This window comes from Populus euphratica, unplaced genomic scaffold (genome assembly GCF_000495115.2).
Source record: "Populus euphratica unplaced genomic scaffold, PopEup_1.0 scaffold289.1, whole genome shotgun sequence".
NCBI classification, from domain to species: Eukaryota; Viridiplantae; Streptophyta; class Magnoliopsida; order Malpighiales; family Salicaceae; genus Populus; species Populus euphratica.
In genome coordinates, this window is record NW_011500167.1 from 5,570 (window position 1) to 75,626 (window position 70,057).

Consider the following 70,057-nt stretch of genomic DNA (forward strand, 5'->3'; position numbering starts at 1 on the left):
CTAATCAGTTTTTATTGTATTATTCTTATCTATAATTTATACAATTAACTTCCATGTGGTTTGACCCCGGTCTTGCCAGATTATTTATTACTTCGACACTCCTACACTTGGAAGAAGACATCAATATTTTAGTCGTGTTAAAAAGTCCTTGAATTAAATTGAATCCAATTCAATTTGATTAATTAAACCACCCAAGTATAAACTATAATAAACTCTTTTTTATTACTATTTTAGTAAAAATGTTATTAATAATAATATTAAAAATGATTATTACTATTTTTATTAACAATGATATTAATTTTTTAAAGTTAGATTTATTACTAATATGAATAGTTTATATTCATGTTGTTTTTTTCATGTTTATATTTTGTAGGAATTTGAGCAAAACAAGAGATGATTTAGGTCTTATTAGCCTAGATAACATTGACATATTGAATGAATGGATTTGTGAAGAATCTAGTCTTCTTGATGGAGAGGATGTAAGTTAGGAGACTATTGAAGCACCTTTGTCTACTTTAACTTTAGAGGATGAAGAGATATGTTTTGATGATGAGAATAACCTTGGTAGAAATGATTAACTATTGAAATGTTTAGTTGGTGACTTTCCCTATATAACACCACAAGATTAAGATCCTTATTTCTATTTTAATAAGGAAGATGATGTTTAATTTATGTTAAAATATTTTACCTTTATAATATTTTGGTATTTTATTTAAGTTAAATTACTTTAAGTTAAAGTTTTATTTAGGAATATTTTAAATTTTAAAATTATATTTATTTGACATTGTGTTTATATTGCATAATTTATAATTAATTTAGCTTGAATTTGAATTATGTTTGTTGAATTTTATATGTATATGTGTGTGAACAATACAACCTTGAAATGGCATGTTAAAATGCTTTGAACCAAAATATTTCATTCCAATTCAAAAAAACAAAACACTTATTAAAATGAAATTGACAATCTTGATTTACATCTTGCTTCTTTTTTTATTTTTTATTTTGCTTTTTTTTCTAGCACCACTACCTTACCATCAGACCACAACAAATGGTGCACTATCATCTTTAGTAAATGATCAAGATCAAATCCCATAAAAAAAAGCCTTAACAACTTTTTTTTTACCTTAAAAAGGTAAAACCTTGTTGCCCACTCATCTTTAAGGTTTTTCCTTTTCCCTTTCAATTCATCTTTTTAAATTATCTTAAAAAATCATTAAAATATAGCTCAATATTTATTATTTGGTTCATGTAGCTCTTCATTCTAGTGTATAATTTTTCAATGCAGTAACTTTTATAGATGTGATTTAAAAAAGATAGATTTAAGAAAAATACTTTTATTTATGGCATTAAAAGTGCACATGATAAATTTAGTAAACTTTCTATATTAAGAGTGTTGGTTAAAATTACAAGCGGCTATAAGATAGGTTTTTGCATGCAGAATAAACAAAAAAATATTTTTATAAATGAAAAGCATGTTATTTAAACTTTTGCAAAACTATGGTTTAAAATACTATTATATATGGAACTCATTGCAAAATAAAAAAAAGTTATTTGGTTAACCAAATAAATATGTTTTTTATGATTTCATATAAAACATAAGCTATCATAATATTAAATAGTCTGTCATCTAATTAGATGATTTATAAATAACATATGTAATTATTGAAATGACCAAATTGTTTTTCAGTTTCTTTAAGCTAGATAAAAAATGTTCACATCTTGTATTTGTTAGACTTGCAAATGTTTTTTATGTTGGTATAATTTATTTTTAAATATTCAGCTAAGCTTGTTAAGTAACTCAAATCTAGTGTTATAGTGAAACACACACAATAAATTTAATAAACTTTCTATATTAAGAGTGTTGGTTAAAATTACAAGCAGTAAATAAAATTATATTTTATATTATTGTTTGAATTTGAATCTTAAGATGCAGCTTGAAAAGGAAACATCTAGTCAAGTTATAAATATTTTACCTAATGTCTAATTAAAGACAAACTCAATTTATACATAAGCAAACTAATCCAATCTAAAAATGGTGGCCACCAAAACAATTAAGTAGAAAATTATTGGGAATGTGTTTTTCATTATAACTATAAATATTTTATTATGGATTACTATAGTGAAATAATTTATTTACCCTTGAATGAAAAAAAAAGGCCTTGGGGTAGTGATGCTTTGGTCTTTTCCACTAGCTCATTTGCCATCGAAAGACTATTTAGGGTGTCTGTCTTTTTTCTATTTTTTTTTACATAGCAAAAATACTATTTTATCTCTAGAGTCAACAAAACTTAGAGTTGTTAACCAATGGCTTTTTTACTTTTCATAAATTCTTAAACAATAAAAATACTTCTTTACCCTTAAAATCAAAAAATTATTAGGATGTTGGACAAGGGTATTTTTGGTTTTTTATTATTCATGTAATTTAAGTACATTTTTTTCCTCGAAAAATAAAAAAAATGGGGTTCGTATTTAGGGATATTTTTGTACTTTCATACCGGTTTTTAGGTTAATTACTAGGGTCACGTGAGATTTTGGTATTTTTATGTTGTCTTTTTAATTTTTAAATAAAAAAAATGATAGCAAGTTGGTGGTGTCTACGTTAATAAGACAATACATGTAACGCCACCTCATGGCCAAACTTGACTTTTTGCAATCTCTTTGGATATGTAATCATGTCCTTTTCCACATGTTATGGTGTGTGATGATGTACGATGATCAGATTATTGCTGAAAGTGGTTTTTTTTCCATCTTTTTTTCTATGTTATGCCAAGTAAAGTGCATTATTGTCCTTTCTTTTTTTTTTTTCAATCTCAGTTCTTATTTTTTAATTTATCATTTTTTTCTTATTCCTTTTGTAAATTTTTTTTAATTTATTCCTTCAATTACAATTTCTCATATATTAGCTTTCATTTCAGTCATTATTCTTTTAATTATTATTTTTCATGTGGCCCTTTTATTAAAGTTTTTTTTACTTTCAATTTCATCTTTCAATCCCAATTTTTGTTGTTTTATTTTTTTCTATTTAACCCTTATTTCTTTGATTTGTTTTTGTTTTTGTTAAAGTTATTTTTCAATTCAATTTAACTCTCCAATTAAAACAATTATTTGCCTTCTAATTAATTTTCTTTACTTTCACCCTCATTTTTAGATTCTTTTCTGTGATTGATTTTTTTTTCTAATTTCATTTTCTGACATTTGATTTGTTAAGAATTTGGTTTCATGTAATCTTATTATTTTGCATTAGCTTTTTTTAATATTAGTTTTTTTTATTTTCTTCAATTTCTTTTCAATTAGTTTATTATGGTGACCTATATCACAAGTTTTGCATGTTTTTTTACAATATAAGTTTTTTGTTTGATTTAAAAAAATAGTATTCTAATTCATCTATGATTTTTTGATATAAAAATAAAATTTAGTTTTTAGAATAAAAATATTATTTTTTAAATAATATTTCTTATATATTTGATCTATTTTTTAGGGTATGTGTATATTCAGTTCACTTTTTTTTGAGTTTGTCTTTTAAATCACAAATTTATTACAATATCAATCTGTCTTTTATAGATTTAAATAAATAAGTTTAACAAAATTATTGGGAGAATATTTTATTTTGTATAATTCAATATCTTGATTTACATTTATTTTTTAATTATTTTTATTTCTCTTTTGGTTATTATTAATAATTTGTTTGTTTATTTACATAGATGATTATCGAATTATTTAACTAGATACTTAGATGAATTTTTTTATATTAAAACAATCTATTAAAGTAGCTTATCTACTGATTACTTTTTTTTAAATAAAAAAACTATGATATAAAACAGGTTAAATAGCTAGTTTATAAAGATGACATGGGCTGAATGCAAGCCGACAAATATCACAAGCCCTAGAGCTCAATGGCCTAAAACCCATCAAACCCTATTTGGTCTAAAATGGGTGCAAACAGAAGCTAACCTCCACATTGAAGCCCAACACAAAAGTGACTAAAATCGAGCTCTCGTTGTTAGTTGTTAAATACAACAACTATCCTGTAAACGGATGCATTCTATTAAAGCTATTTTATCCATTAACCATAAAAAAAACAGACGCGAAGTTGGTCCCACTGAATCATTATTATGCAAAGCATTACTCATCCAATTCTTCTATCCTCAACGCCACAGAATGCCAAAAGTAAATTCTATCTCTCTCTGTCTCTCTCACATTCGCTTCTTGCAATCTCAGTAACTCCTCTTTTCTTTCTCCGCTTTAATAAAAAAACTCACTTTTTGAAACTCATTGTCTCTTTTTCACGAGCTCTCTCTGCACTTGCTAAAAAAGAAAAAAAAAGTTAGGGTTTCTCTTGTCTTTCTTCACCACCAAAGCCAATAGATCATTATCTTCTCTTCCGAATCTCTCTCTTTTAAAGAAACCCTTTTTAGTAGTTCTTGCAATAATCCCAGTTTTGTGGTCATTTGTTCAGTTTAGCCCTCTATTATGTGAACCCCACCAAACCCAACTGTGCCCAGTTGTTGTATCTTCTTGTTCTGGTTAAAGTTTGAATCTTTCTTGTTATTTTCTGAGTTTTTGGGATCTAAATGGTGTTTTTATGATACCCTAATACAGTTACTGTTAGTTCCTGACTTCTTTCTCTTTTGGGTCTTTTTTCTTTTTTTGCCTTGTGTTCCGTCTTGAGAGAGAGGTCACTGATAAAGACATTAGTGTCAAAAATAAAAAAAGGAGAATGATTTGGGTTGATCTTGCTTTTTTGAAAACGTACATGTGAAGCAAAATTTAGTGTTGAACTTGATGGATTTTACTGTTTTTTTCATGAGTGTCTTTCTCCTTTTTCATCTCCCACTACTAGAATAGGAACCTTCACTTCACTTGTTTCTCTTTGCAACCTCGAGAAACCTGTGAAATCTCTCCGATCAAGGTTGCTTTATGGTAGTTTTGGTAGATCAAGCCTCTCTCACTATGGATAGCATTCATGTCTTAGCTTCACATTGTGTGAGAGACAGAGGATTTTGGGGTTACATCTATGGAGATATGAATAGATTGTAGTGTATGAAGATCTAGATGCTTATTTAAGTTGTGGGTTGTGTTTATTTATGTGTTTGTGGAGTTAGTTAGATAGTTAGAAATTTGATAATGGAGGATATTGGCCTGGTTAAGCAAGGGTGGAAATGGTTGCAAACGCAGAAACATGTCTATTCACGGGTCAAAACTGCAGTGGGGTGTTTGAGGGACAAGATCGGAGTGTTTATAGAGAGGCATTGGCCTATGGTGTGCAGTGGATGTGCAAGATTTGGGAGGTTGATGCGTTTTATGTTGATTTATTGGAAAGATTGCGCTACGAGGGGTTTTAATTCTGTTATCAAACTGGGCTCGGCAGCTTTGCTTCTTATAATGTGGAGTTGCTTCCTTAGTCTCACTTCAATGTCTTGCTTGCTTTATGTACTACTTTGTATGGTATGTTCTCTTATTTTAGCCTTTTAACTTTCTCTTGTTGTTCGCACCTGATTGTTATTCTGATCATGTCGTTATCATTTTTTTTTATTTTGTAATCCAATCATTTGAATATGCATTTCCGATTTATTAATGTTTGAGTTGTATGATGGTGTTCAAATTTATATTGTGGCATATTCAAGATGTCTGTAATCTTAGATATTCTAATAATTAGCATCTGAATATCAGGTGGAGAGTGAATAAAATTAGTAATAACAATGTGGAGTTTAATTTATGTTTTTGTACAATGCAAGGTTATTGGCTATCTGCCCTGATGATACCAATCTCGAAACTAGTTTGTCAAAAAATGTGGTATAAGCTCTTGTGGGTTTTTCATGAAACCAAATTAAAAAATTAATGAATTGGATCCTGAAATGCTAGGAACCTGACCATGAATCCTACATAACCCAATCACCAATTTGGCATGCAACTCTTGTTATGCAGTATCCCACAACTCTCTTACTGACTGAAATTCACCGGATTAAGAGAGAGATTATAAAAGAAAAGGTTCAAGTGCAAGCTCAGATCTCAATACCTGGTTAAATAAAATAAGAACTTAATAGAACTGAAGTCTCAGAGTGGTGTTTGTGCATGCATCTGGGATTGACTAGCAATAAATCTAAAATTTTAGTTACAGGTAAACATAGGCTAGAAGAACTCTTACCTCCTTTCAGGAAGTGCAAAAACCTTAAGACTTTAGATTCAACGAATATAGAGTACTTATTATCCAAACTGAAGAGGTATTTGAAGCTTATGTTTATAGGTTTGGTGCCTGAAGCTTCTGATCTCATTTAGTTCTAAATTAGCCTCCAATTCATTTGTTCCCTTGGGGGAGAAAATGATAGAGCTTAATGCTGTGGTGATGTCTTTATGCTCACAACCTTCTCATTTGTCCGCTTTCAGCTGCTCCCACATTTAGTTATAAATTAGCCCACTATTTGTTTTATTTTATTTTATTTTATTTTTCTGGCAAGGGGAGGAGGGGAGGATGATAGATTTTAAAGCTGTGATCATGTATTTTATGTCTGCAACTTTATTACTGGACTGCTTTCAGCTTTTGATTGCCTCCATGCATTTGCAATTTTTGACATTAAGCATTTGAGTTCATTAATAATCGTGGATCTGAAACTCAGTGTAGTTTATAACAAAAATATCACTAAAAAGGTGATCAGAGGTGGTGGGTTTTCTATAAACCAACAAGGCCTTTAGATACATTGGCTTTGTCAGGGATTGTGATTCAAGTGAATTTTCTGAAAAGGGAAATTTCATTAAAATGCCACTGACAGTGGGTTCAATATTTCAGGGAGCTGCAGGAGCTGCTGTTCAGTATTTGGGCTACACTCCTGGACTTTTTATTGTAGGGCTATTTGCTATTTTAATTTTATGGATGTATGCTAACTTTTGGATAACTGGAACATTATTTATAGTTGGAGGTAAGTTGAGCTCCTAGTGCAAGTAGATGATCCCCCCCCCCCCCCAACTTTGGGAAATTTAATTCGCTTCATTATGTAAATGCAGGCTATTTGTTCTCTCTAAATCATGCACGGCTAGTGGTCTTAATGGCGACTATATATGCTATTTATTGTGTGAAAGTTCGAGTTGGATGGCATGGTGTTTTCCTATCAATAAACCTCACCTTTTTCTCAAATGATGTATTAAACTTTCTACTTCAGTGGTGTGATAATGTTAGTGAAAGCACCCAATTTGAAGAGCATAAGGAATCTGAAACAGTTCTGGAAGATGAGTTCTCTGTGGAATGTGAATTCTCGATTCCTGTTGATGAATCTGAAAAGGTGCAACCATGCAAATCACCTAGCCCTGCTGCTAGCTCATCTGTTGTGAATAACCAGAGAGAGTCTTCCACTAGAAAAGTAGTTGTAGAAGAAACAAGCTCAACCAATGAGATGAAAAGAATATTAGATAGTGTGGATCATTATGAAGCATTGGGATTTTCTCGCCACAAGCGAATTGATGTTGCTATTTTGAAAAAGGAATACCATAAAAAGGTAAGTGTTTCTTTTCTTCTAAAATTAACACCAGTAACCATTTTAGTTTTCTCACTTCTGAGAGGCCATTACTCAATAGTTTAGTATCTTCTTATAGATTGTTTTGTGCAACTAAATGAGATATCACAATGGTTCCCCAAGTATCCAGAATGGTCACATTAAAAAAAAGAAGCCCTAGTATCAGAAAATTTGCTACAATAGGACCCTAGGAATGTAGCACAGAAATCCTTACATTCAGCCTGGCAGTTAAAAGGCCTGATTAGGGTAAATGAAAGAGAACAATGTTTGGGGCTAGGGGTGAATCCACCATAGGCATCTGTCCTTTGATTTTTCAAGAAACCTGCTTGTTGATTTTGCATAGATGTGTCCATGGCTGGGTAAAATGTCATTTATGATCTGTAAGCAAGATGAGTTGCTAGTACCACATCTGCCCCCCCCCCCCCCCCCAACCTAGAAATTAAATAGTTCATTCCTTTTCAAGTTCCTCTTGTAGCATTCTCATGCTGGCCCTCCTATTTCTGAAATTCTAGTTCTTCTTGATGTATAAATAGATTAACCCTTGCTATGGAAAAGAAAAAAAAACACAAATAAATGCTGGGGTCAGTGGGGAATGGGAAGTAGGCTTACTGATTTCCTTTTTATGCTGTTAAATATGCAGGCCATGCGTGTACATCCTGATAAAAATATGGGAAGCCCTTTAGCAAGTGAATCATTTAAGAAACTTCAATGTGCTTATGAGGTAAGCATCCACACTGAAAGTCTCTCTCTCAATTGGAGTAAGTAATGAGAGATGAAACATAAAAAGCTAAGAATGTGTTGGTTAATGTCCTTTTTGCTGAACAAAATGATACAATGTACAGGTTCTGTCAGATTCTGTGAAAAAGAGAGACTATGATGAGCAACTGAGAAGGGAAGAATCTAAGACTAGGAGTGTATGTCAGAAGTCCCATGGTACTTCATGTCAGGTAATTAATGCGGTGTTGCTTGTCATTATGTTTTTCTGCCTCATAGTCAATAGTTGGAATTCGTTTTTTTTTTAGTTGTCATTTGTGTGAAACTCATTAAAAAAATAAAACAACCAGATGTGGAGGAGGCTAAGGTTCTGTTTGGCTTGATTTTTAATTATGATTTGTGACATTGAGTCATAATTCAAAAGTTATATTCTTATAAATAACTTACACGATAGTTCAAATGACTTTAAGATAGAAGTATGGTAAAAATGTCTCAAGGCATCTTTTTGAAAGGAGAATAGTGCAAGTTAGAATGCACAAATTAAAATTTTGAACTTTTGTCTAAAGAAAAATTTTGAGTCCATTTTGTAACAAACTTTTGATGAAGTTAAAAGTTGTTTCCAACGAAACATATGAATTTTCTTTGAGTCAAAAGTTAAAAAGGAAACAACTTAAATCAATTTGCTAAAATCATACCAAACATAACCTGAGACTGCTCCCCATGTGGAATCTTGTTATCAAACTAACATTTAATTGATGGAGCTTTGTCTTGTGCAATGAGTTGTGAATGCTATCTTTGGTGCAATGGCTTTTCTTTAACTTGCTGCTATTGCTTCCTGAGAGCAATCACTTCTTTTAAAATGTTGAATGTCAGTTTATCCAGTTCTCCACCATTTGAACCACACTTTGATGGAACCAGAACAGGATAATGATAAGCTATTTTTGTTTGAGAAAGCATAAGCTGGGGCAACAATTTGCAAACATGAAAATATATTTACTGGGTGATTCTATGTTTCACTTGGTATTTTTAACTTTAGGCTCATGATTATTCATTAGTTGTTAAAATGGCGAGGCATTGTAAGGTTGGTCAAAGCAGCAAGAGGTTTCTTTAATCTTGGGAACCTGCCTCCCAAGTCCAAGTTCATATGATATGTATGGCAGATATGTGAAGTTGCATGCTGAATTTTGAACTAATTCACATGGTTCTGAGTTAAATCACTGATAATAGGGAATATTATTGATTACTGCAATTTCTAAGCCTATTACTGTTATAAGCAGGATAATCCAGATTACTGCTCTGAGGAATCCAGGCGGATACAGTGCACCAAATGTGGCATTTCACATATATGGGTGTGCACTAATAGGACCAAGGCCAAGGCAAGATGGTGTCAGGTCAGTCTTCCAATTCTCACTCTCCAATTCTATTTTTCATCTAAAATTATATATAAAAAGTAATTTTTGCTTCAGGATTGCTGCCAATATCATCAAGCCAAAGATGGAGATGGATGGGTTGAATATAAAGGCACATTGGTCTTCGATAGGCCTCAGAAGGTACATTCCTTTGTGTTGTTTTGTCTAGGGTGCAGTAAATATGTCTGATAATTCCACAGATTCATTTGAGGTTATATTGTGAATGTTGTCAACTGTTCATTATGCTAAGCATTTCAATTTCATTTCTTTTAGATGGAGATTCCGCGTGCATTTGTTTGTGCTGAGAGCAAAATCTTTGATGTGTCAGAATGGGCCATTTGTCAGGTCTGTAGCTCTTTTTCATGTGTTTGCTGATTTTGTTTTCTTTTTTTAGATATGCCATTGTAACTCTGTTGTGAATGAAAAAAGAAGTTACAATTTCATGATCTGTGAAATTTACAACTCCAAGCTCATTTGCCTTGCTGAACTTAATTGGGATGCAAGACAGTTCAGTGGAAGTTGTAGATGGTTGTTTTACGGTTATGGTTGTAGAATTAGTTATCTAAAAGAAAGCACTATAGAAAAAACTTAACTATTGTTCGTAGGATTTAAAGGATCACTCCTTAATGAAAGCACCCCTTACTCAACAAGTTAATCAAAGGTCTGCCCTATATTCATAATATTTATTATGCTGAAATTGAAAGAATATAAGCATATTAATCATAGACATGGACTCCTAAATAAGAAATACTATGTTCTTATTTTGACTAGGAAAGAAAAATCTAAATCTTACTTAGAAATTTTCATATTTCTTAAATAGCTATAAAGTATTTATTTTCATATAAAATTTACTGAAATCACAAATTTCCCTTTTGTAAATCCAAGGCTGAATCAAATACCCTTGATAAAAACAAGCTGTTGAATCTAAATCCCATGTTAATGGATTTTGAGATACCTAATTTTATCTTTGATTTGCTTTCTGAAAAATAAAAGGAAAGCTATCAAGGTAGCAAAAAAAACTGGCCACTTGCTGCTCTTTCCACTTTGTTAGATTCACACTTGGCAGATTGTCAGACGAGAAGATCCTATGTTCCAGCAAAAAATGCCTTTCCATGTTGGCATATTTCAAACCATTTTTCTCACTGTCGACTTGAGGTTCACTTCATTATTTTCCAACCATCATTAATGGAAATGACTGATGACTGGATCTTTCAATTCCTCAAGACGGTCTTGCATCATTGGTGCCTATGACTTGAAAATTGACTGATTCAATTATAAGCAAATAGAAGTCACTTTCCAGTATTTTAAATCATGAAAACTCTTTGCAGGGAATGCAATGTCGGCCCAACACCCATAGGCCAAGCTTCCATGTAAACATGGTTGGCTTGGAGAAGACTCAACGGTCCAACTCGAGCAGATATCCATGGGACTTGGATGCTGAAATCATGGATGAGGATGAAGAAGAATTCGAGCTGTGGCTTCAGCAGGCCCTGGCATCTGGCCTTTTTTGTGAGACCTCCAAACGTAGAAAGAGTTGGAGTCCTTTTAAGCTGCCTCAAAAGAAAGGGAAGAAGCAATGGCGAAGGACATCAACTTGAATAAATTCCCATCACAAGCAAAAAATGGAACCTCATTTTCTTGCCTTTGTTGTGGGGTGATTGGTTTGGATCAAGATCACCTGTTTCAAGTTAAGGAATGTTGTGATTTGAGAATCCAGGAAAAAAAAATACATGGGTTTTGCCTGAGTTTTGGAGCAGTTTTCAACCTTGTAACTGGCAGTTACCCTCCCTTCATCATTGGACTTTTCATTCAATGTCTGAATACCCCACCCTCAAGGAGGAAAAAAAATTAATATACATTTTACACAAGCAGCACATAATGTTAGCCTTGGTGAAATGACTTTCAATCTTTTGTACATATTTTCTTCTTCTTTTCAATAAATATCTCATTTACTGAAGGTTCTCTTTACTTGCCGCTTGGTAAGAATCACAACTTATGCAATGTATTTTTTTCTTATATAATTACTGTATATGCAATGTTGGGTGGGCTTGGAAAGTCAACTCATAGGAGCGTGCATTTCAAGACCTTGGCCAGGCAAGATGGTTTTAGGGTATGGTTGAAAAATTGGACGGACGGAAAAGACAATTGGAAGATTGAAGGGGATCGTCGCCTGTTTCTTTAAGGAGGGAGAATCGTCTCCGAAGTCTTTGCCCTCACCATTTCTAGATGTCTCCACGTTAAACTAATGTGTACACATTTAGCTTCAGAAACAGAAAACTCGTTTGGAACTTGAAATTTATTAGCTGTTCATGATTTCCTCCTTGGTTTTGTCATTCCCTTGTCAACTTTTCTGGTAATTAATCTCCTTGGAAAAGACATCGAAACCGGTTGTGTAATGTGTGCACAAGGGGAGGGGGTGAATGAGGGAGACGGGAAGGTGTGAAGGTGAGAACAAACCATTGCATGCTATCTTCGCATCACTGGAACTCGTCCATTTACAGGGGAGTAAGAAATTGTTTGTTTGTGTATAAGGGATGGTTGTAGAATTTACAAGCCTCAAGGAACTCACAAAATAGAATAAAATAAATGTAATGGGAATTTCTCTCGCCTTGATGTTTAAATGCTCCGATCATATAATTCCGTGAAAGCCGTCATTGTTACACTCGATGAGTTTTCTGATGTCAATATTGAAGTGTCCTGGTTGTCCGACCCAGAAGATACATTAAAGTATGTTGAAGCAGATGCTTTGGTCTTGGAGGGAGCTCGTACTTTGAGGTCCATGAAATCAGAAATCAAGCCTGGCTTTGTTATCTTTCTCTCATCAACATTCTTCCGGCCAGTCAGCATTTTGACTACAGTAGACATGGAAGGCCGGAGATTTGGATCATCTTGGGTGCAGAGGAGACCAATTTTTAGAAACCTACAAGCCTCCTCAGCATTAAAGTCACCATTTAATGATGCATCTACCAGGGAAATCAGCTCCCTTCGCTCATAAAGTTCCCAGGTCTGCAAAGGTCGAACCAAATAATAGTCAGCTAGTACCCCCGAGTGTGAGTTAATCGTGATTGTTGATTATTCATGTAAATGTTTTCTCTACGTAAAATGTTAGATATCAAGAAAAAGAATGGATAAAAAACAAGCATTGCAATCAGAAAACCATAGCTCAATCCATTTAATAAAGCCAGTAAGTTGACATTTCAAACATAGTAGCAAGGACTCAAGAAATTCATACCCGTTCCAAGAGGTATTGTTCTTCAACAGGTAATCGTGTATTTGTGTTATTTCTCCCACTAACAATTTCCAAAAGGAGGACACCGAAACTATAGAGATCTGCTTTCCGAGTCAATTTCCCCCTTATTGCATACTCTGGTGCCAGATAACCTCTGAAGCAACATACAGAGAGGAAAGTTAAGTAGCTAAGCTTATAAATATAATCCATGCTTAAAATAAGATTCTTCAAAGAAGCTGAGTAGCATTAAATACAGATCCTGTGCTCATAAAGGGCAGCATCTTGGAAATCTAATCAAGAAACACAACAACCGGATTTTGGTTCTGCGACTCAAATAATTTATAAAGCTTTCCAGAAAAAAAAAAAAGAACAACATTGTGAAAAGGCAACTGCAATGGTTCCAGATGTGTTAATCACTCCATATACTGTGTTTGCACAGCATAGCTACATTATAGATCCAATAACAAGTCGAATATGAATTATTCAATTTGAAACGAGTAATAACACAAGGAAACTTACAGTGTTCCAGCTACTCGTGTACTGACATGAGTCTGGTTGTCCGGTATAAGCTTAGCCAGACCAAAATCTGAAATTTTCGCTGTTAGGTCTTTGTCGAGAAGAATGTTGCTTGCTTTGATATCTCTATGAACGATGTATGGTTTGACTTCCTCGTGAAGGAAAGTAAGCCCTCTTGCTACCCCAATGCATATCTTAGTCCGCGTTCTCCAACTAAATTGGATATTCCTGTGACTATGACCTCCATCTGAAAGTGAAAAAATACTTGAGCACTCAAATGCCAATCGATTCATGGAATAAAAGCAAGCTTTGCATAAATCATATGGGTTCATATGCATGTGCATATATGTTTACTGGTACCAAGATTCTCAGTGTAATAAAAGCAGATAAGTATATTTTGAGAGGAATATATACATGAAGTTTCAAGCTCAAAAAGGCTATTTTTCAATGGTGCAAACCAAAACATCAGTATTTCAAAAGAAGAAGACATTCAAGAATTACCAAGAAGAGTTTGCGCAAGGCTATTGTTCTCAAGGTAATTGTAAACTAAAATTCTGTGATTATCTTCTACGCAACATCCATACAGCTTAACCAAGTTTTCATGCTCTATCTCTGACATTGCTTTAATCTCTGCTAAGAACTCTTTCACCCCCTGTCTCGACTCGGTTGAAAGAACTTTTATAGCAGCTATCTTCCCATTTTTCAGCCGTCCCTGAACATCCATAATCATTTCTTAATTACCATTCACAATTAAAAGAAACACAAAAATACCATATAAAACTACTTTGATATCATTAGTCATGTATTGTAATAACAATCATACATTTACCTTGTATACAGAACCAAAACCACCCTCCCCAATTTTGTTGGCCGTGCTAAAACCTTCGGTGGCTTTTCTTAATTCCTTGTAAGTGTAACATCTAACATTCTGAATGCTTCCAAGTTCTGTTACGAAATAAAACAATAAGAACCTTCATATTGACAGAAAAACAAAGATGTGACTTGAAAAGAAAACTTCATTTCATGCATATGACAGGTTATGACCCCGTTGAAACAAGTCTCTCTACAAGCTTTTACTGACAAGATACATATAAATCTGTCTATTTATGAGCACAAAAGCACACTCAAACACACAAAATTTATCAGTAGTCTACCTTCATCATCTCTACCCATATGTTGAGATTCTTGAGAAGAATCTATCCGTCTACCACATAAGAAAGAAAAACAAGTCATATCTGTTTGTTCTGCCAGTGAACAGCCCTTCTACAGCAACCTTCAAAAGCTTGAAATAAACAGCTTCAAAGACCAACAAACCTGAATCATCATTAACACAATTAACCTCAGGTACTTAATCCAGAATAATGAAATGAAATGCCACAGCTATTAGACATGATCTGGAGACTGAGAAAGCTTTGGGAAAGATTGATGTGTTTATAAATCTTTGGACATATCAAACCCTAAATGCAAGGAACTGAAAGATAACAGCCAATATCACGCTTAGACACAGACTACTAAAGATTAAAGAGGAAAAAAGGGCACTACATAAATCAACTGCAGATGGATCCAAAGAGTTTAATTATGATCATTTCAACCCTGCCCCCCACTCATAAGTAGCTAGACAGAACATCGAATGAATATTTTGGTGCTAATCTTGACTCCCTTTTTCATTCTGAAACGAAGAAGAGAAATTAAAATCACATCAAAATCGTGAAGAAACATAAAAAAGTTGATTGGAAATGTTGAGTAAGATCATGAAAAATAGACTAAAAAAGAAAGAAATATCAGCAAACAGAAGCATATCAGAGAAAAAGAAACCCCACAAGAAACAGATAGCCAGAAGGAAAAACAGAACGAAAACAACAAGAAGCTGAAAAAAGCACACAAGTAAGAGCAAAAAGAAAAACTCACCCTGCACAAAAGAAGAGATCAGGAGACGAAACAGACACAGAAGATTGATTATCCTGAAGAGAAAGATGTCTACAGCTCTGACCAGGAGAGAGAAGCGCCTTGCTGATTAATAATTTGAGTCCATTAAGGAAAGCGCACGTTCTTTGAACTTGGTTTTTTCTATGAAAGCACGGAGCTGGCGACTGACTTTCACAAACAAAAAACAAAAGTGACAGCGGTTGTCTCCTTTCTTGATCGCTTGCGCGCTCCAAGATAAAGAAAGTGTCAACGACCTTTTAAAACTTTACTTTATACTTGGTAATCGTATTTGGCTATGGTAAAACCGGTTTTTCATTATTATTATTATTTTTAAATAAATTAAATTTTTAATTTTTTTAATATTTTAATATTAAAAAATATTTTTTCAAAAAAAAATATTATTTTAATATATCAAAAATCATTTCAAAAAATAATTTTAACCACACTTTCAAATAAATCATTTAAAATTTATAGATGAAGTCAAAATGTAATTTAAAAAAATAAATTGTTTAATAATTTAGAAAAACAATTGGTTTAAAATGAAACTAACTCAAGTTATATTTCAAATTAACAGTGAGATTGACTCGATAAGCCGAATTGAATTTTATATTTATATATGTATTTTTTTTTTGTTGGCAAGTAGATTTGTTCTTTACACTAAACTTTAATTTTTTTAAAAAACTAAATTTGTGTTTAAGAGTGTAATGAGGTGAGGTGAATCCGAGATTTTTTAATGAATAAAAAAATTAAAAAAATATGTATTTATAATTTTTAGAAAGGTAAGAGTTGTGTGTAAAAGAGTATACCTTAGAATAAATAAATAAATAAAACTCAAAATCACCTCATTTCACTCCGAAACTAACCTTTAATCTCTTACGAGTGGAAGTTGATGGTTTGCTTTATATTTAATAAGGAAAAAGACTCAATGTTTTTTACTTAGTTTATGTTTGAAATTATAATATATGATATTGTTTTAAATAAATATTAAAATAACTTTTTTTAAGTTTTTAGTTTTTAATATTAAAACATCAAAACCATTGAAAAAAACAAAAAATTAAATTTATGATATAAATTTATTGATTAGCATCGTTAGCTAGTATTTACGATATCAACTAAATTACGTAAACAGTCAACCTTAAAATGACACCGTACCTGCAAATCATTCATGTATTTTATTTTTTATTTTTTTTAGCATATCAATTAGACACTTTAAAGAGGATATTTGGAATGTAATATTAATTATTTTTTAAAGTATTTTTTATTTAAAAATATATTAAAATAACATTGTTTTATTTTTTAAAAAATATTTTCAATTTATTAGCAGCCATAAATAAGGTAGAGTAAGAATATTTTTGAAGTGTTACTTGTTGATAATTTTACCAATCACCCATAAATCATTAACATCTCATAAAATAATCTTTTTTTTTAGATTAACGTGGGTGTCCGGACCAGCTTGCGCGCACCACGACTAATCCCACGGGTCCTGAAGTTAACGACCATGTAAGCCTCCAGTGGCCATCATATGAGCAACTAAGGACTCGAACCTGAGACCACAGAGGGAGTAAACCCCTTGATCCCAAGTACTTACCACTTGGCCACCACCTAGATGGTTCATAATCTTTTTGTTCAAATATTCTGTTGCTAGCTACCTGTCTTTTCCCAATACATTTAATAATATGAAAAGCTGTGGTGGAAAATATTTTTTAAATAGCTTTAAAAAAATCAAGAAAATAAAATAAAAAAGTAAGATTTTTGCTGTTTTAGTTCTTTGGGGTTGACCCACATAAAATACGATATTGATCATAATTAGTCAACGTTCTTGTTGTTTAATCTGCGTCCCATGCAGTGCCAGCGGAGGTGAAGGTGGACCCTCCGTACAAAAAGTAAGCATTGTGTTCACATTACAGCTGGTCAAGAACGGAGGAGCATTGTCGTTTTGAAAAACCATATTCAATGAGACTAACTTGAAGTTTCCATGGAGATTTGGCTGCTTGGAGCTTATTGTAATCATTTCTATAATTATTATTATCCACAATATCAAGGTTTCTTGCCTGAGGTTTCAAGGATCTGGAGAAACAAGACACGAGTTAATCTCTCAGACTATTACCTTGTTTATAGTTAATCAAATAATTAAATCTAAATAAAAAATAAAAAGTATTTTAAAAATAAAAAATAAAAAGACTCACATTAACTGAGTCATTTTTAAAATTAATAAAACATCTTATATATAAAAATAAATAAATAATCAAGCTTAATTTTCTAATTGAATAAATATTGATAAATAAAATTAAAAAAAAATATTAGTCTAAAAATAAAAAAAAAATCTTACAAACTTTGATGAATTTTATAAACTTGAGTTTTTTTTTAATTTTTAATTTCTTAAATTAGTAACTTATGAAATCAAAACAAGTGATCAAGTAAAAAGCTTAATTCCTATTAAATCTAATATTGAAGTATAAAATTAGAAAAAATATTAATTTAAAAAATTTGTCTAAGAAAAAAACAATAAAAAAGGATAAAATTGAAAAAAATAAACTTTAAAAACCATCATAAATAAAAAAAATAACAATAAAAAAATTGAGGATCAAATTTGACTAATAAAAAAAATTAAAGGGGTAAAATTAAAAAAATATAACAATTTCAAAAATTATTTTAAATAAAAATAAATAAAAAAAAAATATAAATCAATATATAAAAAAATAAATAAATTGAAGAGCTAAAGTGAAAATATGGAGGGCCAAATGTGGGAATTGATGATTAGAAAGATAGAGAGAGAGAGAGGGTGATCCTTGATAAACTAGTGCTCAGAGTGAAGGAGATGTAAAAATATAATTTTAATATGCTAAAAAAAAATGGAGAGATAAATATAACCCCAGTAAATTTTAAAAATGACAAAGATCTTGTAAAAATTCTCTTTTGCCCACGAAAGCAGGTCATTTGATTTTTGTTTATGTGTCACACTCTTAGCTTCTTTTTTTTTTTTTAATATAATGTTTGAATTTTTGAGTTAGGTGAGTTGTCATAAATTCACTTGAATAATAAAATAAAATAAATTTATTAAAATAAATTTTTTTAAAATTAACTTGTTTTTTATTAAAGTTTAACTAAATGATAAGTTAACCTAAACTTTTACAAATAATTTTTTTAAATGCATGGTTGATGTTATAGTATATTGTGTTTTTTAATGAGTATTTTTATTTAAAAATAATTTTTTTATTTTTAAGTTGAATGCAACAAAACTATAAAAAAACCAAATAAAAATATTAATTTAATTTTTTTTAAAAAAATATTTAAAACATAAAAGCAAGTAGCCTTGTGAAACTTAGGCCAGGCCCGAGTCAACCCTATCCCAGATCGTCGACCTATGAGGCGGGTTTAGTTAGTAACGAGGCACTTGCCTATGCTCCTAATTCTAAAAATATCTTGAAAACTTGTCTAACCCACATTAAACCGAACCAAAGCCAGTGGTCCAGGGAGGGCAGCAAATGACCATAACTATCATAAACTACAAACTCCTGCCTTTTTGTCTCTGCAAATCCGATCCATCCATCGACACCACCACCATGAGCAACGTTGCAACTAAAGTCGCAGTTGTTGGAGGTGGAAGTAAGTATATGTCTCTCTCCTCCGTCTTTATTTCTCCTGTTTGTGACATGCACTATATGTTTAGATTTTGAGAATATTGCTGACTGAAATGGAATGAATGCGGCAGTATCAGGAGCAGTATGTGCATCAACACTAGCAAAGAATGGAATCTCTGTGACGCTCTTCGAGTCTGCTCGAGGCCCTGGTGGCCGCATGTCTCAAAGAAGGTGATCTCTTCTTTATATCTTCTTCTTTCTCTTTCATTTGGTTTATTTTTGGTATTTTTTACATTTTCTTGAATTGAACAAGGAAAAAAAAGTAATTAGCTTACCTATAATGAACTTTCTTTAATTATGATTACTTAAGTCATTTGCAACAATGTATGAAATGGGTTTTTGTTTTTGGGTCTTATGGGTGGCTTAAACATTGTAAGGAGACATTAGAACTTGATCATAGCATACCAAGATCATTACATTTTGCGTAATGTGAGAAGAAAGAAGTGCCCTTTTGGAGTACTTACATTATATTACTAGAATTTATAGTGCTAATCAAGAAGTAGTGTATGGTTTGGCGTGTGTTGAAAAAATGTAACTTGATACTCGTTATAATAGAGAAATATCTGAAGATGGCAAGGAGCTATTGTTCGATCATGGTGCTCCATTTTTTAGTGTGAGCAACAGTGATGTCTTGAGGCTTGTTCATGAATGGGAATCTAAAGGTCTTGTTGAAGAATGGAAAGAGAATTTTGGTTCTTTTGATTGCATCTCCAAGAAATTTCTTGACATTGAACAGGTTTATGACCATCCCTTTCCCAGTATATGTAACATGCTATTCTTGTTCAAGCACATGCCTGGTACCATCAATTGCATGTTCGCTGATTACTGATCATAGATTTTGGGCCTCGGCATTATACATCCTTGATGCTGGTGTCCCATATGATCAGTAAATGCTGGTGCCTGTATTCAAGTTAAGGCTTTTGACGTCATCCCTTTAGAAAATTTCTTTTCATATAAACTTAGCTTTCATTCATCTTGAATTCTTCATCTTTTCTGCCAGATTTTGTAAAGTGAATGACATTTTTCATTTGTATTCACTTGTTCTCAACCATAATACAATCCACCGGGCTCTATCTATCCTGCAACTGAATATATAATTTGGAGACAAATGAAAATGTCATTAACTTTGGGGAGGTTTGTTTTGTTTAACATTTTACAAATACATGCAGAAATTGGATGCATGATTGTAAAAAAAAGAGATTGATACTTTCACTTGTCATATCTTCTTATTCATATGAAGTATCTTTAATGCCAATTTCATGTAGGTAGCACCAAACAAGAAATATGTTGGCACACCAGGCATGAATTCTGTCTGTAAAGCATTATGCAATGAGACTGGTATGTAGTATCTTGCCACATTTTGCTGGGAATATTTCGTGGCTGAGGTTAAAAATAAATCTTGAAAAATTGCTGCCTCCCCTTTCACATATTTTCAGGAGTGGAAAGTAAGTTTGGTGTTAGTATTGGGAGGTTGGAGTGTTTAGATGATGAAAAATGGTCTCTGACGGGTTTGGATGGTCAAAATCTTGGTCGTTTTAGTGGAGTGGTTGTGTCTGACAAAAGCATAGCTTCTCCAAGATTTACAGATGTGACAGGACGTCCACCACCTCTTGGTATGATGAACCTATCACTCTCCTCCCCGGGTCTCTCAATAAACTTACTCTTATGTCTTTTAGAGTACATAAAACAAACACATTTTTATCACTGCTTTCTTTCCTTTCCCCTCATTTTATTGGTTCTATTCCGTGGCATAGAACAAAAAAAATATGTTCCTTTGGTTCTATTCCGTGGCATAAAGCATTTGATGTTACATAAATCATACAGTGGTTATCTTTCCTTCCTTTCTCTATCTTATTGGAGCCATTGTCTGTGCGGAAAAGCCTGAGTTAATATCTCAACCATTAGTTGAAGAGCCTGAGTTTTTCATTGATTCAGATTTGAGTTTGACTCCAGAGTTGGCATTGAAGTTACAGGATATTCCTGTTAGTCCATGCTTTGCTCTTATGCTAGCATTTTCGGAGCCCTTGTCTTCAGTAAGTCACCGATCATGTATCTCTTAACCAAGCTTGTTAATGCTTTGAAAACCTTTTCATATGCACTTTCCTCTTTTGTTGTCCTTCCTTATTTTGCTCTCACACCTCTGCTTTCTAGTTGCACCACAATTTCTATTGCATGTTTTCTTCCATCACAGCTATTCACGCAGCTTACATGTGTTCCTGATGGAATTTTGGTATCATGATTCAGATATCTGTAAAGGGCTTCTCATTTAAAAATTCTGAAATTTTAAGCTGGAGTCATTGTGACAGCAGCAAGCCTGGTCGTTCAACTGCGAGGCATGCATCTGTGTTTCCTTATTAGTGAATAACTGGAAGAGTAATCAAGTTTCTGTTTCAGGTTGCTCAGTTATATTTACTATTTTGCTTTGCTGTGCAGTGAACGATGGGTATTACATTCAACAGCAAATTATGCAAGAGGCATAATTGCTCAAACTGGCCTTCAGAAGCCTTCAAGCGCAACATTAACAAAAGTAGCTGAAGAATTATTTCAAGAATTCCAAAGCATTGGGCTCAATATCCCTCGACCATTTTTTATGAAAGCTCATAGATGGTTGGTACTTAGATTAATGCCCTATATTTTCATAGATGGTTGGTACTTAGATTAAAGCTCTGGGATCTCTGCTTTGTTCTAGTACTATGAGGCTTTGAAAATCAATGCAGTTTCCATTTTTAACTTCCCATTTCTCCAAGAGGCCTCGGAAGAAAACTTTCTGACTAGTTAAGTTAGCCTTCAAAGCCCTTTAAAAGAGACTTTAATGGTCCATGACACACACTCTCTCAGCTTGATTGAAGCAATTCTGGAAGTGAGGGTATGACTTTGTTGGAATTAGAAAGTAAACTGGGGATTTGAAAGGAAGATGCACTATCTGGCCAGATCAGTTAGCTTGTTTGAAGGCCTTTAAAGTAGTCCATGCCACTACATCTCTCAGGTTTATTTAAGAAACTGGGGAAGAGGGTATGACTTTGCTGGAATTACAAAGTAAACTAGGAATTTTGATTTGTTGGTCGGCATACTTGCAACTTTCTTAATGGCCAAAATTCATGTAGGACAGTAGAGAGGAGTGCAAAGAAGAGCATTGCTAAGGATTTTTGAAGCAAGTAGCAAGGAGAAGCAAAATTATTTATACTTAATAATCAATTGTTAATCAACAACATATAACAGGAATAAGAAACATCAAAAACCTCAAACCCAATATCAAAATAGGGATAGGAATTCCTGAACTGGAAAACTAACAGAATAGGAAATGGAATAACTTTATACCTGAAAACTACTTTAACTGCTGAATTGGGAATTTTTTTTTTTGCTAAACCTCATTAGAAGAAATAAAAATTCCAAATAATCAAGTCAGATAATAATTTCACAAGTCTTGTTCTGTTCTCCATTCTCCTCGTTTGTTTCTATGATGAATCTCGCTTCTTCCATTTATCTAATTAATTGACCAGCATGAATATAGGATTTCTCTCTTGAGATGTTATCTACTCATTTTAAGATGTTGTACAATCATTTCTCTATAGGATTTCTCTCCTCTTTCCTGAGTATTGAAAACGTTTATCCTTGTATGCAGAATGCTGATATTATCTAGAATGATAAAATTAATGATTAGCACCAACTTATCAATTTAACTCTTAAACTCAACTCTTTGTAATCAACATTCTGTTCATCCAAATCCTTTAATTTGCACTCTTCTATCTTAAACATTCTGCAGTTTCTACTGGTTGTTACTTGTTATGCATTGCTGCTAGTTGCCTGTTATCTTCACAATGTTAATGACAAGATTGACCATCAGGATTACATACTTGCATTAAAACTTGCTGGAAATTATAGATTGATTGTTAGAACTAGGGGTTAGGATTCAGTTTGTTTGGAATTGAAAATCCAGTTCTGCTGTCCCCTAATGTAAAAATTTATGATTCATGACAGCATTCAACTTCTTATGTACATAAGAAGTTGAATGCTGTCATGAATCATGAATTTTTACATTAGCACAAGTGTAAGACTTGCATGTCTGTGTTCTCTCTTTTTTAACTACTCCTTCTGGCAACTATTTTCATTCATTCTTACCGCTCTATACTGTTCACTTCATTGTTTCCATCGCTTGGTGTGTTTCCAGGGGAAGTGCTTTCCCAACCGCGAGCATAGCGAGGGAGCAGAGATGTCTTTGGGATAGGAAGAAGAGATTGGCCATCTGTGGAGATTTTTGTGTGAGTCCAAATGTCGAAGGTGCGATTCTTAGTGGCCTGGCTGCTGCTTCAAAGCTTACGGAAATGCTTAGTTGCTTATAAGTTCTGTCCTGTTCCTTTTTAGCTTTTGCTTCTTTCTTTTCTTTTCTTTTTTTCCCTCTTTCAGGTAGTTTTCTGATCATTTCATGGTCATGTAAAATACTCAACTACAATTCAATCCCACTATAATGCATGCTCTTGAAACCCATTAAAACAAACAGTGCTGAGTTCACAGCTTTACGAGTCCATAACACGTATAGATGACTCCAAGCTCTCTCTTTCCCCTCTTTTCTCCTCAGCCATGCATATCATTTTACAACAATAAGCAATAGACACAGCGAGAAAAATGAAAGCAAAAGGAAATATATGAAACGAAACACAAAATCACAATTCAACAGTGGGATATTAACATCCAAAAGGCTGTTAATTAGGGGCAGTTAGTTATTTATATATTTTCGTTTGAATGGTGTATGATCTTTATTACCCTTACAAGCAAAATTGTTAAAAGGTTGTAGCGGTAATAAAGATTTATATAACCATTAATTAACTTTAAGGTTTATAAGTTTAGTTGGGATATGCATAAATTAATTTAAATATCTACATTAATAAAAAAAATTATTAAAAAACTTATAAAGGTTATTCAGTAATTTTATATTTTTAAATTATAAATGTAAATGCTTTAAAAGTAAAAATTGTCAAGCTTTATTGGGGAAGATTTGGTGGTTTAACAATTATTAATATTATTGATTTTTTTTTTTTAAAAAAAAGAAGCTGAATGAGGTGTTGTACCGTTAGGGGCAGTTAGTTATTTATATATTTTCATTTGAATGCTGTATGATCTTTATTACCCTTACAAACAAAATTGTTAAAAGGTTGCGGCAGTAATAAAGATTTATATAATCATTAATTTTAAAGTTTTTAGTTGGATGTACATAAATTAATTTAAATATCTATATTAATAAAAAAAAATTATTAAAAAACTTATAAAAGTTATTCAGTAATTTTATATTTTTAAAGTATAAATATAAATGCTTTAAAAGTAAAAATTGTCAAGCTTTATTGGGGAAGATTTGGTGGTTTAACAATTATTAATATTATTTATTTTTTTTTTAAAAAAAAAAGCTGAATGAGGTGTTGTACCATGGTCACACGCTACCTTTCAGAGAGGAATTTAAAGTGCCTCGTCATTTTTCTGGTAATGCCGTGTGTGTACATAGAAGAATGATGGTTGAATTCCAGTGAATTTTTGCTTCTCCTCCTCTCACTTTTCTATCTATTGTTATTGCCAAAAATATAAAAGGTTTCATTTTATCATTTTTTTTTAATCAAAACTAACTCTTATTTTTCTTGGTATCTATTTGTTTTTTTAATTGAATTTTTCTTGAATTTTTCCATTTATTATTTAGTTTCTTTTAATCTTTATAACAAATTTAATTCTCATTTTTTTTATTTATATTTTTTATTCTAATTGAATTTTATTTTTAATTTTATCCCTCAATATTTAATTTCATATTATTTTTATATTAAATTTATTCCCCACTTTTTTATCATGAATTCTTTTGTTTTGGATCTTTTTATTGCATTTTTTTATATCAAATTCTTTTTTTTATACTATTTTCGATCTTTTTTCTAATTGAATTTTTTTTATTTTTACTTTTATCCCTCTATATTTAATTTATATTATTTTTATATCAAATTTAGTCCATATTCTTTTTTATTATGAATTCTTTTATTTTTGATTTTTTATTATATTTTTTTAAAATTTCATCCTTTAATCTTTTATTAATTTAGAATTTTGATGAGTTATTTTTTAAGGTTTGTCTTCAATGGTTAATCCTAGACTTATGACAAGAGTTACATATTTCAAAAGTTACATAAGTTGACTTAATTTAGTTTTTTTAGGTCTTTAATTTTTTAATTTTTTTCTTAAAGATTTGATTTATTATAAATTAACTTTATATTTTTATTTTTATTTTTTTAATAGGGTTATCTTAATCTCTTGTTTAGGGTTATGAGATTGTGAGTTAACTTGAGTTGGTTCGGATTTTTTTTTTGTTTTTTAATTAATTTTTTTTATTTTCTCCTATTAACATGTATTAAGTTTTTTTTTTTTTTAACAATTGAAATTCAAGATATTATTCACTTTGTTTTCAACGGCATTATATTTTTTTACATTTTTAATTTTTTTATTATTGTTATATTTTTATTTATATTATTTAAATTAATTAATTTTATTAAATCCAATTAAATTAATAATTAAAATATCATTTTTGTTTTTTTTTTAGAAACATCTTCGTCGCTTTAGCATTCTGAATTGTTTTCATAAAAAATTTGTGCATTCTATCTATGTATAATTGAATGTTAATAGTTGAGAATATTTATATTACTTAGTGGCAGAGTTAAAAAAATTTAAATGAAGGGATAAATTATTAACAAATACTTAATATTAATATTATATAAACATATGTTATATACAGAAAAATTAATTTGAAATACATGTACTAACTTATGTCAAGTAAAATTAATTTAAGAATATTTTTAAAATAAAAAATTTACATTCTAATTATTCTATGGAGTTTTTATATTTTAAAACTATTTCATAATAACTTTATTCTTAATTTTACTAAAGAAATTCTTTCTAAATATATATAATTAAACTTTCATTTATTTATTTCAAAATCTTCCACGGATTAGTGAAATTATTGACAACAATTCTTTTTTGACTTGTTGTTTTAGACAAGTGGGTTAAATATAAATATTAATATATTTTTTAATTTTTTTATTGTGCCTCTTATTTTTTGAGTTGTTCATTACTTCATTTTTAATCACTAGTAAGTTGATCACCATCATTTTTCATGTGAAATTCATTACAAAATATATATTAATTCATCAAAATTTATTTCAATTTATATTCATATGCATATAATATTTATTCATGTACATATTAATTTAATAAATCTATAAATTATCATAAAGTCTAAAATTTTTAATAACTAATTATTAATAAATAAAACTAAAATTTGATAATGGAATAAATAGAAAAAATAAAGGAAACTCACCTAAAATATTAAGCATAAAGCATAAAAAATTATTTACTAAACTAATAATCACCACCCATTATTATTATCTAGGGTTAGTAGCCCGACCACACAGTTAAGAAGAAAAAACGAGAGATTGTGAAGAAAAAGAAGAAGAGAGAGAAGCAGAAGCTAAGTCAGCAATGGCAGCCTCAGTAATGGCTTCATTGGGCCTGAAACCATCTCCTTTCACAGTTGAGAAATCTTCAGTAAGAGGCCTCCCAACACTTTCAAGGAGGTCTTTCAAGATTGAAGCCAGTGGTGGCAAGAAGATCAAGACTGATACGCCTTATGGTCTGTTTCTCCATCTTCATAAATACATTTTACTCTTACAGTCATACTGTTTTCATGTGATGGGCTTGCATGCACAAACATAAATGTAGATGTTGAACACGCAAGATTTTAATGCAGTTTCTCTGATTTGGGTCCCCTATAGTCGAAGCTGACCAGGGAGAGATAGTTAGCTAGTGTAAATGGAAAGTTTCTCAGAAGGGCCCGAACTGATCTTCCTCTCCAATTCTGGAAAAAAAAAGTTTGTGACAAGTGCATGAACAGAAAGTGAAATGAAAAGTAACAAAACAACAAATTAATTAATCATTGATTAATAGTAGAGTAATTTAAAATAATGGTATGATAGCAATTTGATCTCAATAATTTTGTTTCCTTGTTCCTTATCCTGTTTACAGACAAGTACGAGTCCCTTTCCTTCTCCTCTCCCTCTCTCATCCCACACTAATATAATTTACAAAAATGTAGTAATTAATTAATATTTTCTCTTCGTGGATCTTTTATTCTCTTGATTTTCATTTCCTTAATTATTTTCTTCATTTCTTTAGACTATAATAGAGTTGGATCTTGTCTAGACTGCTGCTTATTGTAGCATTTAAACTGCCCATGTTACATGTTGAACAATCCAAGAAGCTAAGTTATTTTCCTGTTGATTTTAGAAGGAGAAGAGATTTTGTGAAGAAGTTAGAGTTTCATTTTTGTTATACAGGAACTGGTGGTGGCATGAACCTCAGGGATGGGGTAGATGCATCTGGAAGGAAGCCCACGGTGAGTGTGTAGTGCTTTAATTTGCTTGCAAGGTTATGCTGGCTTGTTTTATTTACTCTTTAATATATATTCCAACTTCTTGTCTGCTCTTTTCCAGCATCAAGTTTGGTTGTTGTCTCCAAATAAAAAAAAAATAGTTGAAATATCCTTCTTGTTTTGGAATGATAGAAATCTATAATACAAAACTATCTAGAGATATATTTATTTTTATGACTCAGTATTTATTTTTTAACTAAATACGTTTTCATCTCTAATATATATATATATATATATATATATATTTACTTTATGGAATATTAACCAAACACAACATGTAATAGCAGCCTAAGAAATCATATAACATATACGAATGTGTTGATATCTTCACTGTAGTACTAAATAATGTAAACCTTTGCAAACCAGAAGGGAATATATCTAGGAATAAAAATCGTTGGAGAATTTATTTTTTTTATTATTATTAAAGACCAGCACGTATCTTAATTAATTTTATAAATTTTAAAATTAATAATTATATAACTCTTTAGTAATTTTAAATTTATAAAACTCGAATTGATATTTTTTTAATTAATTGAGCTATATCCTTTAAGGTTACATTGGAGAATTTTTAGTTGGACTGTGAGCAGGTGTAGACTATTAATGGAGGATATATGCCATACCGAATCACTTCGACTGATGAAATGATTTTTTGAAAATCTCTATAGGCATCCTCTGCAGTTGCGCGTTGTATTGTTTTTACTGAAAGCTTACGAGCGATTAACATCATAATCTTTAAACTTGATCCTGTAGGGGAAGGGCGTGTACCAATTTGTCGACAAATATGGTGCTAATGTGGATGGCTACAGCCCCATCTACAACACTGATGAATGGTCCCCAAGTGGCGATGTCTATGCTGGGGGTAAGTTACTCTATGCATTTTCAGAACTATATATCCATGCTGCAAGAAAAAAGAACATCAATTTCTGTATTAGATATTGATTTCCCTGTCTCTGAGTTCAATGTAATTGTTAATGAAATGAATAATGTAATAATATTTGCAGGTAAGACTGGCTTGCTAATCTGGGCTGTTACCCTAGCTGGCATACTTGCTGGAGGTGTACTTCTTGTTTACAGCACAAGTGCTTTGGCACAGTAGACTTGTGCTTTTCTAAATTATAGCAATGTATCATATAGCCTGTCCAATTCATTGTCCAGAAACAAAAAAATCTCCCCCCTTGTGAATCCCTAAGTGTAATTTTGTGCTCCCTTGGATTTGAATTTCAATGGAGTACAACTAGTAGTAAATTTTCATATAAATTTCCCTTATTATTATTATTATTATTATTATTATTTCCTGTTATTGTTTGTTTATTTGAGATCATATTGTTTCATTCTTTTATCACACCCCACCAAGCCCTAGGTTCCAATTTAGGACCTCTTGTATTGAAATGCATAGCAGTGATGATGTGCTGATGGCGGCAGCTGCTGTCGTGATAGTGGCTGTGATGGTGGCAGTGATGATGCCTTGATTTAGCTGACAGGTCCTGCTATAATATTCGAAGAGTATATTCTCATTCTGGGATACTACACCATACAATATATTCTTAAATACAGTAACATGGAAGGTTGTAGATAATCTCTGAATATTGATCCATTCCAAGCCAATGGTCCTACTCCAGCAGTCCTGTAATCAGGTGGGGCAGAGGATTTGAACTCCTAGACCACCTGGTTTGCAGCACCTGGCCATCTTGATATTGTTAGCAATATCATATCCAGATTTCATCCACATAAGCAATGCCAGGTGTGAACATGCACGATACTGATCATGCTATCACTTCCAATATCCAGTAAGTATTTTATTGGAGACAGACCAGCAAGTTGGAGATCACAAGAAGCAGGCAGAAAGGAGATTAAGCAAAATAAAACACCAGTAATTAATTATGGCAACCAGCTCGGTTATGGCTTCATCAATCAGCCTGAAACCATCTCCTTTTACAGTCAAGAAACCTTCTTCAGTGAGAGGGCTCCCGACTCTTGCAAGGAGATCATCTTTCAAAGTTGAGGCTAGTCGTACGAGGAAGACCAAGACTGATCAGCCTTATGGTCTGTTGCTTCATTGTTTAATATTTGTCCATAGAAATACATATATAATTTTCTAGATTCACCGACAATTTTCTTCATTTTTGCTGTGGCATTTAGTTCTTGTCTGGAGAAAGAAGAGACGAAGATAATATAAATAGATGAAACACGTCTATATATTTCATATTTTAAAAAGACAGAGATTCCCTCGAAAACCATCATAGAAATAAATTTATTTTATGTTTTTTTTAGTTTTTTTAATAAAAAATATTGCTGTTATAATTATTATTTTTTTTCTATTCTGAGATAAGCAAGCGCTAAATATTTTCTTCAAATTTATTCAACGAAAAGGCATACACCACATATACAAATAGGATCTTTATTAATTTATAGAATGAAATACATGCAGGCTGCTAGTCTTTCTATGTTATTCAATAAAAATTCTTTCATAAAATCAGTCTCTTAAAAAATATTAATGTATTATTTGTTGAGTTGATGAGTTTTGGATTTGTTATACAGGAATCAATGGTGGCATGGACTTGAGGGAAGAGGTTGATGCCCCTGGGAGGAAGGGCAAGGTAATTTAATGTTCTTTCTAGTTAAAATGCTTGAAATAAACGTTAATGCATGATACTCGATATTACTAGGGTAAGTTAATTTGGCCTCCTGTTACTGTTTTCTCTTTAGAAATTGTTTTGTCTCTTGAATTATAATATTTATACTATATATAATATATATTTAGTAAAATAAGTTTTTTTTTAAAAAAAAGATTATGTGTAAATAATTTGACAATATTCATTAAATTTAAAAGTTAATCTAACTAGAGGCATTATTGCATGGAATTATCATGAATTTTTATGCATGGAACTGCTTTTAAAAGGGATTATTATACCATTGTTTATGGATAATTTGGTACCAACAGAGATTAGTTTATTAGTAATACAAATTTTAGGGTTGATTCAGGGAAAGGGAGCGTACCAATTTGTCGACAAATATGGTGCTAATGTTGATGGATACAGGTAGGCTATCAATTTGTGATCAATTCCCAGATTATTATTTTTAAAACAAATTCTGATGATAAATTATTTGAAAATGGGCGTAAATTATATGACCTGAGTTTCCTAATTTCTTCTGTGATGTTTGATGTACAGTCCTATTTACAACACTAATGATTGATCTCCGAGTGGTGATGTTTATGTTGGGGGTAAGCAACTCAAAGTACTGTTTTTTTTTTTTTTTTGACAATTTCATGATGCAACCCATTTATTTTGAAGAGAATTATCTCATATAATTCCCAGTTAAGAGCTCAATTTATTTGATTGAATAATGTGATACTTGCAGGTACTACTGGCTTGCTAATCTGGGCTGTTACCCTAGCTGGCCTTCTTGCTGGGGGAGCCCTTCTTGTTTACATCTTGTTTACAGTACAATTGCTTTGGCACAGTAGAGTTCTGCTGCTCTGATTTGCCTATTCCAAGTTCCTAAGAACTGTTTCTAGCAGCAGCGGCATCAATAATAATAATAACAATATTAATATTGTGCTGCTCCAATTTATCTAATCAGTTCCCTCTTCAATTCATCAGTACTAATATTTTTATTCAAATTATTTTTTTTATTTTTAAATTGTTTTAACATATTAATACAATTTTTTTATTTTTAAATTGTTTTAACATATTAATACAAATTTAAAAAAAATATAATAAAATATTTTTAATATAAAAAACAATTTAAAAAATAACAGCAATCACATCATCAAATACCACCTTAATCAAAAACATCTTGCAATGTGTTCCTCTAATTTTCATTTGGCATAAAGAGGTTGTTGAGTAAATAGATCAACCTGGCAAACACCATTTGCGAGTAATAGCTGTTAACATTAATTTCTCAGAACTTGTAAGAAAAACCTCCAACCCTTTCTCCCCCCTCCAGCACCCACATTTGCATGGATGATGCGTCTGCAACCAAGTGCAAGACAACACCATGCCATTTCAGTTTCTATGAGATTATGGTACAGATAAATGAAAACCGATGTCAGCCAGTTTAACCCTTTGAACTAAATGGACCAACATATTTGTGGATGCACCACCACTCAGCCTAGGCTTGACCTGGCAAGAAAGAATGTATGTTCTGTTGTGCCTTCAACTAGCCTTCCAGCCTCAGTGCAATGAGACACACAAAATTTTATAACCAGTCAAGAAATTCTGTTACATCCGCATCAAATATCATCGTAAACATTTTCATCTTGAAGAGGCAATGGCATGTTCCTCGCTTGTAGAGTGCCCATATTTACAGTTCCATCAGTCATAGTGGATCGGACTATCTGCAAACGGAAAAAAAAAAAGGAAAAAAATTACCATAATCCTCCCAATAATGGCACGCTGTAGAGACTATGAAAGATGGTATATAAAGCTCCAAGTACTTATAAAGAGGCTTTGTTCCATTTTTTTTCTCTCACGTGATTGAAAATGACAGATACACAAAAAAAATCCTGCTGCTTCACTTAAAGCAGCTTCACACCATATTAATGGATTTAAGCCGTTCAAAATGCATAAACAACCAAACCTTCTCTATTTCTTCCTGAAGATGAGGATTGTCTCTCAAGTACTGTAATGCTTTGTCTCTTCCTTGTCCCAACCTTTTTGAAAACATAAACACAAAATGATGAGCGGTGGTATTAAAGTTCCGAATAAATAAATTGATATATAAACCAACAGTACTGAACTGAAATCAACACCAAGAACCGAAAAAAGAAGTTCAGAGGCCAACCTATGATCCCCATAGCTATACCAAGAACCTTTCTTTACCACAACATCCATCATTTCAGCACAATCCAAAATGCAACCCTGACACTTAAATAAGAGTCAGAATAGATAAAACAGCTTGCAGTATTGGTGGAAATGACAATCATTATATTGCAATACCAACCAGTTGACTCACTCCCTCTCCAAATATAATTTCAAACTCGGCTTGCTTGTACGGTCTTGAGACCTGTCAAAACAGCTAATCAGAATAAAAGTTCTGTGGAAATATACTGATGATGGATGATCAAAAGGTATGGCGAGAAATCAGAGGTGGGGGGCGCAGTGTAATTGATTTACTGTAGCATGACATTTCTTGGCAAATAATGATTTCAGTGGCAAATAATGATTTCATATTGTGAAGTCTTCCCAGTGACAAGGTACAGCTCAAGGTAAACTAGTTATCCAACAGTCATGTACATGCTTGCATGGACATAACCTTCATATTCATCTATAAACCAATTCTAATCTGCAGATAATGATGCCAGTCTTCAAACATATCTTGCCACCAGCAATACGTACCTTACTCTTCTGCACTCTTACACGAACACGAACCCCTACATCTTCATCTCCTTTAACCTAAAATAATGTGAATTTCTACTCATCAGGTGTTCAAGTGTTCATATAGAATTATAGAAACTCAATAAATCATCCTTCTTTATTTCTTTACAGGCTTAAATTGGCTGAGCTTACTGATTTTATCTTCCCAGTGGAACGTATTTCAAGACGAACTGAGGCAAAAAATTTTAAAGCAATTCCTCCACTTGTCACTTCTGGATTCCCATAATATACACCAATCTAAAAAAAAAAATCCACAATTCATCAGTCACTGGGAGACAAATATAAGATACATTGATACAGAGAATAGAAGGATGTAAAAATGCCATATGAACAAACACAATAGTAATACTATTCAATCCATAGTACCTTATATCTTATTTGATTAAGGAAAATGAGTGTACAACCAGCTTTTGAAGCATTTCCTGACATTTTACGCAATGCCTGACTCATAAGGCGTGCTTGCAAACCTATTTGCTGCATCCCAATCTCACCCTGAATGTTAAGAATACAGCAAGGAATCAAAAATGGGTAAGCTCATCATTTTAATTGAAAGCTATGGCAAAGAAAAAAAACCACACACTTCAATCTCCGCTCTTGGAGTGAGAGCTGATACAGAATCAACACAGATAAGATCTACAGCACCAGACCTGCACATACGATCTGCAACTGAGATGTGCAAAGATGTTAGTCCTTATACACTGAGCATAGGTGCTTAAATTTCATAAGAATCAAAATTGTCCATTGGCCCTACTGCTATGATCATCATGTCAATTCTCTATAAAACCAAATATCCAAGAGAAGCTATATTACTTTCAAGTGCCATCTCGCCATTATCAGGTTGACAGACAATCAAATTTTCTACATCCACTCCCAACGCTTTTGAATATGCTGGATCAAATGCGTGCTCTGCATCAACAAGCATAGCATGGCCTCCAAACTTCTGTATATTTAGCACAGAAAAACTGCATCTTAGTTCCCATACAGACATGAGATACAAAAGGATGAAGAGAACAGGTAATAAAGTGCCTGCAAATCTATTTAACAGAGACTAAAAATAAGAACAAAACAACAGGCAGTAAAGAACCTGCACTTCTGCAATTGCATGGAGTGCAAGGGTGGTCTTTCCACTACTTTCTGGACCAAATATCTACACAAGAAAAATATCACACATTTATGAGCCTAATAGCATACACAATTTAATAAAAATATGTTTAGAGAATTTCTTTCAGATTAAACATAGTTCGTCACTGGACAAAACTACAGCAATTTAAAATTTAGAATTTCCCCTTTCCCAAATTAATTGATATTCAACTCTCTCTCTCTCTCTCTCTCCTATTCACTATGAAAATGATAGAGCAGTTCTAATTTACAAGGGCCTACCGACTATTTTCAGCATTGTTAGACTTCCCTGATCCTTAGCAAAAGGTTATTTAGGCAGTCCATTTGGGTCAGATCAAAATATACTATAAACGATATTGTGCTCTCATTACTAAGATCAACAGGCACACCAGATTAATTATCAAACAATCAAGTGATTGCTTCATGCATACCATGGCAAGTTTTAGCCTCACATTGAAGCTAAAGCGTGTTCAAGTCAAGAAACATGAAGCAAATCATTAGCAAAGAGAGCAAAGATAAACACAAAACAAACAAAAAGTGGATACCTCTACAATTCTCCCTTTGGGGAGACCACCACCTAACGCAAAATCAAGTGTCAAACAGCCACTGGGAAAAGTCTCGCTGCAAGAAATATGTTATAAGGTGAAGTCTACCTTCAAGTCAATATCCCAAATACAGCATGTTGGATTGCCTGATGCATCTGGCTAAAACCCATAATAAGCAATCAAACATTAATAGAACCCTCCATTCATTTTTCACGCTTCCACAAATCTGACCCTCCACAAAATGAAGGGGAATATTTCTCCAGGGAGGAAAAAATCCAAAAACACAGAAATAAAACAAATGGAACGTTATGGTAGGATGAGAACACTTACACCAATGCTCCACCAGCACTCCCCAATCTTGTAACACTCCCCTTTCCAAACGAGTTATTTATGTCATTCATCGCTGCTTCCAATGCCTTTTGCTGCACCAAACACAAATACAATACTTCCAAAATCAATTCTCTACATCATTGACCATGTAGTGCTGTTTAATAACATCCAAAAAATAAGCCTCAAAGCTGAGCTCACCCCACCCACTATAACCAAAAGAACTGAGAATAAACAACAAAATCACAAGTTCATATTGTCAGAAGTACGAAATAAGATCCTAATTTTGGCACCAAAAGCTAGTAACCTTTTAAGGACTAAAAAGTTCTAATCTAAAGAACCCTTTTAAAACAACTCAAGAATCCATTAAATAAACCAACTATCTTTGCAAGAAAACAAAAGGGTTACTTAAAATATTAACAAAAAAATAAACCCAAAACAATAACCCAACTTTAATTCCATTTAAGCAAATAAAAAGGACTGCAAGCAATAATAACCAAACCCATTTGCAAAAATAACATGAAAATTACCTTGTCAAGGAAACGGGCGTCAATGTCTGAAGAAAGAGGAGAGCCATTAACTTTGCTATCAAATTCACAGCGAATATCCTTATGTTTCTTTTTAACTGCAGCAAAATGTGAGGTTCTGAAACAAACGCGAGAGAACCGCAAGTAGAGAGGGAGGGAAGGCTGAAAAGTTATGAACTTTGAAGGGAAATGGTGGATTGTAGTGATGGGTTTTAGAATTGCCAATGAATCCATTGGAAGAAACAGTAGAGTGAAAGTTCAGAAATTTTGTTGAAATGAAGACAATAAGTTAGCAGAAGTAGAGAGGTTTTCTTTGCTTGTGGGTTTCTTACTTGTTACTGTTGGTCTCTCTACTGTTGAATATGACTGCAACTGCTGTTGTTTGTTGTTTTCTGACCTTGGCTTGTGGGTTTCTTACTTGTTACTGTTGTTCTCTCTACTGTTGAATATGATTGCAACTGCTGTTGTTTGTTGTTTTCTGTCATTGGGTTTAGGCTTTGAGTTTTGGATTTTTTTAACAAAGTACAATCCAGTCCATAACAATTTTTTTTCTGAGTAAAATATTCTTCAAGGTTAGTTAGCTAGCATCCTGAATATTCCTTTTTTTTAAAAAAAAAAAAGAGTTTAATTCATTGTTATTAAATCTGTGCAAGCTTATCGAGTTCATCCGGAGTCTAACCTAGACTAAGTTTTATAATAATTAATTTGGTATATTTCATTCAAAAAATAAAGTCAAATCCTAACAAGTCTAAACTTATTGATTTTTTCTTATAACATTTAAAAAAAAATGATTTAGTACCTATTAACATATAAATTAGTTTGAAAATATCTGCTGTTGTAGAATTAAAAAAATATTTTTTAAATGAAAAAAATAATAAATGGATTAAAAAAAGAAATGAAATCTATGCTTCATAGAAAAAGGGAAATTTTCAAAATGCCGGGGAATTCCATGCTTTTCTTTTTACAAAGGGAATTTTATTGCAATAGAGCTAGCTAGAGGCAAGAATTGCAAACACTTAGAAGCCCACAAGGGTCCCGAAGAATCTAGCCCCCAAAGGCCACTGAGGCCTGAAAAATTGGGAGGCAGTCAATCCAACGTAGAGGCAATTCTTGGCAAAGGGGATCCTTCCTTGGCAATTCTTGGATGCATGAGAAAGCCTTAAGCCTACCCTCTGATCAGAAAGAGAGCCATTGTCTACCAGCAATTGAGCCTCCCTCTAATCAACATAATTCATTTCACCTGTCATCTTATCATGGTTTAAAACTGTAAGTAAGGCCATCGATAGATAAGTTTTGGATTAAATTAGTGTTAATCTTCCAATTTTCTGTTTTCTTATAAATTCTATCTTTCTGGGGTTTTTTCTTGTTAGATTGTTGAGACAGTTATATTTTCTTAGTGGATTTTGAATATTTTTCAACTTTGGTTTCTGCAGATAAATGGACAGTAAGAATAATCAATCTCCTACAGGTTAGCCATCCTCGCTGTAATTCGTTCTTTATATATGACATATAGATTCTTGAATTCACTCTCTATAATATATTTAGAATAATTTTTTTCTGATGAAACAGCTAGAATTTTAGTTGAGTTCTTGGAAGTGGCTATTACTTCAGTTGTTTTCCTCAAAGGAGTTTATCCTTCTGGTACTGAAACTAAAGAACACACTTTTTTTATGTAAAGTTTTGTACTTTATAATAATTAGCATGTTGGTTCATTGAGTTTTGGATTTGATTGGTGAAGATGCATATGAGAGGAGGAGGTATATGAACGTTGTAGTGCAGAGAGCTAGGCATCCACAGCTTAGAGATTATATTCACTCTGCTGTTTCTGGGCTTCTTCCTTTTATCGAAAAGGTTGGTTATTGATCTTTCTCCCTTATGCTTTAGTGCATGTCAATGCGCTTGAATGTATGAAAAGAGAACTTTTTACTGATTTTTTCTTGTTCTTTTTTGAATGCAGTACTGGTAGTAGGAAAAAATCTTTTCTGGTATTTTGTAGAAATCCGGCATGTGAATGTGGTTGGAGCATACATAGAGTCCTTTTGCTGATTGATTTTATTTTGCAACTACTTTCTAATGCCAGTGGAATGGTTTTGTTAATAACTGCTTGGATTTGATCATTTTTGTCTCTGTGCCTGCAATTGTTAGTGTGTTACCGAATTGGTTGCAAAGTTCCTGCTTTAGAGTACTTCTTGGTTTTGTTTCATCAATTCGTTGGAAACAATATATTTTGAAACATTCAAATTTTATCAGGTGAACTTATTCAATTGTGTTCTTATTAAATTCTCTCTTAGCTGTTTGAGTACCATTGTGTTGTGTTGCAAAGATAATGTGGTGTTGTGGATTCTATCCTCTATAAGACAGTCTGAATTGGAGTGTGTAGTTGATGCAGTACGTTCAAATTATATACAGCCCTAACTGTTGAGCCATTTACAATGGTGAATTGATCCCCTTTTCAGCTGATTTTACCCTGACCTTTGGATACAATCGAGCAAATTTTTGCATGTGTGACAATCTAGTCTATGTTTTAATTTTTCTTTTGAAATATGGATTCTGCTTCAAAATAGGGACTGGTGGAGAGAGTAGCTGTAATTTTCTTTAACACCGATAACATCCCACTGGAGAGATTCATTTTCAAGCTCGCAGTGGACCAGTCTTATGGCTCAAAAGTGGAAGAAGGAGACTTGGAGTTTTCTCTTAGATCATTCTTGGTCAAACTCTCTGTCTCAGAAGGTCTTACCAAGGTTCTTCCCCGAGGTAAGTGGTCAATGTGGCAGTAATTTGGCATGCAGTATCTGCACTTGGTTGGTCGGAGTTGCTTGTTCCACAGCATCCAAGCAAAGGCTCATGCTGTTTGCTGTCTCGCTTAATTTTTGTGAGTTATTCAGAACTTTCAGAGATTAGAGCCGAGTATTAACTTTTCTCTTTTACCAGATTGCAGGTGGGAGATAACTGCTTATTTTCGCTCCCTCCCTCATGTTAGCACAAGTAAGGAGGCAGATTTATGGATACCAACAGACACAAAACAGTGGCAGCAACCTCCACTAATAACACCAATCAAATCCATGAGTAGTGAACCTCTGTCTGTGCAGTTATATGTGGAACATCCAAGCTTATCTGAACCAAAGCCTCAAGAGAAGAAGATTTTATAGCCTGCCGGTTCACATCTACAAATTTACTCTCAACTTGTTTTACACATCCTCTAAACTCCCGTTTCTTATTTAGATAAAACCACCTTGCAGTAACATATCACTAAGAACCTTTTTTGTTTTTCGTACACAGTTTAGAGTAACATTTGTCCACAACAGTTTAGAGTTCCAGTAATATAAGGTCTAGCCGTAGTGTCATGGAATGTTATGCTCCATTTGATACAGTATACCATGCATACTTAGTAGTTAGTTGTGTGCTTCATCTTTTTTCATTTAAGTTGAGCTCCTTGCTTGTTTATTGAGTTAGAACTGAGTAGATTGAGTAAATACGCATGATAAATGTTGGCAAAGCAATCCCATGAGTTGCAGATAGGTTTGACAGGACTTCTTGTCTTGCTTGTTTAGTAAAATGAAGAGCAATTTATTTAAAAACTCAAAAAGTTTTTCCAAGTTAATGGACTTCATGATGGTTTCGTTTTTTTCCTCCATTTTGATAAATGTGCTTTTCTAAGTTAATTGCATATTGCAAGAATGCTACACAAAGCATGAAGCACAAGGTAGCCTGGGTAGGTAGTGGCGTTTTTAAGCGATTGAAGAGCAAAACCAAGGTATCCCTCCATGATTATCTTATGGACGCAGTGCATGGTTATTCGGATCTTCTTCTTTTTTTATTTAATGGTTGGATTATCCCTAAACTATTATTTCACTTGCTTGTAAATCTTGATTTTAGACACGAATTGATTTCAAATGCTTATAGTCCACTTTAGTTAACAAAGTGCAATGATTTTTCATGATTGATATATTGAGGCGCGATTTTTTGAACATTGACATATTAATTTAGTTTTTTTAAAGATTAAAATGATGTTATTTTGAAAGGGTTTTTTTTAAAAAAAATTAAATTTAATTCACTTTATCAGCAATCTAAACCTTGAATGGAGTTAACCATATTCATGTTTTATACTATGAATTGATAATAATATTGCATCTAATAGTATTTGAGAGTACAACAATAATTGTTTTTAAAATATTTTTAATTTAAAAATATATCAAAATAATATTTTTTATTTTTTTTAAATTATTTTTGTAATAGATACATCTAAACGATAAAAAATTAATTTTAATTAAAAAATTAAACTTTTAAAAAACATATTTTCAATCGCTTTTTCAAAGACAATCTTTACTAAAAAGTAAAAATCACTTGCAAATTCAAATAGCATGGTTTTAAAACCACAGCCATGTACTACTATTCCCATGGCAATTTGCCACAAGGCAATTAGTTATGTCGCTCTAGTCCGATCAAAGCTTACAAGTACACAAATTAGTTATTTTCTTATACGTAATGTTAAAATGCTAAAATATGGTTATGCTAAATAGGATAAAAAAGTGAAAAGCTTTCATATTAGAACTTAGGTTTTCAAAATATCTTTTAATTTTTTTATATACAATTAATCAGATCAAACCTAGATTTCTAAAATAATCAATTTGAAATTAATCCGATTTAATTACCTTACTACTATTCCTAACTTACAATTTGATTAAAATTTAATTTGATTTTAAAAAAATAAAACAATTTGCTTTTAGCTTTTAAAAAGTTGAAACTATGAAATTTTTATTGTCTCGGTCAATCTAAATGCATATACAAATACATTGACTTGGATATTACTTTGGTAGGGTTTAATAATTTTAATACAAACATTTTTTTTCTAGGATTAAAAAAAAATAGCTTGAAGACTTAGAAAACAAAAAACCCATGTTTGCCAAACTTTGCTCTAAGAATCTATTTGACATTGCAGAAGGTTATAAGGGCCAACTCCAAATGCACAGTCAGTCCACAATAACCAAATGATCGAAGCCCATTTGTGGACTTCTCTCCCCAACACAACAAAGCGCCATTACACAGCATCAGCACTCCAACTGTTTGATTTTCCCCCCCAAAGAGACATCCAAAATGCGTAGAAGTTCCATTTTTAATGGCTTACACAAATCTTTAAAATCCTGTCTTTGTCACAAAACAAACTCTTATGCACTGTTACCTCCAACCCCATCTCAAAAACCAGGCTCAATATGGATTCCATCGAGGCAAAAATCAAGTGGAGGAAGAAGACCCAAGAAGAAAATATACCATAGAGTCCAAGACCTTGACAGAGCCATGGACTTACAAAAGAAGCCATCTTTAATACTACAGCTCAAGTCAATTCTCCAATCACAAAAAAATCAGTCTCTCCTTCTCAGAGACCTCGAAAAGGAAGTTGGGTTTGTTCAAAAATGGAACTTTATGTCTGTCATTGAAAAGTATCCTTCAATTTTTCGTGTTGGTGGTGGTAGTAATACTAGGACACCTCCTTTTGTTGCTTTCACTGCGAAGGCAGAAAAGATTGCAAGAGAAGAGGCTGAAGCAAGAGAGCTAATGGAGCCCATTTTGGTTAAGAACTTGAGGAAGTTGTTGATGTTGTCAGTTGATTGTAGGGTGCCATTAGAAAAGATTGAATTCATTCAAAATGAATTGGGTTTGCCTCAAGATTTCAAGATCTCGTTGATTCCAAAGTACCCAGATTTTTTTTCAGTGAAAGATGTTAATGGGAAAGCTTATCTTCTTTTGGAGAATTGGGATTCTGCTTTGGCAGTAACTTCTCGCGAGGAAAGATTGAGAGTTGAAGGTGTTCCTTCTATCAATCCGTTGAAAAGGAATGCTAGAATATCAAAAGATGGTAACTTTTTTGGTCCTTTTGCTTTTAAAATGTGTTTTGCTGCTGGTTTTAGGCCAAACATGAGTTATCTTGAGGAACTTGAGAAGTGGCAAAGAATGGAATTCCCTTCTCCATATTTGAATGCAAGGAGATTTGAAATTGCTGATCCTCAAGCGCGAAAGCGTGTGGCCGCAGTGCTTCATGAGCTCCTTAGTTTGACTATGGAGAAGAGGATGACATCTGCTCAACTGGATGCTTTTCATTCTGAGTATATGTTGCCATCTAGATTACTGCTTTGTCTAATAAAGCATCATGGTATATTTTACATCACTAATAAAGGTGCTAGGAGTACCGTGTTCCTTAAGGATTGTTATAATGGTTCTAATTTGATCGAAAAATGCCCTTTACTTTCGTTTCATGATAAGTTTGTAGCTCTAAGTGGCCGTGCATCGATTGATTCATGTACTGTGATGCCATCTTCACAATTATTTACCTGAAATTGTGATTTGTTTATTTCTAGAATAAAATTCAAATGCCGGTTCTTGTGCGATAGAATTTGAGATCTGACAGGTTTATGCCTTTTATTTTAGTCCATCTCCTGGAATGCTTAAAACTGTTGAAAGAATATCAACCACGTAATTAGAATTTGTTTGCGTTGACGAGCTTATGTACTTGTTTTCGAAAGAGCCTTTATGTTAAGGGGCAGAGGCTACAGGGTTGTTACATTTGACCAAATGATCTCAGTAGCCTTCCTGGATAAACTTGCAACGTTTGAGCAAATGATCTTCGTAGCTACACACACACACACCCGCACACTCCTATACGAGATTTACGGGTGGATAGCTCCTCTTAATAGCCAAATCACAGGAAGAGCTTGTCAACTCGACATCTTCAGTCAATTATATATTTACACGTGGGTTGGAAAATGCAAGTGATAGGAATCGAATTAGGGATATCCTTTCTTGCATTTAAGTCCTTACCACTTAACCATTGAGAGCTCAGCCATTAGCTCTCATGCTTCTTTTAGATATTCTGGCACTACACTTTCATACTATTGCTGCAACTTACCTTAGATGTCTTGCTATTCCATTACACGCAATTGAATGATGTGCCTGTTTTTGTTATATAAGGAGGAAATGGAGCTGTTTTTGTTCTTTATTAGTACGACAACGAGAGAAAGAAGGCAATATTACTATAGAACAAGAAGAATAGCAACCTACGAACGCATTAGGATAACGACAAAGAACAAAAATAACTCCTTTTCCTCCTTAAATAAGATCTACCTGTGCCTATGGAACAATGGCTGTTGTTGTCATGATAAAATGATTCAAGAAAACGGCAAATTTGTGGTGTTGGTTGTCTCTTCTATTGATGATGATGGCATCTATACTGGGAGAGTATTTGACATCTGAAGCAGTAATGCAATTCGTGCCTTATCTTTCGAAAAGCTGGATAGTTAACTTGTATTTTCAGGCTCTTGCTTCTGTTACCTATTGAAAATGATAGCGATGCAGACCCTAGGGGTTAGATTCTTTGCCATTATGTTATTGTCATGCTCACAAGTCCATTTGGCTTGGCGACTGGAGGAGTAAATATGAGCTATTTGTTAGTTCTGGGGTCTACCCTGAGCATCTATTTGATTGTGATTGCTTCTGTGGAAATATTCAATCTCATTGTATGTTCTTGTAGGTTTGCATGCCAAGCGTCTTCTTCTCATTTCAAGTTCTGCTACCTATTGTGAGGATGATGAATCAGTATTATAGTAGATCATGATTATGCATGCATGAACTGTGTCTAAAATGTCCAAAACATTCATCTTCAGCAGATGGTTAACGCAAATTAAAACATATGAATTGAGGTTCAAGAAATGCACCCATAACCTTCTATTGTTTGTTGCTTGACTATCTTCTGTGATCTTTATCCATCATGAAGTGTCATGTTTAATCACTCAAACAACAGTCCTCTCTCTAAATGCTCGAGATAAATGCTTTTCCCAGGTCAAAGTCGTCTACAGACCGTGCTCCAATACTTTGCATGTCTTTCCTGAACAATCCTGCTAGCTTGCCCTTTCTTGGGCCTAAGACTAGAACCTTCTCCCCATCCCAACTGTCCCCATCCCAACTGTCCCCATTCCCAAGCCCATTCTTCCGCTTACCCTTTCAACGAAGTCCAAATTTGGTACGCAATCTCTTCTTTTGGCCATCTTTGGTCCTAAGCTTGTGCTCCATGATGGTGGCTCACGCTACCTCTCTCTGATAGTAACTAAAATCTCTTCGGACAGCATCATAGTATTTACTAGACTAACTGATACCTGATTTACATTAATTGATGTACATACAACAGAATTGTAGTAAAAAAAACCTCTTCTTCACATGCAAATAATGAACCGAACAAATATTTTCCAAATCTCCTCCACACTAGTAAGATTTTGAATGATCAGCTACCAACCCTCACAAGGCAAACTCTCTAGGGGAAATTTGGCACAAGGAAAGAGCAACAGACCGGACCAACCCCAAAAAAACCAAACGATCCCTCTATAACTAGGCAACCAGCTCTAGCGAATAGAACAAAACTACTACTATTCAAATAAATCTGCACATGAGAATTGTGTTTACAAAAGGTTCATATCTATCTGAGGTGCATGAAATGGGCTCTGCTGGGGTCAGCCCCAGCTGCCTGTGCGATCTGAATCATCTCTATCATCATCATCAACAACAACTTTTGGTTTGTTTTCTTCCCCGATAAATGGTCTAGTGTCCATATCATTGCATTGTAAACCGCAGAAAGTCATTATACTAGTTGATTAAAAAAAAAGGAAACCCTTTGGTTGATTGGCGGGGAAGATTTATCACTGGTTCGTGGTGGAACCCTTAATCAGCCCAATGATTTTATTCAGACCTATCATGTTTGTATCAAGTGGCCAGTTTTGCTGGTTCTTAGTTTCTACTCTGATAATTTTCCGTGAAGAAAGGCTTTTAAACACTTAAAAAACAATAAAAGAACTCGTATTTGAGATTACTAGATAGTAGATAGCGTTAGGTTTTTACTTTTATTTTTATTATTTTTATTATTATTATTATTAGTATTAGTATTATTGGAAGGCTCCTTAATCAGATCTTAAATTATAGATTGGGCAGTAATCCTACGCTGCTTCTCATGATCCTTCCTTATGTTGTACAAGCAAGCTCCAAGGTCCAATTTACTTGATGCAACATATGGTAATTTTATTAGCTAAATAAACTAATAAACACGGCATGGATCAAAGATATTAATATGGTAAAAAATTCTTCACGCAGCTCACAAGCAACTAATTAATTCTATTAGCTAAATAAACTAGCTAGTGCTCATATATGAAATTGCAATATATTGCTGCAAGAATTTACCAGGCATAAGAGAATATATAGCAGGATTTTCTTCTCCTTTTGTTGGAAAGTTTGGTTTCAGCATCAAAATGTGATGCTAGAGCAAAAGGGAAAAATATGATTTCAATGGAAAATAGTGGCATCAATGTTTCTGTATTCATTATATGCCTACTGGGCCTTTTATAACATAAAAGGATAGAGGTCCTCCTTTACATAATAAGAAAAATAAATCAAAATCATTGAAATTAAAATCTATTTCACTAAAAAGAATTTTATCAATTAATATTTTTCTCTCACAATGGATTTTTTTTCTTCTTTCTTCATTTTATGTTGAAAGAGGGTGATCAATTCGACTGCCAAACGTTGTTAAGAAGATAGGATGAGTGTCCTTCGATGATTAGCCAATCACAAAACTTAAAGATTAAATGCGAGAAAAAAGAAAAGGAGAAAAAGAGAGTCAAGATCTAATGATCATTTGGGCTAGAGTAACATACGTACAATATCAACACAAAATACAGAGAATGAATACTCGATATTCTTACAATATGATCGTGCACAACAGATTGAAATGACATCTAACTAATCTCTTTCATTTAGTTTTGTCCTTGCTGTGTCAATTGAAAACATTTGGCACTTGCTACTACAATGGATCATAAAGCATCCAAATCTCATAGCCCTATCATCAAAATAAAGCCACCAAAGTGGAAGCATTAACAATTCCAAACTAATATGAGCCGTAAAATATGATTGATTAATCCCTTCTTGTTTCATGATGATATTACATTTTGATGTAATCTTTTTGATTTGCTTTGATCCTCCATTAATTTCTTGAGTTGTGGACAGATTAGACATGACACTAAGAGTGCTTGAGAACTACTTAGTCAATTTTGTATGTGGGAGTGTATGTTTAGATCACCTTCAGTTGAGGTCGGTCCATTTTGGGACTAGTTCGGCGCACTTCGAAAAACTAGAATAATAGTACTCGAGATATATATGCCCTATGGTCTATAGAATAAATTAATCCACAGACTAATTTAGGACCATGATCATGGGCATGGGATCGGATTTTTGTAGACGACAAGTTTTAATGGTTCATTGTTGGTAGGCCCAATGTATTCCCTCGGATTTGTGCAATGAATTGGCGATGGCACGGTATGATCATGGACTCCCGATACCGGTAATATTACCAAAAAATTCATACATTTATTCGGTCCAGCGTGTTGGCTGATTCTTTGTAATGTCACCTTCAATTCAGCAACAAATTAAGATCATTCCATTATCAACTATGAGAATGCGAAGCTTTGAGAGATTGGGATGGAGAAATATGAGAAAAGATTCAAAACATATCAAAAGCCATCGGCCATCTCTCTTTGTTCATAGCGTATATATCATTGAGAATCACTTTTTTCATTATCTTGAGTCTATACTTAGTCCAATCCAATGTCTCTTCACTCCTATCCAACCACATGGAAAATAAATTCAATGTTAGTTATCATATTTGCGCACTTACCTTAGGCAAGCTAACATGAAATTAGATTTTAGTGGTTAGCTTTTGATTGGTGGTGCTTAATGTCGACAAGAAGGAACTATTTGCAGCACTTTAGATAAAGTGAACTATTGAGATGAGAGAAGGGAAGAGAGAGCATAATGATTTTACCAAAGATGGGGGAGTTGGATATGCAACCACAATCTCCAAGGCCCCATTAATGGGATGAGGGAGACTTGATGGTCATAGCACATGGATATTTTGTGCTAGTGGGAGAAGCTGATGTTTACACTTCCACAGCAAATCTGTCAAACCTAGCCAGAAAAAATAATTAAAAAATATAGTTGCAGCAGTTTCCTCGCTTGCTCCTTTACTTTATGGAGTATATATGAGTACATGTTCCTTTAATTTCTCTTTTCAATGTTTCGTCCATGTAGTAGTGGTGTTTTCTGGATTCAAAATTGCAATAAATAATGTCTTTATCTTTTGCCTCACTCCACCACCTATCACACCAAATCCATCCACGTAAAGTAGACTCATGGCAGGTCATTGAAATTCCCACAAAGGAAAAAAATATTCACTCGTTCATTCATTGTGTAAGATATGATTTCTAGGTGAATAATGGTTTATGCCCTCTTTCTTTTGGGGTGTTGTGGATTCTTATCTTGACCCCACCATGCCTTTTTCAAAAGAAAATGATCAGAGCATCGCCCGTTACCCTTTAACCTCGTAGCTATAATGAGAATGTGCATGATTAATTGGAGTAAATTAAGATGCATTAGCAAAACCCTAGCTAGCTTTCCAGTCATTCTAGGTTTGTGTGTTGTAAACTCCAAAAAAAATGGCTCCCCTCGGTCTTTATTTTAAGCAAGGTCTCCCCATCGGTCTCGACAAAATAGGGGTGCACTTAGCATTATAACAGTCTTATTGAGCAGCACCATGTCGACATGATCAAACCCTAAAAATTCTTTTATTTTTCAACAGTTTTCACAGCGTCGTTTTGTTGGATTGGGATAGTCGTGATGCACGGTTGTTAAGAAATGCTACTTTCGAGCCATCTAATTCTGATTTGACCTTGCCCTCCTCGATGGCTTGTGCTATGTGTGTGTGGACCCTCAGGTACACAGAGAAAATGTAGTTTTAAGAGAGAAGAAAAGGAAAAGTAGAAAAGGGTAGCAACAAAATCAATTCTAAGATGATGGACAGGTACATGAGTGACCCCTTTCACAAGGTAAGAAAGTTAGGGTTCCCATCATGGTCCCATGCCTGCCTTCTCTTGATTGGGATCCATATTCTATGCTTTGTACAGTCCATTACTTTGGCAAACCCCACCTCGACTGAAAATATGGAATAATATTATACGGTTTATATCACCAAAGTGGTCAACTTACATGACACACATTTCCATCTCTTCTTTTACATCAACCCTCAAACCCTAAGGCACAACACATTGCATGGACCCCTAGATACTTATTAGGGCTGGTTTCTCTTTTTCTGTCCTCAGAAAAACCCCAGATTTTTTTTCTCATGAAAAAAAGAAGTCATTGGCTCAAGTGTCATTGTCCTCATCGTCGGCATTTGGTTGGCCTTGTGCGTAGAGTGTACGTGACGATGAATCCGAGCTTGCTATTATAATAAATACACTCGTATAATTTCAGTATATTATTCATTGTTGTGAGATGAAATATGGTGGTAGAGGATGAGAAGGTGGTGGAGGAATATGACCCACATGAAAGGGATGTGTGATTCTATAGCACAAGGGGACCAAAATTAAGCATTGAAGATGGGCTAGCTAGCTCTTGTTTTAGTTTATTCACCTATCTTTTTCGTAGGATGATGGTGGTGGTGTGTGTATTTTCATAATATATTTTGGCTGTTGATTTCGGCAAAGAAAATGCTGTCGAGAAATTCTGGGTTTAGGGGATTCCAATGTGCTGTGCTCAACAACAACTCAGCCAAAACCAAAACGCACATCGATCATGAAGCATGCCATTTGACAACAATTAATAGTGTAATTAGCTCATTAATTAATAATTAACCCCACCCCCCCACCCTCCCCCAACCCTCCCTTTGACAATCCCGATTATCTCTAAAGATACCATTTTTTAACACCCTTTTTTTCTTTATTATTATTAGGACGCCATCTATAGCCTATAAAATTATCAAATGTTACACTGTCACCATCGAATACATTTGTTGAGGGTACAAAAAATGGGACCCGTCATCTTAACGACGCACTAGGACTCCGTCCATTTTTGTGGTATAATCCACAAATTGACTTTCTCTTGTTGGTATTTAATTAATAATCCAAGATTTCTTTTAATTAATAATTCAATATTCATCTTTTAAAAAAAATTCCTTTAATCAATGAATTATAATGCATATGTCTATATCATGTTTATGTCAACAAAATTATAATCCCTAGGTTTGATTTGGCTTTCACTACGGACAACCAATCAACCTTATAACGATCATTTTTTTTAAAAATAGTATATGTATAATAAATTTGTTGGTATTACTTAAAGTAAATGAGGACATCGATCAAGTTGTGAAGTCTAGTTCTTGTATTAATTTTAACTAAACCAAAGTAAGAATCTATTATGATTCCTCTATCATAAAAATAGAATATGAATAATAAGACTTTATTATTCTCGCTATGATATTGCAATTTAATCACTTTTTTTAAATTTCTATAATAATCAATTTCAAACTCATTAGACGTTGATCACTTAACTTAAACTCCACTACTATAAATCTTTCTACCCTACTCATACTCTTCAATGTAAAAGAAATATTCATCAATAAAATACTTATTATAGCACTTAACTTTTCTTTTAGGACCCAAACATAATAATTTCAAACTACCATTAGCTTGTTCTCTCATTTGATAAACCTAGTACAGGATTACAACTATTAATAGTTAAAGAAAAAGGTGTAATAAGATTAAATATTATAAGAGTTAATAGATCCCCAATGAGAAATTATAAATTGTGAGTATCACCGACTAATAAGAATAAGTGCAATAAATGACCAAAATAAATTAAAATCATTTGTACATAACCCAACACGTATATTATATAGTTTTTTTGAAAACCATGGATGCACCCTTTTAAACTCGCTTCTAGGTTTCATCATCAAAAGAGTGTACCATGCCTCATTCCAACCACCGTATAACATGAATGATACCATATCATTATGTTCAATAATATTTGAGGACATGAATAAATGTTGCAATCTAGGAGTGATTGAAAAGTATTTCAATTTTTTATGTGCGATAAAAGTCCTTTCATTACCAATTTTGGATTTATACCAAACATGCCCATAGGTTTCGCATTTGATCAAATCTATAGTTTCATAGTAGTACAACATGCAAAAATTTGTTCACGTGTCAATTTTCTAGTAACCTAGGCCATATGGTTTCACCATGGATTTAACAACATAGAAGTTTTATTTCTACCATTCCTTTCAAGTAAAATGTGTTTTGCTCATTTGATGATTATATCATAATCAACCTCACTCAACCTATAATCTAACTTAATGGTGAATTCCTGTATAATAATCAACAAGTTACTATGATTTGCGTACACATCCTATAATAGTTTGTTAAATATTTTTTAAAAATAAAAAAAAACCTAGTATTTATAACCATACTCCTATAACAATTACTATTATTATCTACAACTATATATACATTGCTAAAATTAAAAATTAACTCAATCATCATTTTTACCATGATATCGTAAGGAACATTGAGTTCTCCCTTTTTATAGAAGATGCATTGTAACAACATCTAGATCAATAAACTTTTTAATCATACAAATCGATAGTAACTTGACTTCAATAAATGACAAACAAATATATTTTTTTAAAATCTCAAACAAACCCTAACATGTACCAATCATACATTCATATAATAAATTTTCATAGGAAAAAGACATAAAATAAATAAACATATAAACAAACTACATATACTATATAAAAATACCAGAAAAATTAAAGTAAAAAAATGAATTACAACAAAAATTGATAAGTTTGCTTACTTAATGTGGCGAGTCTTAAAACAAATTAAACTAGAACACTAATACTAAAAAATTAAGTGTTGGGGTGATTAAATTTGTTGTGATGATAGAACCTTAGTATGTGAAAAGATGAAGGGAAATGTTGTTGTTTTCTATAGAAAAAAAACATTAAAAGAAGAATAAATTAAGGAGGGGGGCGGGAGGGGGGATCCGGTAGGTTATAACATAAATATTACATAAAAATGGTTGTTTGTGTTATTTTATTTTATTTTTTTAGCTTTGATTAACAACAAATTTGGCTGTAAACATGGTGTATGCATTGAGAATAATTCTCAAATTAAGAGGACTTGTATGTATACAAAGAATTGAAAGCAATTATCTGCCATAGAATGAGTCTAGTGAAGAAAGCACTAATTAAAATAGATGTATGATGAGAATATTAAATTTCTAGCCAACCTCCACGCTTGATGGTGCATGACAAAGGTGTGATGGTGACCAAATGTTTTTATTGATGACAATCGGGTTGCCGTTGTATTGACATTTCATTGAAGTGGACCAAAGCACCACCTATCTCTTGGCATGATATTCTTCTGGGGAATAAAAAATACACACGACAAATGGATTTGATTATAAATTGAAGGAAAAGACAATTTAGAGACGCGATATCAAGCAAATTGGTCAATTTCATGGCCCTCGTATGGATAATTCATTGAATAATTTGGACAAAAATTATTGCATTTATTTTGATATTACTTGTGATGCATAATTAAGATTGCAATCAAGATGGGTGAGTCTAACTACGCCAATCAGTGGGTGAGAAATGACAAAATATATCATGCACCCTATAATTAATTAATATTGAATATAATCTATGATCAAGAGAGAATTCATTTTTTTTTGTCAAAACGCCATTTTTATCAAGGAAAACAAGAAGAAGATATTTGGCGGAAATTGTTCCAAAATCAATATGGTATGATTTTTTTTCTCTATTTCTATTAAATATAGTTATTAAACTTGTTTTAGTTTGATAAGTAACTCACAATTCAAAACTTGATTAGGGTTATGTTTTAATTTAAACCTGATTAAATTCAAGTGATTCATGATTTAATTAATCTAATCAAATTTAATCAAAAACCAGATCAAATTTGAACTTCATTAGAGGAATCGTTACGTTTTCTAATCTTTTTAAGAAGATGGTGTCCGACTTTCGATTGTTTTCCTAGGCTACAACATATCTTTTATAATTAGCAGCAGCATTACCATTAATCTAATCTGCACACCCATCATTATCACACCCTAGCTACTAGTTAATAAAACATTTTTCATTTCTGTATGGATTGTCCGTCCTAACCAACGGCTTTAAATTAATTAGTTAATACATTCATTCATTAATTATACTAAAATATAAAATAACTCATTCTTGCACTATGTGCACCCCCACGTTTCACTGCGAAGTTTAACAGTGCAATTATCAATTTACCCATCAAAATTGAATTCCCTTGAAGGCAAAGACGTTCAGTTTTTTATTTTTATTGACACAGTGTAATTACTAAAGTGGTGTTTGAGTCAAGTAATTTATAGCTAAGATTGAGGGGGTTTTGGGTTTTTTATTATATATGGTTTTTTAGTTAATATTATCTAGGTCTAAGAGCACATATTTACATAAATTAAATTTTAAAAACAATGTTGGCGAGTGTGTCTTTTGATAGCTCTTGCGGCATCTCTTGATGGCTGAAAATTATATTTCAAGTTGGTATTTGATGCATCTCTCAACTCCCTTCACATAAGTGAGGTTCAACTCCATTCGTATAAGTGAGGTTCGTGTAGCCTCTCATGCACAATAAAGCTCTAGCAATGTTTTTTTCCTTTTTTTTCTTGCTCTCTAATCTTTAAAAATATGTTGCCCTTTCAAAAAATTAAAATAGTATGTTATTTATTAATTTTATTATATTTTGACTTTATTTTTTTAATTTATATCAAATTTGATTTATTTTATTTTTCAATTTCAACCTTTTACCTTTGATTTTTATATCAAAATTATCCTTTTATTTTATGATATTTTAAGTTTAACCCTCAATGTTTTGATTTCTAATTTTGATTTTTGGCTTTTTATCAAATTTTAATTTCTTTTTAACTTTATTCTTGGATCCATGATCTTATTTTTTATTTTTTTTATTTGATGCTCATTCTCTTTATTCTTATTTTTGTTTTGAATTCTTTTGTGAATTTAATTTTTTCTCTTTAATTCAAAATTTAATGATATTTAAGGTTTGACCTTTAATATTTTGATTTTTAATTTTAATTTTTAGCCCTTTATCACATTTTAATTTATTTTCAATTTCATCTTTAAATTCATTTTCTTGATTTTTTTTTAATTTGGTCCTCATTCTCTTGATTTTTTAACTCATTTCTTAATTATTATTTTTAATGTTGCCCTTCAATTCAAAATTTAGGTTGTCCTCTCTCTTCAAAAGATGTTCTTATTCTCTTAATTGCTATTTTTTATCTTTATTTTTTTTAATCTTATCATTTAACATTTGATTTGTTTGATCTCCTTGGTTTTTCTTATTATTTTTAAACCCTATCTAAAAGTTAATCTAGAACAAGTACCAAGTCACGGATCGAGTGGGTAAACCCAAATTAACCAAGTCATTTTGTTTTATAAAAAAGTAAAAACAATACCATTTTGAAAAAGAAAAAAAAATAGTTAACAAGTTTTTACCTAGTTTTGACTTATTATTTGCCTCAAGTTAATTGAGATATAGGTTAACCTGGCTTTTTGATCATCTTACACTAGAACAATTCTCTCTCAATTTCCATTGAAAACCAACTCGGTCTAATCATCGAGTGGGTCAAAGGTCAACCCATTGAGTCAAGCTAATTTTTAAAATAGTGGCTTTCCAGATACGGTGCTTGTAGTTTGGTCACTAGCTAAAGTTATATGTTTGATGAATTAATAAGGATTGACATCATTTTCTTTTCTGATTACATTATTCAAAGTTGTTCGTTTTGAAAAATAAACTTTGTTATTTTCTTTGATTTTTTTTTCAATTAAGTTATTTTTTTTTCATAATCTAGGTAGAAAGCTTATCCAGGTAATCCAAGTTTTTTTAAGTTATTTTTTTAATTTTTTTCAATTTTTTTCTATGATACCAGAATTTGTTTTTGTTCTTTAAAATATACTTACAATTTTCTATGATACCAGAATTTGTTTTTGTTTTTTAAAATATACTTACAATGTTTGTTTGAGCATTATTTTTATACACTATATATATAATCATGCCGGACCATGAGATAGCATGAGCCAGCCATCAAAGTATTAGCTATAAGGGAGGCAGTAAATGATTAATTAAACCAAGTTGATTAATCAGGCTAATTAAGAGGGGAAAACTGGGAATCGGATTCACGTGTTGAAGAGGGGATGCCGGTCATAAAGGGACAGATGGTCCTAATCTGGTGGAGGGACCCAGAAGAAGGGCTCAGAGATCCTCCAAACAAAATCTCCTATTATTTTTGCGTTGTCCTTGTTACTCTTTTCCTTATTAAATGCTAAGTTTGGATTTTTTGAAGGTGTTTAGGTGGGCCCTCTGAAAGGTTTTTGTCTTTAAAATCAAACAAAATTCTCCACCATTGGTCCCTTAATTCACTGGACAATTTTGAAGGTTTGGCCGAAGAGAAATGCCATTGAAGATGACTTGTAAACAACTTGGAGAAAAGGGACCTCTTCTTGCGGAGAGATGGAAGGAGCGAGCTAGGATTATTATTATTATTATTATTATTATTTCTATTATTATTATTATTTCCAAGTGAAGGAGACCATTGAATGCCAACAGATAAAGGTTTAAAGGTGAAAAAAAAATTAATAGCGTGGATTAATAAATAAATAGGCAATATTGGTGTGTACTTCACTTTATTCATGAGCCCCTGTTGACAATGACAAAGAGAGCAGAAAGGGGGCACGTCATGACGTGATGGGTACGCGCCTCCTTGGAATCTTACCATTCAGTGGTCACCAGTCACCAGTCGTCCCCGCCACCACCTTACTTACCTGGCGACTCTCGGACAAAGCATACACGTCAACCTGTACGTGCCTCTGCCCTTCCCGGCCATGCCTGCCACCCCATTCAATTTCAATTCAATTCAACGTGCCTTCGTCATCGGCGTATCATTTCTGATATTTTTCCCATTGAAGTAAGAGAAGAACACTTCGAGAAATTATTATCATGCGAGTAGTCGTGGTAGATTTTTTGTCCTGCTGCTTGTCATCTTCTTGCTTCTTTTTTTGGGTCTTGTCTGCTACACTCTCTCTTCTACCCGTTTAGGGGGTGGGTGGCTGAGCTTTTTCCAACCATTCATTGTGTTTCTCTTTTTTTAAAAAAAATAAATAAATTTAGTCTCCAAAATGAAAATATTAGTGGTAATTTTTATGGTATTTACATGTATAAATTGATTTTTTTGTCAATAATAATATATAAATTTTGATGTGGTTTGTTTTATTACATCCAAAAACTTTTACATAACGGATGTTATTTTAAAATATCATTGTATAATTTTGATAATTATTTAGAGATACTAAGCCATCTCTAAATTAAATGAGTGTCCATTCATATGTTAAACTAATAATAATAATTTTATTCTACTTTTAAACCTATTTGTTGTATACATGTAACATCATATTGATAATTTTTTTATAATTGAATCATTAAGAATGATATAGGTAAAAATAAAAAGAAATTATTGTTTTTTTTAATAAATAAAATAAAAATCACTATTTAATATTTTAATTATTAAGAATCTTAAGTGATCTTAGTGTCTAAGTAAAGGGATTGGTTGCATAAAAAAAAATATTAACATCCTTATTATACATTGCCTAAAGTAAATTATATTATCTATTTGTATAATAAAAACCACGGTAAATATTTTTGCTTTAACATATATAATTTAGATTAAACAAAAAAAACATTATATATATATCAAAAACATTAAAATTAGATGAGAATTTATTAAGAAGCCTTTATGTATAAATACATGAAAAACAAATCGGTTTTTACATAATACTTGCATTGTTAGGGTTAACTGAATTACTCATTTTCAAGGCCTTGCTGAAGAAATTCTAATATTATTGTCACTTAAGACCATCTAAAGTTTGTAAAAGAGAGGCATAACATTTTTTTAATCCAACTTTGCTCAATTTAAAGGTAAATAACTTTACATTTATTTATTTGAAATTGCTAACTCAATCAATCAAAATTATTAAAATAAAAATGCAAACCGATAAATGACATGTCATTCATCTTCTTTTCATCTTAACGACACATCATTTAGAGTTTTTAATTTTAAATTTAGCAAATTTTAATTAAGTATCTATTTTTCTAATTACTTTTAATTGTACCTATAATTGCCTTTAAATTTTTAATTTTATATAGTTTCATCGTTTCTAAACTCAATTGTCAACCCTAACGTTGATTGTTATTTTTATTTTAGTCGTTGGTTCTGAATTTACATATTTTGATCCTCAATTGACCAGCAAACTTCTATTTTTTTTCTTTTGAATTTGATCCCTAATTTAGTGAATGTCATTCTTTACATTCACATGTTTTTTCTTAGTTTGGTCTTTAGTTTTGAATTTATTTAATAAAATTTTTATTTTCTGTTAAACTTTAATATATAGACAATTAAGCCCTTAATTTTACCAAATTAATTTTAAAAATTCTAATTAGACCCCTAGACTTTAATTTCTTCTAAATAAAACCTAAATTAACTTCATTTTTGTTTTTGCAATAAAACCCTCAATAAATTCCATTAAACCTTAAAAAAATCTAATTAAGTCCTTAAATACCAATTTTGAATTTTTCTTCTTAAATTGAATTTTATTTGGCAATAGGACCTTCATTTATTGAAAATACATTGTCAAATTTTCTATAAGATTATATGTTTTGATCTTCCTTCCTTAACTAGTATTTGGTAATTCCCTAAACATTTTAGTGTATTCTTCCCACTAACATATTTTTTTTTATTTTCTTTCAATATCCATTTTTCATTTTTTTTTGTTGTATTCTCCCTTTTGTTCTTTTTATAATTATTATTTTTATTTAGGGCTCTAAAATAGGTAATAACACTACTTTTATTAACATTTTTTTTTAAATCTATGATTATTATTAACATAAAATAAAAAAACAAATTTCCAAATATGCACACTAAAGATTACACTTTGAAGTAATTAATAGTGTAGTAACGAAATTTAGTATGGTTTATAATCTAGGTCATTAATTAACTGAATTAATTTAAATTAGTTAAAATAATATAATTTTAATTTTTTTAAAATAAAAAAATATTCCTTTTAGTATATTTTTTATATCAACCCAAATCAACACTCAAATATATTTTTTTAACCTCAATCAAAGCCAAACGTTGATTAGATATCAACCCAGGGACTAGAGTTAATAGTTACCAATGAAAGCAATAATTTTTAGGGGGATAATAAATATTTTTAAAATATCTTCAAATTAAAAAAGAAAAAGAAAAAAAAAAAGAGTTTGTGTGCACGAGAGATCGGAAAAGAAAAGAAAGGGAGCAGAGCATAATTTACAGCGACATTTGCGCGCGTCCTACGTGTCAGCCTTTGCCTCACACCTGTCGCTTTCACTTTCTCGTTGACCTCATTCTTTTTTCTTCGAGCGTGGTACCCACGCTCAACGTAAACCTGGCTCAGTGGATGGATGGCCTGCTCTGGTGTGGTCTGGTTTACTTACTATTTGGTGGATATGTATCCTACGTGGCTGGGACCCACCTCACGTCCCCACCTCTTTCTCCCTCCTCTTGTAGCCTCCTCGATCTCCAAAACTGCTTCTTTCTCTTGCACTTTAAGGGGTTGTTTGGCTACATAGTTTAAATAGAGTTTTGAGTTTTTTTTTTAATTGTTTTTTAATATATTAATATTAAAAATAAATTTTAAAAAATAAAAAATATTTTAATATATTTTTAAATAAAAAATAATTTAAAAAACAATTTCTATCATTGTTCTAAACACCTTCTTATTATTTCTTCCATTAATTAATTTAAAAAATTATTGTTATCAAAACATACAAAAACTTAATAACCATGTAATGGTAGTAGTAGAGATGTTAAACCCAACTCAAAAGAATACTTAACCCAACTTAAAAGAATACTTAATGTAATGTAAGGTTAGAATTAAAAGTTTAATATGTTAATTTAAATTTTTAATTGAATTATGAGTTAATTTGAGTTTTTAAATAATAAATTACACTAAATCAATTAAATTTTTATTTTTTATAAAATATATACCGTTCTAAACCCCAAGCTGAACCTATTTTCTTAGTTCGTTTGAGTTTAATAACAATGAATAATACAATATAAAAGCTAGGTATTATAACTTTTTTTTAAATTTCACAACCACTAGCTAATTCTCTAGAGTTATGAGAATATTAACTCAGTAAATAAGTTTTGGTATATTAACTCGTAAATAAGTTTTGGTTAACCTCTAAGGTTTTGGCACACTTATTTGAGTGAATTTATTGAGAAAACATGATCATCCAAGTGCATTTAATCTAAATCTAATTAAAGATGGACAAAATCCATAAATTGGTCAAATCAATGCCGACATTACTCTTGCTACATATGAATGTATATTTTTCCTTTATCGAATTTTTGGAAAGATTATCACCAAATAAATTTCCACAAAAACATGATTATTGAACAATAAATAGCATCTTGATAATGACATGAATAAAATGATTAATTTATACAAGCACTAACTTGGTCGGAAGGATCCAAAATGAAATGAAATTGGAAAAAAAGAGATGTTGTTATCTACCCTTAAAAGAATTCTTGGGTGTTATCTCATTACTATTTTCTAATTATTTCCGATTTAAAAGTTAGCCCCCAAGTAATTAATTTGTCCACCTTGTGTGAAAAATTGACAAGAGGAGCGTGCTAGCAACCTTCTCTTTTACCTTCCCTATAGCCTACATTTTTTTTATAAAAAATAATTAAATAATATTTTTTTATTATTTATTGACATCAAATTAAAATTAATATGTTGAATTTTTTTTTAAATAATTGTAAGAAAATGGGCATGAGCGTATGACGTTTTTGTTTTTGAAATTAATATTGTTGGTATCTTTTTTCTATTCTCAATTTTCTTTTTCAAAATATTATAGAAAAATATTTTACATAATAAAATAGTTTTTCTTTTGGTTTGATCAACGTGATAAATCATCCAACTAGTTTTTATTTTTTTAGATTGAAGAAGCTTTTTTTTTTTTCAATTGAGTTTAAACAGACTTTCCTCTCTACTAGAGATGAACACTATCTAAAAAACAACTTGAAAATGAAAAATTCAGAAAATTACTCAACAACTTTTTGGATAATTCAAGTAATTAATACTATAAAAAAATCTGAGTAACTCAAATTACCTAAATTATAGTTTTTATTATAATGGGCCTGTAAGTTTCTTTAAATCTAATTTTGGCTCCAAGCTCTTGATCAATCCTTTCTCTATGCTTTCTACCTTAATTGTAAATGTTTGGTATATTAATTTTTTTAAAATGGTAAAAAGAATTCGGGTTTTGCTTGGGCAAAAAAAATAAATCTGTAAAAAGAAAATATTTTAGATAGTTATTAGTCGAAACGAGAAATTTTCATTCAAATTTAATCCTTAATTAAATGCTAGAATGCATTATAAGATAATGAAATAAAACCTAAAAGAATATTATTAAATTACCACACGTTAATGAAGGAGGAGGAGGAGGTAGAGAAAAACTAAAATCATAAAGTTACTTGATCTATTTTTACTTATAAAATATACAACAAATATATATTATCTAATCATTAGATTATCCTCAAAAATGACATGCTTGTTATCCACGAATTTTACCAAGATTATACTATTGCCATATATACAACTTGTTTATCGGACAAGTTGCAAGTATGAATGCTTGAAAAATTAGCCATGGGTGACCATGAGAAGGAGAAGGTAGAAGGAAGAACGAAATGGAGAAGAGGCAGCTAGCACTCCTCAATTGACAATTAAGGCAAGAGAAGAATGTGGTAAACAAAAAAAAAAAAAAAGACAATTCCAAGTAAAATCCAATAAAAGAGAATCAGTAGGCAATAATTAAAACAGGAAAGGAAAAGATTAAACAAATTAATTTCTTTCATCTTGAGTGATGTAATCATTGGGTATTTTAGTGTTTCTCATGACAAGTTAACATGGACACTAGCATTCTTGGTGGCTCTACAGATGGGGCAAGTATGGAGACTTGATCCACAAACAGTACACAAGCACAGATGCCTACAAGGCAACAGCAACACACATGACTCTTCCTTGTTACAATTCCTGCACATCCAACTACCTGCTCCTGTACCTTTATTATCCTGCGCCCCATTGGCTAACGTGCATCTCCCCGACCCTCTTTCTTCCCATCCATCGTCGCCAACAGGTCCATCACCACCGCTGCTGCCACAGCATGATTGCGCATCGTCCATTAATGCTGCTGCCTGATCTTCTAATCCTGCACCAAGGGTGCGTTCTTCGTTAACCTGGGCTGCGAGGACTTGTTCAAGATTGGAACGTAGAGCATTGGCTGTGGCTTCATTGGATTGTGCTAGGTCTCTCCATATTTGATTCTCCATGCATAAAGACTTGACTTTCTCTTCAAGGGCCCAATTTAATTTGCCTATCTTTTCGATTTCTTCTTCTTTTGCTCTTAGTCGCTTCATCATCCCTGTCTCTAATGCCTCGAGTAACCTTCTTGCTTGCCTCTTCCTTTTCTCTTCTATCTCCATCCTTACTTTCTCCATCTAAACAAACAACCAAAAACATTAAAAATCAATATCATTCCATAAATAGGACAATGCGATATGCTAATCATTGCAAAAAAAAAAAGACTTAACAGAATTATGAATTTAATGAAGTGATGGACTTACATGTTGAGAAATAAGGCAATCTGTGTCTAATTGCTGTTGTTGGATCTGAAAAGAGAGGTCCTGGCCAAGAAAGGAGAAGGGAGTGCAAGTCTTAGCGGACTGCGCTGGAATTGGATATGAGAGGAGAGGATTGATGGAGTCTCTTGGGCGCTTCCTCTGTACGGGGAGATTGTAAGTGAGACCACTTTCTGATTTGATTTGCGTTTTATGAGGGATTGAATCAGTGATCACAGAGCTATACATAGGAAGCACTGTCTCTGCTGTTGTAGTTCCTGATAATGGCACACCATATCCCATCTGGTTGTTGTACATATATGTATCTGCTTCAATGGGGTTCATCATCATTTCTCTGCAAATTCACCACCAAAAACAACATTAGACGGCTAAAAACTCATGAAAAGAAGAGCAAGCCAAAGGGGCAGCAATAGTGCAACACCAACCTGTTGCTTAAGAGTTGAGGAGGGAAGAGATTGAGGTGCCTGGCTTCAACGGCCATATGATGGTGTTGAGAGATTTGCTTGCTTTCCCTGCTCTATATAAAAAAGGCAGAGTCTTTCTATGTAATCAGTTTTGGTTTCTTGTTCTTTTTGGCTAGAGGGTTGGTTTGTAGGAAGTTTTGTTTTGGTTGGTTTTTAGAGAGGAGAAGGAGAGGACACCAAGACAGAGAGGGATGGATGGGAAAGAAATGAGCAAATGGGCATGCAATAGAGGTGGGAAGGCTGTATGGTGGGGTTTATTTAGGGTTTGGTTTGGTCTAGAGAGAGAGAGAGAGAGAGGTAGAGAATCGAAGAGATAAAAAAGAATCAAATCCACACTCTAATCTATTGCGTTTCTAGAGGTCTAGAAAGAGAGAGAGATTTATAGTGAGAGATTAGATTAGATTTGTTTTTGTTGGTTTTGGTTTTCTTGTCCATTTTAGGATTCGGTTACTATGAAAAGAAAATAGATAAAATAAAATAAAAAACCCATTCTCCTACTCGACTCCAATAGAGGTCATGGTCAATCCACTTTTCCAGCAATTTACCAGGGGTAATTCCGGAGTATTATCCGGTATTTACTAATACCAGAGATATTGGTGTTATTCTTTTTTTACTATTTCTCCTTTATCATTTTGTGTGGTTGAAAAAGAAAATCTTAAAAAAAAAAACCATAACTATATGGGTATTTGTTATTTAGTTTCCAAGATTTTTTTTTACTTTCAATTGAGTCCTTAAGTTTGATTAGTTTTAAGGTTAAAGAGATAAATATAAAAGAAATAGAAAAATATTTGGTTGGAAAGATAAATATATTTTTTTATTTTTTTATTTTTTATTTAACAGTAGACTGTGTACCCTTCTTATCACAAATCCTGGAAGCCTAATTAACAAAAAACAAATCTTGAGGACTCAATAGAGATCTGGGTTATAGATTGAGGACTAGTTTGAGGTTTACCCTTAATAATAAAGCAAAAAATGGTGAGCTGTGGAGATTTTAATACACTCCTGCAACACGCATCTGGGCATCTGCCACGTAACTAGCCGACTGAGCCTGCGAGGTAGGAAGAAAGTAGGGCCCATAAAATACACGAGTGGGGCACAGTTTAAGGAGGGTCCATTTCCCACAAGAGAAAGGAAAGAGACAAAAAAAAGAAAGAGAGTGGGACCATGCATGAGTGCCAGCTTGGCATTAGTGGGACCCAATGAGAGTATTGTATTTTTGTCAAAAAAGAGGGGAGCTTTAATGAGCGGCCGGTGTGTGGTGGGGACGAACGTTAGGGGTACGTACGGTGTTTACACAGAAGCCAAGACGGTGCCCTTTGGCAGTTTCTTTTCTTTGTTTTAATGATTTTTTTTTAAATTTTTTCTGATAATACTGATTTTTTTTATGGCATAGATTTTTAAGACATGATGTTTAAATTCATGCGGGTCGCATGGGAAACGTTGGCCAAGATTTGGCAGTGTCTGCCATGATGACCACGTTGTTGTTGTTCGGACACTTAATGGAGTTGCTTGTTTTGTTTTGTTTACCAGCTGGTTTTACCATATAGTTTATTGAATCTTGATGATGATGCGACGACGATCACCATTTGACCCAGATTTCTTATCTTGGATGATTTGTTTCCAATCTTGGAGTCCCACAAAATCAATGATCTTGCGTGCCATGTACTCACGAGAATCACCACATCAATGTGTTAGAAATGAGATGTAAATCTTACCTAAGTTGTTCATGGGAACAGTTTTTCAAGACAATCTCTGCAGAATGAAGGAGAACATGCTTTGGAAAATTCTCAAAAAATGATTTGGAGAAGAACTTCTGGGGAAGTTTTTCTTTGTTCAATCTAATATCATTTATCATCTTTTGATATATGATATCGGGAAAATTCATATTATTTTTTATATCTTGAGCTACATTTATCATTTTTTAATATAAAATATAAGAGGTTCATGTTTTTATTTTTATCTATCTCATGTTACATTATAATTATTAAATTCAGCATAACTTTGAAAAATACATGAATGCATGACTTGAAATATAATTCGGATTAGATCTTAATTTTAATTTTAATATTGAAATGATCCAATCTAATAAACTTATGAGTTAATCCATTTTCTAGTTGATGAAGTGAAATTTAGTCTTGATCAAATTAAAATTAAAAAAATATTATTTTTATAAAAAAACTAAAATTATATTATTTTAAAAAAATTTATAGATCTTGATTGACCCGATAACTTGTGAATTGATACAACAACCCAACAATTCAAACCTTATATAAGTGTGGGCTAGATTATGAGAAATGTGTTTTATATGATTCCTAATATAAACAATTCTTTTTTTCTACTCGTTAATAAAAAAATAATTTAATTTCAAAATAAAAGAAATATTTTTCATCACCAGTGATGAATGCTACACGATAATCAATATTACATGATCGAATTATATGTAATTAAGGATGTCAAACCTGAGTATTCCTTAGAAATACAGAGAAGACAAGTACCGATGGAAAAAAGATTCCCTCCATTCATGGGCGTATAGGCCACATGGTTTCTATTTTATATGGAATCATCCTTATCATGATAGATCGGCAGCTGGACATTTACATATGCTTCACACTCAAGGCCAATTCTTTATGAATTTGTTATAACAACAATGATCGTCAATTATAATCGAAAATAATTTTGAAATTTGACATCAACGAATACGTTCAAGTGGAAGAATTTATCTGCTAGCTTCTAACTAAATGCAAGTGTGATTCATGCACATAGTTCCAAAGTCGGCAATCGATTTGTATGATCTTCATGTCTTGACCAAATTATCTGCTGGTAAATGTTGAAGGCATAAACAACTACGTACTATGTTTCCAAATATGTTTCATAGGACTTTGCAGTTGTTTTCTGCCATCGTAAGCCGGCAAGGAGCAAGTCAATTTCGAGGAAATATCGGCAGATATGATCATGAACAATGGCAAGGTCGAAAATTCTTGGACGAAATGTATGATTTGATAATTCTATGTACTCTAAATTAGAATATAGTGTGTGTCCCTTTTGACTGTCTTAGCAATCAGTGGCCACAGAACAAACTTTTCAATTCTTCGATCCATGATCAACGAAATGAAATTCGTGTTTGATTTGCATGCACAATTTTCTCAGTCAGGACTTCGGGTTTCTTCCACATCTAGGGCCTACTTTCATGGAATTGAATTCTATTTCAATTTGACACTAGCACCTTGACCAAAGATGTTGCTTGACAAGGCATGCATGCAATCAAATATTCTCTAACTAATTGCAAGTTTTCAAGATCATGACCTAAAATTTAGTTGAATAATTCATCTTTGATTAGATGAAATTTCAACTATCTAGAGTTTGTTGCTGTGTAGTGTTTTCTTCCATAAATTTAAGTCGGGAGGGACCATGAGAGATTAACGTACGTAGTTCACAATATTTGACAACTTGCTTGCTTTGGCAAAGGCTAAAAGTAGGGCAATGGTTTTCGAGGGACCAGGCAATATCGCTAAATAGTCAACAACTAATCTGTAAAACAACACGGTTAAGCAATGAATCAAGTTTATCGAATCCATTCACATTTCTCAACTCAAAATTTCCATGAATTCAACTAAAAACAACACGGAGAGTCCCATCCATTCTATGGTCAAGAAACTTAATTTTTTTTAAATAAAATAATATTTTTTTTTGTTAATTGTGGGTATTTGAGTCAATTTATGTATATCTCAATTAATTCTTTGAAATTATAAAGTTAATTTTAAAGTTTGTAATACTCAAACTAATGATATTTGAAAAGTAAATCTAAAAATAGATAAATTTAATTATAAATTTTAAAATTTAAATAGGATAATTAATGTGTGTGTGGTGGTATTGGTGGAGGTGATTAATTGTCGAAGAATTTCACAAAAAAGAGCAGTTGTTACTCGTCTCTCGTTGATAACTCCATCGTGCCATGCCCTCCACGGCTACTCTTGTTTAGATGGTATCACAATAAATAGACATTCAGCCGGACCATTCTTTAATACATATAGATTCGAGCTTGTGTTTAATTATTTGAGGCATAACGACACGAATATGGCGATTTTAAACACTAGGCAGTAGAATATTCGACATGATGTTAATCTCTAAGAAGTCTCCTATCAACTGATTGAAGGAGAAATGATTTACATGTTTTCATATCTTAGAAGTTGTATTTAATTTATTATTATATATTCAAGTTTATGTAATTCGTTTTTATAAAGTTATTGTACCTCTAATATATATATATGTCATCATATTTTTGTTTTCAAAACTAACACGTCACGTAATTTGTATATTATCAACTCCAGATTTTATATGCCTAAAGTAGCTGTCACTAAAAGATATAAAATAAGAGAAGAAAATATAGTAGTTTAACCTAAGGTTCGATAAAGAAGAATTTAATACTTAATTTTAATAACCTACACGCAAAAACTATTTCACATATGATAAGTTTTGAAATACAAAATCCAGCATTTCTTCTTCATTTTATTTTATATTTTTTAGTCAGAGGTGATTCGAATATATATAATTTAAACTTGGATATATGCAAGTCACATGATGTATTTTCATAAGTTTTTGATATGGTCAAAATCATACTGAAAGGTAAATATATATAAAAATAATCTATAAGGATAAATTGAATTTATTTAGTTAAACATATATAGTAAGAGGATTGATTGGATACAGTTTGTAGATATATTTAGCCATATCTCCTTAATTAAAATCTCAAGCAATTTCTTGTTTACTTAATCCCCGTGCTGATCTAACCCCTTTGTATATTTTTTTGATGGGGCAAGAATAAGCAGATTAGCTTCATTTGAGGGAACAAAACGACAAGCAATTAAACACTTGGTTATAACTGTAGAATCACTTGGCAATAGTTAATTACACTGCCAACTAAGGTAGACCACATACAGTTTGATACTACTCAATATATATATTCCTTGTCTACGGACCACTTGAGGAGGCATAATCCTTGATTACTAATAATTAAACCTGTTTAGTCGTTTCAATATACTAATACTGTCTTGATATCATATGTCCACATGGGTAACATCATTAAACTAGTGCCTGCTCACAAGATAAAACGCCTCTTGAGGCAGGCCGTACAGACACAGCAAGGCCTTGCTGCTTTGTATTGGTATTTCACTAATCATTATATAATGCTTGAACGAGTAGCCTTCATTAAGCTAAGGGCACCCTTTTTCTTTATATATATATATATATATATATATTAGACATTAATGAAGATTGAGGAGTAGTCAATTTCCTTTTGATGAACTTGCAATTGGTGCTATATACTGAAAAAACTTTGAGTGGAAAGGACTCTAAGAACATATAGGTTGGACCATACTTTTCCCATATTCCCAAATATTTATAATTCTTGCGTAAAGTCTATAAGCTAAGCTATAGTGAAGTTCAAGAACAATCTGACACAATAAACTAAGAAACTCGAGTTCAATAATTGTTAAACCATCTTGAAACTTCGAAAATTATAAAGGGAAAAGGAAGAAAGTAATGGAGAAAAGCAAGCCCACAATAAGAAGATTAGATAAAGTAGATAGATAGATGTATGGATGGATGGATGCTATATTCACCTTCCTTCACCTTTCCTTTTCGTTCTACCTCCATTATTGCATGCTTCAAGCCAACCCATATATATCAACTATACACTTTCGTTTAACCACCACCGAAATTAAAAACGAAAAAGCAAAGTGAAAAAACAAAAGTTGGGGGGAAAAGTAGCTAGGATAATGGGTCACAACCCATTTTACATTTTGATGGTTGGAAAAAGAAAACAAGAAACTATATTGGACGGTTATGATGGCCTAATGCATGTTGTCATGATAAATTAGGACAGTAGTAGAATATAGTAAGAAAAAAGGGCATTGGTGAAGATGTAAGGGGTATCATGTGTGTTTGTTCTTTCCCTCTTTTTAGGGCAAATGTATTGCATCTTGACTCAGTTTGTTCTTCATGTAGTTTCTCTCTTTCCTTTCTCTCTTCTTCTATTCAACTTAAAGTAGTAGTTTTATTATTCTAGATGTGATCTCTCCACTCCTTTTTAGCCCTCGCACATTATGAGAATCTCATTTTCTCTCTCACACTCACGTACACTCGTATATAGCTTTGTTTTTGCCTTTTGGGAATCTCATTCATCACCCCCACAAACACACAAAACCAACCCTCTGAACATGTTAGCCTCACTACTGATCTTCTCTCTGTAAATGTATTTGTGTGTGTGTATATTTCATAAGAGAGAGACCTTGTGCTTGATAATTGATTAGATCGGAGTTTTTCTTAAGAAGCAAAAGCATCAACTTTTCTCTTTTTTTATTTGCTGTGGCTGCCAGAGTTTGGTTGTGATGGCAATGTACTGTTATGTTTCCTGCTAGGGTCAGTTGGACTATCATTATTTCTTGTATTGGAAACATACCTTACCTCTTCTCTTAAGGATACTTACAAAAGGGCTAGCTTTGTCTCTCTGCTTGAAATTTGACCGTTAAGTTAGGACTAGCTAGAAAATGTGAGAGGGACACATACAAGTATGCATTGATCATGGATATGTGTGGACCCAATTGGTAAAGAGAGTGTAGGTACATGATTCTCTCTATCTTTACTCTTGTATTACATTTAAATTATTCACCTCCAAAAATCTCCAAGCTTTTTATATAAAAAAGTAATTGAAGGAAATGTGACTTCACTGTCAGGAAATTGAATGAGACATGTAAAGAAAGAAAGAAAGATGAGGAGGAGACATCAATAGGACTAGTTGGGTTGAATATGGTGTCTGCAAGTGATCATAGAATTCTACACATTTCTCAATGCACTTTTCTCTTGTGATTTTTCCCTTTCTTTCTCTCTTGTTTTCCTCTTGTTTGGTTAGCCTGCTCCTGTTTTCAGCCTTTATGTTTCCATGTGCCTCCATATGCCTTCTCGTCAGACATGGACAAATCAATGCACATTCATTTTCTACATGCTTGTTTGATTGGAAGAATTAAGATGCTTGTTTCAACAAAACTCCACACAGGTAGCCATTAATGAGACCTGAAATCTAGAAGGACAAGATTGTTATTACAGCGCAGTGCATGGAGGGTGTACTCTTGTCCTTTCCCTTTTTTTTCCCACTAGTTCCATACAAAGGTTGTGATAACTAATGCAAACATTAGTAATTTCTTGTTAAAATATAGAGGAGGAGCATTAACTATCAAGAAAGAAATTAGATGAGCATTAAATTGCTTTGCCGGTCTGCATCCAAGAGCTTGCTGCCGCATAAGATTTGGGAGACTCGTGACTTCCTATCCCATTTGAAAGACAGTGCGATGACTCTAGTACGGGTGGGCCGAATTGCAAAATTGTTTCGTAGACGTGCTTCCTTCTTTACATTATGAAGGTTAAGAGTTGTTGAGTGACATTAAAAATTCAATTCTACTCTCATGATCAGACCTACCATTCTGCCATAGTCTTGAGAGTTTGATGGCTGGCTTGAGGTCGACAACCATGGTAGTTGGCTGATAGCATGTCATGGGGCATCGTTATTTATTTTTCCCCAAAACAAGCTTCAAAAGCTCGGAAGACCCAAGAGTTTAGCATCGACTTGATAGCCCAAAAGATTAGGATGTAGCGGCGGTCCATTTGGATACAAGTATATAATACAAACCACGGACTAAGCTACTTCGTATTCCAAAGAGTTACAATTCAGCCCAGCCCAACTTACCTAGGAGGAAGCTTACATTTCCATTTAGTGAATGAAATATCCTAGAACAATAACTAGTTTCTGTCCTATGATGTGATTTGAGTAAGATAAAAATTATTATCTTTTTACTTACTAATATTATAACACAAGTAAATTAAAAATATCAATTCAAAATTAATTAAATATCAAAAAATAAAATTACAAGAAAAAAAGAAAGCACTTAGAAGAGAAAAATTGAAAGATAAAATAAAAAAAAAAGAAACTATTTGATATTATTTTTAAACTCAACTCAGGGGTTAATTTTAAAATATCTTGACCCGGCTCTTTGTATAACACATGATTAAAATTAATCCGCACGAGAGTTGCTTCTATACAACTTAGTTGACTTGACATGTTAAAAAACAATTGAAATGACTATTAAAAAATAGTTTGACTTTAAAAAAAACATTTTAAAAAATTCAAAATATTTTTTTTTTAATATTGAAAAAAGGCCATATTAGAATAACCTGGGTTTCGTGACATAACTTGATAATCCTGAAACCTAGATCATAGGCTCCATTAAATTTAAAAAATTTATTTTTTAAAACTAGTTTTTATTTAATAATGTTATAATTTTTTTTTTTTACAAAATTAAGCATCAATCACATATCAAGATGTTTGTTTAAAATTACAATAATTTCATAGAAAATAAACCAAAATAAATTATGATGATCAATTAAAATCAATAAAATATAAAAGGATGAAATTAAAAGAAAAAACCCAAATTTCTTTTTAAAAAAACAAAATTGAAAGATATAATTAAAAAAGAAAAAGAGGTACATCTAATGAGGTTGGAAAACCATCTCTCTCTTTTATTTTTTATATTTAATAGTAGTCAACAACTTTTTTAACATAGCAAATTTCTAATTAAATTGTAAAATTTATCTCATACAATCGCACACAAGAAAAATCAAATCAAAAGGGTAAAAATGTCTAAGCATCAATTTGTAAAAAGAAAAAGAGAAAAAGAAAAAGAGGGGTCACCTCTTATGAACAGTGAAGTACAAGGGGATAACCTCAACTTTTTTAGAATAGCAGTTTACAACTTTTTAGTATATTAGTTAATCTCTAATTAAGTGGAAAATTTTATCTCATATAATGGAAAAAAAATATCAAATCAAAAATGAAAAAAAGTCTAAAGTCCAATTTGTAAAAAAAGAAAAACATGAAGAAAAAAAACACCAAATAAAAAAGAGATAAAAATATAAGGACCAATTAAAAAAATAAAAAAGAAAAAAAATGGAAAAAAGGTGGGCATCATCACATAATCCAAGTTTTTAAGCTTGTTTAGGTATTTGGTTTTTATCAATGTATTGTAATTTTAATTTATACCAATATTTCAAAGAAATAAATAAAATCTACAGCTAAGAAATTGAGTCGAACTACATAGTTAACATACACAACCAGTTTAAAGCTTAAGAGCTTAATTTATAAAGCAATTTTATACATGGAAAATGTCAATTGTCATTCAATATTTATGGTGGTTGGTTGCGCATCATCTAATCCATATCCAATCTTTTACACACACACACACACACACATATATATATATAAATAACTCAGCGTTCATCATCCAGTTTTTATTTTATTACCAATATTATTTTATATTTAAATGTTTAAGAAATACATAAAACTATTACAAGCTCCATAAAAAGAATAACTTAGTCTTGCTCTAGCTTACTTTATAAACACGAATATATATTGTAAGGAAAAAAGCAAAGTATGTTTAATGTTAAATCCAGCAGTCCAATTCTGGATTCTATTTCATTATCCAGAAACTCTCCATTCCCCTCCACTGTTTTCTTGTATGATTCTATTATGGCTAGCAGTTCTTGACAAGAGGAACACAAGGGACTTTCCTAGTAGGAGGGAAATCACAGATGAGTCCGCGC

At 32.3% G+C, this 70,057-nt stretch overlaps 8 protein-coding genes, 1 long non-coding RNA gene and 1 pseudogene across 11 annotated transcripts; 6 read left to right on the top strand and 4 right to left on the bottom strand.

Annotated features, from left to right (window-relative positions):
- Positions 1-4,137: 4,137 nt before the first annotated feature.
- LOC105111254 (Chaperone DnaJ-domain superfamily protein) lies at positions 4,138-11,596 on the top strand. Its single transcript, XM_011006565.1, has 9 exons — positions 4,138-5,445; positions 6,785-6,914; positions 7,000-7,487; positions 8,146-8,226; positions 8,348-8,452; positions 9,497-9,610; positions 9,686-9,769; positions 9,902-9,973; positions 10,957-11,596. The coding sequence occupies exons 1-9, from the start codon at positions 5,125-5,127 to the stop codon at positions 11,224-11,226; spliced, it is 1,665 nt and encodes a 554-aa protein (XP_011004867.1). The 5' UTR covers positions 4,138-5,124; the 3' UTR covers positions 11,227-11,596.
- LOC105111253 (uncharacterized) lies at positions 5,527-6,657 on the bottom strand. Its single transcript, XR_839587.1, has 2 exons — positions 5,872-6,657; positions 5,527-5,628 (listed from the first exon to the last, which is right to left on the bottom strand). It is a non-coding gene; the product is annotated as an uncharacterized LOC105111253 (long non-coding RNA).
- Positions 11,597-11,865: 269 nt separating the features above from the next.
- Positions 11,866-15,501, bottom strand: LOC105111255 (putative serine/threonine-protein kinase). The gene is made up of 7 exons (XM_011006566.1): positions 15,282-15,501; positions 14,528-14,687; positions 14,203-14,318; positions 13,875-14,085; positions 13,377-13,620; positions 12,861-13,011; positions 11,866-12,634 (listed from the first exon to the last, which is right to left on the bottom strand). The coding sequence occupies exons 2-7, from the start codon at positions 14,604-14,606 to the stop codon at positions 12,245-12,247; spliced, it is 1,191 nt and encodes a 396-aa protein (XP_011004868.1). The 5' UTR covers positions 14,607-14,687; positions 15,282-15,501; the 3' UTR covers positions 11,866-12,244.
- Positions 15,502-18,706: 3,205 nt separating this feature from the next.
- LOC105111256 (FAD/NAD(P)-binding oxidoreductase family protein) lies at positions 18,707-23,498 on the top strand. The gene is made up of 9 exons (XM_011006567.1): positions 18,707-18,905; positions 19,012-19,111; positions 19,496-19,676; positions 20,206-20,278; positions 20,377-20,553; positions 20,876-20,973; positions 21,185-21,273; positions 21,374-21,547; positions 23,109-23,498. The coding sequence occupies exons 1-9, from the start codon at positions 18,785-18,787 to the stop codon at positions 23,278-23,280; spliced, it is 1,185 nt and encodes a 394-aa protein (XP_011004869.1). The 5' UTR covers positions 18,707-18,784; the 3' UTR covers positions 23,281-23,498.
- Positions 23,499-26,316: 2,818 nt separating this feature from the next.
- LOC105111258 (photosystem II 10 kDa polypeptide, chloroplastic) lies at positions 26,317-28,667 on the top strand. Its single transcript, XM_011006568.1, has 4 exons — positions 26,317-26,588; positions 27,292-27,350; positions 28,137-28,245; positions 28,388-28,667. The coding sequence occupies exons 1-4, from the start codon at positions 26,438-26,440 to the stop codon at positions 28,480-28,482; spliced, it is 414 nt and encodes a 137-aa protein (XP_011004870.1). The 5' UTR covers positions 26,317-26,437; the 3' UTR covers positions 28,483-28,667.
- An 88-nt stretch (positions 28,668-28,755) lies between these two features.
- Positions 28,756-31,001, top strand: LOC105111257 (photosystem II 10 kDa polypeptide, chloroplastic-like; annotated as a pseudogene).
- Positions 31,002-31,169: 168 nt separating this feature from the next.
- Positions 31,170-35,665, bottom strand: RECA1 (recA DNA recombination family protein). The gene is made up of 13 exons (XM_011006569.1): positions 35,286-35,665; positions 34,759-34,850; positions 34,429-34,504; positions 33,849-33,911; positions 33,575-33,704; positions 33,345-33,430; positions 33,131-33,256; positions 32,897-33,001; positions 32,726-32,782; positions 32,331-32,393; positions 32,172-32,248; positions 31,968-32,040; positions 31,170-31,725 (listed from the first exon to the last, which is right to left on the bottom strand). Exons 1-13 carry the CDS (start codon positions 35,514-35,516, stop codon positions 31,621-31,623), a joined length of 1,284 nt encoding a protein of 427 aa, XP_011004871.1. The 5' UTR covers positions 35,517-35,665; the 3' UTR covers positions 31,170-31,620.
- A 629-nt stretch (positions 35,666-36,294) lies between these two features.
- Positions 36,295-38,883, top strand: REV7 (DNA-binding HORMA family protein). 3 transcript variants are annotated; one of them, XM_011006571.1, is made up of 7 exons: positions 36,295-36,548; positions 36,716-36,750; positions 36,852-36,923; positions 37,021-37,133; positions 37,847-38,036; positions 38,214-38,438; positions 38,577-38,883. In XM_011006571.1, exons 2-6 carry the CDS (start codon positions 36,720-36,722, stop codon positions 38,429-38,431), a joined length of 624 nt encoding a protein of 207 aa, XP_011004873.1. In that variant the 5' UTR covers positions 36,295-36,548; positions 36,716-36,719; the 3' UTR covers positions 38,432-38,438; positions 38,577-38,883. The 3 variants fall into 3 exon arrangements, with proteins under 3 accessions (XP_011004873.1, XP_011004872.1, XP_011004874.1); XM_011006570.1 differs by having other exon boundaries at positions 38,214-38,883; XM_011006572.1 differs by having other exon boundaries at positions 36,508-36,546; positions 36,699-36,750; positions 38,214-38,883.
- A 1,335-nt stretch (positions 38,884-40,218) lies between these two features.
- LOC105111262 (Ubiquitin carboxyl-terminal hydrolase family protein) lies at positions 40,219-41,699 on the top strand. The gene has a single exon (XM_011006573.1). It carries the CDS (start codon positions 40,377-40,379, stop codon positions 41,610-41,612), a length of 1,236 nt encoding a protein of 411 aa, XP_011004875.1. The 5' UTR covers positions 40,219-40,376; the 3' UTR covers positions 41,613-41,699.
- A 17,426-nt stretch (positions 41,700-59,125) lies between these two features.
- On the bottom strand, positions 59,126-60,759 carry LOC105111263 (probable BOI-related E3 ubiquitin-protein ligase 3). The gene is made up of 3 exons (XM_011006574.1): positions 60,371-60,759; positions 59,931-60,279; positions 59,126-59,804 (listed from the first exon to the last, which is right to left on the bottom strand). Exons 1-3 carry the CDS (start codon positions 60,424-60,426, stop codon positions 59,199-59,201), a joined length of 1,011 nt encoding a protein of 336 aa, XP_011004876.1. The 5' UTR covers positions 60,427-60,759; the 3' UTR covers positions 59,126-59,198.
- Between the last annotated feature and the right edge of the window lie 9,298 nt (positions 60,760-70,057).

Coding starts and splice junctions, on each gene's coding strand:
- LOC105111254 (XM_011006565.1), top strand. CDS start 5,125: ATGGAGGATATTGGCCTGGTTAAGCAAGGGTGGAAATGGTTGCAAACG. Junction 8,453..9,496: donor CCCATGGTACTTCATGTCAG/GTAATTAATGCG, acceptor TGTTATAAGCAG/GATAATCCAGATTACTGCTC. Junction 9,770..9,901: donor TCTTCGATAGGCCTCAGAAG/GTACATTCCTTT, acceptor CATTTCTTTTAG/ATGGAGATTCCGCGTGCATT.
- LOC105111255 (XM_011006566.1), bottom strand. CDS start 14,606: ATGACTTGTTTTTCTTTCTTATGTGGTAGACGGATAGATTCTTCTCAA. Junction 14,086..14,202: donor GTTTTGGTTCTGTATACAAG/GTAAATGTATGA, acceptor ATGGATGTTCAG/GGACGGCTGAAAAATGGGAA. Junction 13,012..13,376: donor ACACGAGTAGCTGGAACACT/GTAAGTTTCCTT, acceptor ATGTTGCTTCAG/AGGTTATCTGGCACCAGAGT.
- LOC105111256 (XM_011006567.1), top strand. CDS start 18,785: ATGACCATAACTATCATAAACTACAAACTCCTGCCTTTTTGTCTCTGC. Junction 19,112..19,495: donor GGCCGCATGTCTCAAAGAAG/GTGATCTCTTCT, acceptor TCGTTATAATAG/AGAAATATCTGAAGATGGCA. Junction 19,677..20,205: donor AATTTCTTGACATTGAACAG/GTTTATGACCAT, acceptor AATTTCATGTAG/GTAGCACCAAACAAGAAATA.
- LOC105111258 (XM_011006568.1), top strand. CDS start 26,438: ATGGCAGCCTCAGTAATGGCTTCATTGGGCCTGAAACCATCTCCTTTC. Junction 26,589..27,291: donor CAAGACTGATACGCCTTATG/GTCTGTTTCTCC, acceptor TTTGTTATACAG/GAACTGGTGGTGGCATGAAC. Junction 27,351..28,136: donor CATCTGGAAGGAAGCCCACG/GTGAGTGTGTAG, acceptor TTGATCCTGTAG/GGGAAGGGCGTGTACCAATT.
- RECA1 (XM_011006569.1), bottom strand. CDS start 35,516: ATGGATTCATTGGCAATTCTAAAACCCATCACTACAATCCACCATTTC. Junction 32,249..32,330: donor GAGAGGGAGTGAGTCAACTG/GTTGGTATTGCA, acceptor TTTAAGTGTCAG/GGTTGCATTTTGGATTGTGC. Junction 31,726..31,967: donor TTCAGGAAGAAATAGAGAAG/GTTTGGTTGTTT, acceptor TTCCGTTTGCAG/ATAGTCCGATCCACTATGAC.
- REV7 (XM_011006570.1), top strand. CDS start 36,720: ATGGACAGTAAGAATAATCAATCTCCTACAG. Junction 36,924..37,020: donor CAAAGGAGTTTATCCTTCTG/GTACTGAAACTA, acceptor TGATTGGTGAAG/ATGCATATGAGAGGAGGAGG. Junction 37,134..37,846: donor TTCTTCCTTTTATCGAAAAG/GTTGGTTATTGA, acceptor GCTTCAAAATAG/GGACTGGTGGAGAGAGTAGC.
- LOC105111262 (XM_011006573.1), top strand. CDS start 40,377: ATGCGTAGAAGTTCCATTTTTAATGGCTTACACAAATCTTTAAAATCC.
- LOC105111263 (XM_011006574.1), bottom strand. CDS start 60,426: ATGGCCGTTGAAGCCAGGCACCTCAATCTCTTCCCTCCTCAACTCTTA. Junction 60,280..60,370: donor CCTCAACTCTTAAGCAACAG/GTTGGTGTTGCA, acceptor GTGAATTTGCAG/AGAAATGATGATGAACCCCA. Junction 59,805..59,930: donor ATTGCCTTATTTCTCAACAT/GTAAGTCCATCA, acceptor TTGTTTGTTTAG/ATGGAGAAAGTAAGGATGGA.